Genomic DNA, 72,089 nt, shown 5'->3' on the forward strand with positions numbered 1-72,089 from the left:
TACCCTAATGCCATGAAGTTACTAAGGGGCAGAATGCATCTCTATTTCTGGAATGTCAGGGGGATCCCAGGAGCTAACTGTTGGAAGCTGAAACGAACCTAACTGGGAATGAATGGCAAGAGTAAACTGCTGTGACTGGCCCAGAGGCTCTGTGCATCCTTGGTATAGATTACCTCAGGAGCAGGTACTTCAAGGACCTGAAAGGATACGACTGTGAACCTTTTTAGTACAGCTGCCTTGGAGATGGAGGGCATTAAACATCTGTCTAATTTGCTTGATCTCTTAGAGAACCCTTCTATGTGGGGTTGCTAAGAGTAGAAGAACAGGAGGTGTTGATTGCTACAACAGTGCACTGGTGGTGCTGAGACTCCCTGATCCCCATACATAAGCTGATTTGCCAACTGAAGAGCCAAGGAGTAATCAGCAAGACTTGCTCACCCTTCAACAGTCCTTTGTGACTGGTGTTCTACCTCTAGTGACTCATGGGTAGTGTCAAGTGCCCCATTTGTTACAGCAATGGAAGCAGAACAATTGGTAGTGCAAAGGCAAACCCATCTGGGCAGCTACACTGTGTAAAGATATTGCTGCATGTGTAGAGAACGTGGTTGTAAAAGTGTGTCAAGCAGATGCCCAAATACCAAAGGGTCATACCACTGAAGAACATCAAAATAACCACCAGGTAGATCAGGCTGCTAAGACTGAATCACATAATCTTATAATCTTATAAAAGACCGCTAAAATAATCTAGTCCAATCATCAGTTCATCACGACCATGGCCACTAAACTATATCCCTAAGTGCCACATCTACCCTTTTCTTGAAAACCTCCAGGGATAGAGACTTTACCACTTCCCTGGGCAGCCTGTTCCAATGCATTACTACTCTTTCTGAGATTAACTTTTTCTTAATATCCAATCTGAACCTCCCCTGGTGCAACTTAAGGCCATTACCTCTAGTCCTATCACTATTTACCTGTGAGAAGAGGTACCTCACCACAGCCTCCTTTCAGGCAGTTGTAGAGAACAATAATGTCTCTCCTGAGTCTTCTCTTCTCCAGACTTAATCCCAGTTCCCTCAGCCTCTCCTTTTAAGAATTCTGCTTCAGGCTCTTCACCAGCTTTGTTGCCCTTCTTTGGACACACTCCAGGGCCTCAATGTTTTTCTTGTGTTGAGGGGCCCAAAAGTGAACACAGTACTCTAGGTGGAGCCTGACCAGTGCCAGGCAGATCTAGACTGGTAACATAAGGGTGAATTATTTCTAGCTCAGTGGGCCCGTAACACCTCTTACCATCAACACAGAGATACATATATGGTGGCCAGCAGGGCAAGGGAAGTGATTATCCTCCTCAGATGCTCCTCTCCTCTGCTCTACAACATCCAGGTCTGGGGGCCCAACACAAGAAAGATGTGGAACTTTTGGAGCAGGTCCAGAGGAGGGCCATGATATGATCAGAAGGCTAGAGCACTTCTCCTATTAAGGCAGTCTTAGGGAGTGGGGCTTGTTCTTCCTAGAGAAGAGAAGGCTTCAAAGAGACCTCATTGCAGCCTTCCATTACTTAAAGAGAGCTCATAACCAAGAGAGAGATTGACTTTTTATATGCAAAGATAGTGATAAAACAAGGGAGAACATTTTTATATTAGATGAGGGAAGATTTATGGTAGGTGTTGGGAGGCAATTCTTCACTATGCGTTTGTTGGGGTGCTGGCACAGGCTGCCCAGAGAAGCTGTGGATGTCCCGTCCCTGGAGGTGTTGAAGGCCAGTTTGGATGGGGCTCTGGGCAGCCTGAGCTGGTGGGTGGCAGCCCTGCTGATGGCAGAGTGATTGGAAATGGATTATCTAACTGAAGCCCTTTTGTGTTCATACGTGTCATGTTTCTCTTGTTAGGGTGATGTACCCCTGACTAGTAAGGGCTCTGCTGTGTGTGGCTTGTGTGTCTCTGCTCCTGGCTATCTTCCTATTGTGGAGCTGCTCCCTGACACTTACACTGTATTGGTCTACACCCTGTTGTGATTGTCCAAAGTATGGCAGATGTGCTCCAAAGGCCTTCTTTCTTCCTGAAACACGACATCACAAAGATTCAAAATGTCAACAAAAAAATTCTTTCAACTTGTATCATGTAAGATGTTATCATCTCTACAGCCGCCTAAAGGCTCTCAACACAGGCACAGGTGCCTGTCACAGTTTCTTTAAGGTGTCTGTCTTCTTAATGGAAGCCAAAAATAGAATTTGTGGGCTCTGGAGTATGCATTTTTGTGATGGGGGGAGGGACTGTAACGAACTACATAGCTAGTGTCTGTTTTCTGCATTTTTTGTATTCCAGCAAGTTGTATGTACATTTTAATTCAATGCTTATATTCTTTCAGTGTTTTGTAGGTCTAACCTGGAAGTAAGGGCTGAGACAAAATGGGTTATTTCATAGAGTCATAGAATAGTTTGGGTTGGAAGGGACCTTTAAGATCATCTAGTTCCAACCCCCTGCTGTAGGCAGGGACACCTCCCTCTAGACCAGGTTGCTTGAAGTCCCATCCAGCCTAGCCTTGAATGCTTTCAGGGAGGGGGCATACACAACCTCACTGGGCAACCTGTTCCAGTGTTTCACCACCCTCACAGTAAAGGTTTCTTCCTGATATCTAGCACATATACTGTATGCTTAAGTAAATGAGAGTAGTTATTTTCAATGTGTAATTAGCTTTTAACGTTGTGGGGTTGTTTTATTTTTATTTTTATTTTTATTTTTATTTTTATTTTTATTTTTATTTTTATTTTTATTTTTATTTTTATTTTTATTTTTATTTTTATTTTTATTTTATTTTTAATTTGGAGTGGGGCTTGTTTGCCTGAAACTTCATTAACATGTTCTCCAACAATGTGAGGTAACCTAATAAAAGTTAGTACTCTTAGCTAACATCTATCCCTGTGTTCAGGCTGTGAGAATTTATTGTCAGATTTTCACATACAATTCATGGACAAATACCCAAGAAGTGACAAAAAGTGATGTCCCCAGGTTGTGGTGTGATAGCATCTCAGCAATAGACAGATATCTCTTAGAAAACAGATGTTTAGTTTGTGGTGATGAATGAGGTATAAATATCAAGGTTATATTCTGAAATTAAATTTACAGTAAAGAATGGGGCCAGATTAAGGAAGTAGATCACAAAGAAGAATGATGACCTTTTCTGGGAATTGTGACTTTTATCACAAAAAAATTGTTTAAATGATAAATTTTTCAAAGTAAGCAATCAAATTAGGATAAGAGTAACAAAAAGGTATCTAAAATGAATTATACTAGAAAACAGAATGCAGTATCTACCTATAGCAATCTTAATGTGTTATTTTGCCTTCTCTAATGAAAAAAAAATACATTCCATTTAACCAATCTGAAAATAGTCCATCGATGTACTTGAAAGTCTTGCCACATGAGTGCACTGTGGCATTAAAACTGTGTCCTACTTTCAGTTAGACTTGGAACACCATTGCCAGCAAAAGCAAACAGAAACTGTAGAAAATATGTAACAGTGATAAAAGAGAGTTTTGTTTTGCCACATCAGGAATTAACTGTAGGAGCTATCACACACATACCAGAAGAATCATAGTTAAGAATAAATATAGTTGCTGAATTTAACACTTGAAGTGGCCATATACTGATTTCTTTAAAAAAAAATTGAATTAGCTATACAGGTTTTGTAAGCTGTCATTGTACAGATTTGTATCATTTTAACGATTAAAAAGAGATTGAAAATGTGAGTCTGCATTATCTTCTCTGAAGGACAGAACGGTACACTGAATGAACTCATCTTTATGTTACCAGAAAAATGGCAAGAAATGCAATTTTACTGTTATCCACAATGCATGAAGTTCTAGGGAAAAGTTCGAGTACCAGATGGATAGGAGTTTACCATAAGGGAGAAAAATGTGTTGTGCTTTGGAAGGAATATTCTCCCTGTTAAATAAAAAAAACCTGTGAACTGAAATTACTGTAATTGCTGGGTTAAGTGAAACTTAGCAAGTCAAATTCAGGGATCTGAAGAGTTTATTTTAGGCTGAGTATGGAAGCATCCACAATTTCTATAGGCATGTGAGATTTTCACAGAAGGCGTTAAAATGCAGGTGCCTGCTTATTTCTTGCATAAACTGCAGGGTGGAAATCTGCAAGGTTGGTGTGAAAAAACAGCCAAAGGAGGTGAGTCCAGCAGAGGCAAGACAGTCCTCATTTAGCAAAGGGTTGCAGAAATAAGAAGATAAACAGTTTCAGCAAAGAATCTCCAAGGGCACGGTGCCCGAATTGAAACTTTTGCTTTATTAACCTTGAAATTAATATTAAAATTTAACTCTGAGAATTATAATGAGCTCTAAGAAGAACATGCTAAACATACATAACTATAGTGCTCAGCTCACCACTCAAATTGTGTTAAATGTCACCCCGGAGAGGGAAACAGATAAAGTTTAGCATATAAGGGAAGATATCTAGGGAAGCAGAGTGGAGAAGAGAAGGGAAAGAGAAAGGAAAAGAGACTGAAGAGAAATAAGTGATGGGAAGCTGCGCTCCTCTTACTCCATCGAGATAGGGACATCTTGGTAAGTATTGTGCCTCACCTCTTAGTAAAGAATAACTGGGATAGCATGTATTTTTGCTAGCGCTTACTATATATCGGTGCTGTTGCAGTTACTGCTTTTATGAGTGGCAGTCCCAATCCTGCTATGTCTGTCACTTCAATAAATCATCTGTTCTTTAGAAATATCAGTTAATTTGTCCACTGAAAGTTCTAGCATTCAGGTTCTGGCAGTCAGGATCAAAACTAGATTCTTAGTGCACCAAGTCATCAACTGACAATGTCAATATTTAGCCTTTTCAGTAATCAGGGCACTTTCTCAACTTGACTTGGGTATTATCATGAAGTATTTATAGTATGTCCTAGCCTGACACTGCTTTTACTTTTGACTTCAGACTGGAATCAGTGTTATTAGGCCATAAATGAACATCTAGTGACTATTAATGTTATAGAATATATTGAATTATAAGACACATAAAGAAGTTTTAACTCCATAATTTACCTGCTGCCATCATTTTTCTTCTACTGCAGATATCATATGCATCCTCACAGATCTGTGCATGATTCTCAGAAAATGTGTGAAATAGTTTACCAAAAACTACTCCAAACATAATGAATTCACATTCCCTTTCTAGCTCCAGCTGTAGTCTATCCTAACATTTTTAACGAACAATATCCTTTTCCTAAAGAAGATATTACTGTTCCATAACAGTCAAAGAATCGTTTAGGCTGGCTGAATTATAATGTGTGTATAAGCCACTGGGAGATTTTGCTGCATGTCAGAAGCTACCTGTGTTAAGGTGTGGGATGAAGAAAAAAGGATAATTTCTACTGTAACACTACAGAAACAGGTTAGGGAGAAGAGTAAAAGCACTGAAAAACACCGCCAACGTTCTTTTCTCTTGAGGATCTGCCATCCGAGGTTTCCTTTTTGTCAGCTGTACAATAACTCTTCGGGAGCAGTCTGTGGCAGGTTAGAATAGTCAGTTTCTTTGAAATGTTCCAGATGAATTCTGATGATCTTTTTCACCCTCTCACACATCACACTGCCATTAGGGATCTTTCTCCCATTCAGGGACACAGTGCTGCTTCCTGTTGTTAATACCACTCTCGCTGCAAATTAGTCATATAAACTGACAAAGAAAGCATCCTTGAATTTTAAGCTGTAGAGGCATTCTCTTTTTCTGACTTCTCGAAGTTGTAAGCTGTTTGGCACCTTAAGTTTTGCAGCATAGATGGCTGAAAAACTATAGATATCCTTTAAATGTCTTTTTCAACAACAGGAGGCAAAGCAGAGGTAAAACTTTACTATGTTTCCAAAACTGGAAGCTGCAGGAGGCAGCTCAGTAGGAACCAACATGACTTTCTGCACAGCCATTCTGGACCAGCAGAGACCTTCCTGCAGAGAAAGCAAGTTGGGACCTGGGAATGATGATGCTGGAGGTAAGCAAGTGAATGAGTGTGTCAGATTATCAAATAGGGTAGAAGCCCTAATCTGTTTTGTTTTAACATCAAGTCCAGTATTCATATTCACTGTGGGATGTCACTTATTGTTGCAGCTGGCCAGCCAGTATATACAAGTTGAGTAATTAACTCTTCAGTGAAAGAGAAAGGATAACAGTTGAGATCAGGCTGCAGTTTTTCATTCAGTAATGCATTTCAGAATCTCCCTCTCAGCTATTCAGCTACTGATCTTCACAAAATGATCACAAATGTGTATTTTTTCAGCTAGGCTTTCTCCTTCTTCCATGCCCTCACCAGTCTTGGACAGAATAATCTAGCATGTTCAAAAGTGACTGGAGAGGCCAGAAGTACAAACAGACAGCACAATTGCTTAAGTCTCAGTTCTTTAGGAAATAAAACTATCAGGGACTTAGTAATCTCCAACTTTGAATATTTCATCTACAGCTGCCCAGCATGAGAAAGGCAACCACTAGGCTGTTTCACACACCATTTATTTATGCTGAATTTTTTGCAGTCATTGTTTTCAATATTATATTGAAGAGCTGAAATTTGTTTTTCATTGTCCCAGTATTTTAGGAATGGCAGTCATTTCCCTTTTCCATTGCAGAAGAGTGGAGAAAAAAGTACAAGGAGATAACTTTAATAGCAAAGAGAGATTGAAAGAGAGGCTAGATTTGGACACTGAAAGTACACAAAAAGCTAATATTTAGATGACTAAAACATTTCCCATTCAGTTCCTTTATAATCACTAGCCATAAGGACCATGTTCTACAGAGTCTGAGTAGACAAATCGTGTCTGGGCCATGACTAAAACTGTAGGTTTCAGACAATCTGTCTAAATCTGCTCTAGACAACCTGTTCAATTCCACCAAGTAGCTTTCCAGCTGAGGGGCCCCCAGTTGGGAGAATGACCTCATCCAAGTTCAAGAGAGATTCATCCCAACAAGGAGGAAGTCAGGAAAAAAAGTCATAAGGTCTGCTTGAATGAATAAAGAATTCCTGTACAAACTCAAACACATAAATGAATCATACAGAGGGTGGAAGCAAGGATGAATAACCTGCAGAGAACACACAGACTGTTCAAGTATTCAGGAATGACGTTAGGAAAACTAAAGCTCTAAAGGAGTTGAATCTGAACAGAGATGTCAAAGACAGCAGGAAAGGCCTCTATGGACAAGGGAGGATGTGGGCTGAATGAAATGGGGACCTGGTTACGCAGGATGGGGAAAAGGCCAAAGTACTGAATGCTTCTTTGCCTCAGTCTACCAGCAACACTGGCCTTCAAGAATTCAGGTCCTGGAGACAGAAGGAAAGGCTGGAGCAAGTACTCTTCTTGAAAAGTGATCAAGTCAGGAAATGCTTACATAAACATACTCTCAGGCCCTGATGAACTGCAACCATGAGTGCTAAGGGAGCCAGCAGATGTCATTGTGAGGTCACACTTCATCATTTTTCATTGATTGTGGCAGCTGAGAGAAGTGTCCAAAGTCTGAAGCAAAACAGATGTCACTCCTAACTTCAAGAAAGGCAAGAAGGAGGATCTGAGGAGCCAAAGGCCAGTCAGCATCAATTTGAACCTTGGAAACATGATGTGGAAGCTAATCCTGGAAACCATTTTCAGGCATATGAAGGAGAAAAAAATAATTAGTAGTCAGTGGGGATTCACCAAGGAGAAGTCATGCTTGATTAGCTTGATAAACTTCTATGATGAAGTGACCATCCTGCTGGATATGGGAAGAGCAATAGTTTTCTGTAGGGCCTCCCATGAGATCCTCACATACAAGATATTAATTTATGGGGTGGATGGGCAGACAGTGACGTGGGTTGAAAACTGGCTAAATGGCCAGGCCCAGAAGGTGGTGATCAGCAGAACAAAGTTGATTTAGTCTTTGTGAACCCATACTGACTACTCCCAATCACCTCTTTGTCCTTCATATAGTTTAGAAATGCTTTCTAGTATTATTTGCTCCACTGCCTTCACTGGGATCAAGGTGAGGCTGACTGGTCTTTACTTCAAAGGATCTATCTTTGTTTCCTCTTGGAGACAGGAGTGGCATTTGCTCTCTTCCAGTCCTCAGGAACTTCTCGGAACTTCTCCCTCTTCCCATGAATTTTCAGAGAAAGCGTGGCCTCACCATGATGTCTGCGAGCCCCCTCAGCACTTGTGGATGCACTCTGTTAACTCCCAAAGGGCTTGTTTACATCCTGTTGTTTTTTAAGTTCCTCAGCTGGATCCTTCTAAACCTGTGTCTTCATTGCCTCTTACTGAAAATCCTCATTGAAATCAAGAGAACTAAGTAAACAGGAATCTTCTTAATGATACAAATTGGCCTCCCTTTCTATAACTTATAATAATATGCAAACTTTTAGAAAGACTCTTTATATTGTGTCATTCCCGCTGTCCTTAGGAACAGAATGGCTAAAGCCAAAGTTAACGTGCCACAATTTTGCCTGTATGAAGGAGAGCCTGTTGTAATCCTAGAAGATATCCTGATAGCCTGCAGGTTTTCTGTATGCAATGAAAGGATGTGTGCTGTGTATTTCAGCATACTACCATGCAATGGACCACTTTTGCTCAGCTCCATCTGTGTACCTGTGTGCTCCCTAGAGAATGAACAGTGTAATGTTTGTGATCTCAGGTTCAAGAGACATCACCCTTCTGTAATTCCTGAAAGCACCAAAACCAATGCAACCCATGAGTAAAAAGCAATTGCAGTCACATGCAGTGTAAGAGCTCTAGACTTTGAGAAATATCAAATAGTAAAATGGAGTTTGAGAAAAAATAGCTTCCATTTATATAGCACTGTTTTTCACTTACGTGTGTTTTAAAGAACAGCCATTTCTCTGCAGCTGTTGTCAACATAGGCATTACTAAGTCAACAGTAATAGTCTTCTGTTGTATAGAGAAACACATAGTGGTTTAATTAAGTACATGACGTTCTGCACAGTAGAAATCTTCACTGTAGAATAATTGAAGGACAGTTTGGAAGTACTGGCAGCAATAGATAGTAGACAATAGACTCAGTTAAGTCCTATATATGTCCTTGGCATGCCATGAAAACAGGATATGAAGTAAGATAAAGTTGACTGTTGCATTCTAATATTGAAATGTACTTTTCATATTAAAAAAAGCCTACAGTTTCCAGGAAAAAAAAATGTCCTTTCAGATTGCTGTGTCAGTTTGTTTCAATAAACTGCTAGAGATATTGAATTTGGTGTCTTCATGATTTTGGGGGAGAAAAGACCTCAATGTTAAGTAAAACAAGAAATTCTGATGCAAATATTAATTTATGTTCTGGTATAATGAGGATATAAACTGTGCTCTCTAATAAGCCACTGGGTTTTAGATTAGAAATTCTTTATTTAAAACTAGAGCTATTTTTGAATTTTTAACCTATTATCTTTAAAGTCTGAAGTTCCTATGTTTCACATCTATTTGAATGTTTTCAGTCCTTTTCATTTAAAATACTCAGGATAGTCTTTCTTTAAAATGGCACTTTTTGCCATCAAACTTTTCTCCAGTGTAAATCTGGCAATACACAGACTTTGAAATAAATGTTTATATCTGATCTTTGTTTCTAGTATGGTCCATTGGCAATGTTTTAATTTTAGTGTTGCTTGAGAGACTTTGAGTTATTTCACCCATAAATTCTTTCCAAATGTACTGGCTGATAAAATGTATTTGCTGATATTTATTTTATCCTCAATAATCAAGCAACAGCATATTGTACTAGAAACATTACCATTTTGTTATTACTGAAAATATTGACTTTCTGTAGATTATTGTGTTTTTACCTTAAAAAAAGTATTTCAATATTGTGCAGTTGTTCTCCATGTTATTTTCCATCCTAAATTTTCCTGTATCTCTTTAATGTAGTTAGGGTTTAAGTGGTATGTTGTTTTCACTGCCCTGTCATCCATAAAAGACTAAGCATCAGCTGCTATAATAACAAGGATGATAATGAAAATTTAAGCAGGTTTGTACAAGCACTTTTGTTAAAAGACTTTACAAAACAAATAATTTAGCATCTGATAATAATACTAAAACTCATTCTGTGCTAATTTCCTTGTTATTTTTTCTCAGTATAAGCTGTTTTCTATAGTCTGTTCCGCATAAAGATAATTTGATGTAAGATATTCATTTGAATTTGAAAATATATCTGGTGGTGGGCTGGATCTATTATTGTTGCAGTAAGGGTACAGCAAGCATTCTAGATTCATGTAAATGAAGATTTATTAGTGCGGTCCACAAGCAATGAACCACAGTGTCTCTAATGATGAAGCTACAGCTGGGGCGATATAAGAACACAAGAAAGAAGAGGGAGAGAGAGGATGAAACAAAAAGAAAAGTGAGAGATGTGGGCACCAAGGAGGAGAGAGAGAGTGATGGAGAAAGGGAGAGACACAGAGAAAAGAGATGACCATCCGCTGGGGCTTCCTGGATAAGTGTCCTCCCCTGGGCACTCTTTCCAGTGGAACTGGTGGTCCCCCCTCATAGTACTTCTCCTACAATAGCTCAGTATTCTTCACCAGGACCTGCACAAATCCTGCATTGGCGGCTCCTGCTTATGATACTGTAATCACTGGTGGGATCAAATGTTGACTGGGGAAGGTGTTGCAAGGCAGGTTCATCACTGAGCTTTCTGCGAGTGTTGTTGATCCCTTTAGTGCAAAACAGAAGCTGCAACCAAACTGTAGGAAAAGGGAGGGGAAGAAAGGATAATGCCAAAGACAATTGCTTCCTGTAGCAGCCAATGTAGCCATGTCAGTATCCATGTCTGTAGTTGCAAGGCCAAGATTATTATAAAGAGCATGACATTAATGTCAGATAAATATTGTTGAAAATGCTTTGAGATGCATTAAACTAAAACTTTATTCATTTACTGTCAAAGACTTCTACTGATGTGAATTTAGAAAGGCCCTATAGAGTTTTTCACATACTGGAATGTTCAATAACATAACTCAGTTACAGATTAATTAAGAAAAATGTTTAAAATAAATTCTGAAGTCTGTAAATTGTAAGGTCAGCTGTGATGTTGACACATCTGCAGTATTTACGTGGCTTAATCTACCCAGACCGTATCCATTACAAATAATTTTAAATAGTTTCTCTTTGTGCCTGTTGTTGGTATACGTTATTACTTGGTTATTCTACAACAGTGTTGGTATAGTGCATTACGTTTGTACAGTTCTTCAAATGAAATCAAGAATTGTTCTGTGCTGTGGCTGCAGGGAGCACAAACACTTCACTTAGACCTGGAATGTTACCTTGGCGCTAGGATCACATACAGCCTGTCAGAATGGTTCATAGGACATACAGACTGTATCTTGCAACCTGGATCAAGCCACTCTTAACAACAAATGCAGCTGCTGCAGCTTAATCAGATCTGGCCCCACAACAGCCTCTGAAAAACTGTGTATTTTAAAAATGCTCCTGCTGCATCATATACCTTTTAATTGCATTTGTCCTGTATTAAAACAACAGTCTTACATTTAGAAAAATTCCCACATTTCTGTGCCTACCAGAGTGACAGACAAAGATATGAGATTTCAAAGTTCTGCACTGCTTTTTTGTGAAATGTATCTTCTAGCAAAGTCTTTCTACTGACCTGGTGTATTTCTGGAGTCCAGTGGGGGCTTAATGAACTAAAAGAGGTATTTTATACACCTGATACAGGTAAAATGGAGAAATTTCTTGACACTGTATACCAATTCTAGATAGAAGGAGCAGCTCTGTTTGGATTTGCTGAATTTTCTATGTTTTAGAAAACTGGAAAAAAGGAGTAGTAATTGTTCTTAGAGGAGTTTCATTATTTCAGGGAAGTGCGTGAATGTCAGATTCACTCCTGTAAAAACGTAAAGCTTGCATTAGAACAAATCTAGTGCTTATGACTGTCTGATAGGAAGTAAATAGATAAGGTGAACTGGCGTAGAAAATGTGATCATGATAGAGCTAAACATTTTATGACAAAAATTATCTGAACTTTATAGGCAGATCAATAAGGCACATCCGCTTTAAACAATCTCACAATAATACCCGAAGCAGTCAAACTTGCAATTGTTACAATAGGCTGCAAATCCATCTTCAATAGCTGGGTAAATATTTGAGCAATTAACTTGCTTCAAGCTTCCTGCAACTGAAGGTTCACTCTTACTTACAGAAAGTCAGCATTGCCAGAAACCCAGAAGTTGCCCTTGAATCAACCTTTGAAGAAACAGACAGTAGGAATGATACTAGTGAAATACAATGCCTGAGTAATATTTATGAGGTTATTCAAGATCTATGCAGAAATACTGGCTAAGAAATTGGATGAAGTTCCAGGGAAGACATTTTCTTCAGCACTTTGAGGAAATAAAATTTGAGAAAAATGTGTTTACTATTTCCAGCATTCCTAGAATTCCATTACCAATGAGAGTCATAAGAATTGTGATATAAGTGAATGGGTATACAGATCTAAAAGAATAGATCCACGTCAGACTTTCCTTTTATTGTGAGGTTTGGCTCCCTTCCATGTGTTCATGAAATAAATTGGCTGCAGCAGAGCAGCTGGTAGCATTCTGCTGACTGGAAGTATCCCAGCAGAGACTGAAGCAGCCACAGTAAGGTAAGCAAGAGTGAAAGTTTACAGTGGGGTTTTGAACCCCACTTGAGTTTCAAAGTTTTGGATTAAGGTTTTATTTACCTTACTGCCTGTTTAGAATCTGACAAATACTGATTTATCTATTGACTTTAAGCTTCTCTTCCAAAGCCACTTCTGATGCCTAGTTTACATCTAGTTTTTATATTCCTGTATCTATTTTAGAACAACTAGATTTTGTAAAAGCTAGCTGATTTGAAAGAAATTATAACCTCATTATTTATTAACCATAGGTTGGCAGAAGTTCCTTTTAATCTATTGTTAAATTGTAAGAAACTTTGAGAAGTTACTTACGTTGTTTGGAAGCAGTATTGTCAGCTGCAGCCCAACACAGTGAAAGCAGATTTGATCTAATGGTCTTAGAGAGAGCTTGCTGTGAATGTATTGGTATAGAATTAGATAATATTTGGATCATACTACTTTGTGAATGGACTCCAAGTTTTTAAAGTTCTGTTTGTATGTACTGAGATGTGCCTGGGATAAGTGGAAGAGTGAACCGTGCCTTAGAACAAAAAGGATTACTAAGGAGACAGGAAGTTATACAGATTATATACCATTTTATATAAAGCAGATTTTCTTTACTGCATTCATGTAAATAAATTGACATGTTGTACATAGTAGGAAAAAAGATTCAAACCCCTTGTGCTTTCAGGGTTATCTTGTTGCCACTGACCACCAATTTGCTTGAGTACAGTTGATTCCAGAAGCTTAAAGAGCCAAAGATCAAATTTTCTGCTTTCCTTCCAGTTAGTGTGGATGTGAAACAAAATGAAAGAGACCGCTGTCTTCAGGACAAACAGTGCCTGACCAGGTCTGCAGCTAAGAATATGCACCTCCTCTTTCTAGCTCTCCTCAAGCTGTGTATACCTTACAGAAGAGGAAAATTAAGAAAATGAAGAAATGGGCATGAAAAGATATTGCAACAACAACAAAAAATAATAGATTCGGGGGAAACATGCAACAGAAACAACTATGAGTGAAAATGAAAAATGTGGGAGTAGGTGACATGTATGTAAGTGCATGGTGGAAGAGGAAAGGGTTATCAGAATGAGAATGTCTTATTTCACACACTGCTATGAGTCGCATGAGGAAATTCAAGCTGTGGAATCTTGGATGTTTATCTTTTTAAATCATTATAGAGATCTTTATTTATTCTACAGTGCCAACAGACCTAAGATCTAACACAAACTTTTACAGTTTCTCAATTTTAAATGTGTCTGCTGGTTAAAATAACGCAAAATAACAAAATTTAAGTACAGCCCTTCACAACTAGTATATACCCATTGTTCTTAATAGAAAGTTTCCTAAGAATTTTTCCACTTCATAGACATGCTTCTGAAAATGTTTGAAAATTCCTCTGCCCTCCCCAGGAATTCTTTGGGGGTCCTAGTTTGTATCGTCTTTGTCTTCTCACACAGGTGATGACTATAAATAATCCAGATGAAAGATTCTTTCTGTCTTGGTGGTTTGCATGGTATCACGTTACCTCTCCACAGAATCAATTTTTGCTTCAGTGAGCATTTAGGCCTAACTGAACTTAAGCTGTCATTAATAACTGAGTATATGAAGGACAGAGCCAGTGGAAGACAGTTCCCTAGCTGTTTCACTAGTTGTAAAAATCAAGAATTTGGATCTTCTGGACTTCAGATCAAGCACAGTCAAACTAGTACTTATACTTTCATTGGAAATGTTCAAAAAGGGATCAAATGCCTGTTTTTGAGCATCCTCAGGTATAACTAGGTCTTGATGCTTGTTTGTGCTGAACTTCTAGCACACCAGTACCTCTCAATACCCACAAGCTGATTTATTGCCTAGATACTCTGCAGAGCCTGATTCAGTTAGGAGGTTGCAGAGGTCAGGTCCAGTTATGACTTCACAGAAAACCACAAGTGGTCTTCTTTTTTTGTTTAGCTTACTTCAATGATAAAGCAATATCAGCAAGATGAAAAAGACCTTGCCTTTATTTTCTACCCCTGTCTATTTGTTATCAGACGCTTGAGAAATGAGACAATTTTGTAGGTAGAAAAAAATAATTCTTTCTACTAAACATTTTTTTGCTTTTCCATAGGCTAACTCAATGTTCATTTTTAACTGAGTCAAAAGTAAAAAAGAGCCTTAGTTAGTCTTGTGTAATTTAGTAACAGGAGAAATGAAGTGAAAGAAGTCCTCCTTTTCTACCATTTCACACAAATAATTAATGTGAAATATTGCATCAGAGAACTGAATCAAACTAGAATAACTCCCCTCCCTGAATGATTTAATAAATTATTACTGTCATGCCAGTCTGCCTGGCCTAGCTGATATTCAGTTACTCTATGCAAAGCTAAAATTATGAGGCTAAAATTATACTTGTGTTTGCTTAGTTCACTTTCCCAAGGTACAGTTAACAATTGAAGCTAGGTGTCTTCTGTGATATGTACTTTGCCATAAGCAGCGGTCACAAACTGCTGACTTCAGAAAAGTACTTAGATGTGAGAAGCCCGCTCATGGTTTCTTCAAACCAAACTATTATCCTCACCTTTTCTGAAGTTCAGTGATTCAAGCTGTGTGCTAATACCTTATTAGTTGGCTGGGTGGTCCACTCATCAATGTAGTCTGCATTCGTAGTTGCTAACCCCTCCTTAGGATATCTAACCTAGGCAGTTCTTAAATCCATTTATTCATCTGGCATTCAAAAAGAGAAATGCATTGTTTTAGTAAAGGTAGTCACAAATACAGAGTTATTTGTAAAATGCAGAATACAGATTAATCTGTAAATGAATCATTAATAATTTTAATTATATGAAAGGTTGGAGGTTGATTTTTATTTTATTTTTTTTCTTACAGCTCCTTGTATTCATGAATGACTTATTCTAATACAGTACTGAGGTTTACAAACTCCAGCTCTCCTTCCTGAATCTCGGTTTAAGATTACAGTAAAGCTGTTTGTCTTTACTGAAAGTCAGGCTATAATATGTTGAAGTTAGCATTATAATCATTTATGAATGTTTTGAAAATAATCTTAAACCAAAGTACTTCTGAGGAACAAAAAGAATATGATTTTTCAATCCAGCTGCCGAAGTGTAGAAAGATTGCTATGGCTGAGAAGTGTAAATTAAAAAATTGTAGTCATGTAAACTAGTCATATTTTGTCTAGAGGTAAGTCTTCTTCAATGCATTCCTTTAACACAACTTTATATATGCATCTTAGTAGAAACTCAGATCAACTGAATCACTGTCATTGGAAATACACTGTTTTTGCTTTTCAAGACACAGGCTTGAGTCATGTGAGCAATCACGTTTATTGAATTTATCCTGATTCCCTTGAATGTCATGTATTGAAATTTTACCATTTGTAAACTTGTTTCTCAACTGAAATATGAAGTTTTTTTGACAAATTCTTACTCCTACTTCAGGACTAGGAATGAGAGACAACTCAGGTTATCAGAGTTTCTCAATGAACTGCAAAATGACGCTCCGCTCAGGCCGTGAAAAGCCATACAGAGTGCCTACTTGTGGAAGGCAACTGGTGAGAAGGAAACTTCTGGAGAGCACTAGATCAGCAGCTGCTGAAAATTCAGGTAACTTCTCCCTCTGAGTGAAAGTTGTGCTTGTAATCTTGGGAGGGTGATGCCAATCCAAGGCAGAATTCAACTAAATCAAGTATCAAGAGCAGCTCAAAAATAAAAATACATGAAGGAATAAGAAAGTGAAACCTGGCTTTAAAAAGAAAAAAAGAAAAAAAAAAAAAACGAGCACTCCTAAAAGAGCACTCCTCAAAGGAGTGACATTAATTTTTTTCATATGACCAAATGTATGGTGATTTCTAAAGTACATCTATATCTCCCTGGAAGAGAATTATTGTCATAGTAGGCCTGCCAACTATTTTGAGTACTGTACTAGTTCTTACAGTATACCAGGATTCTTAAAATATAAATGCTGTAATACATCATAACAGGTCTTTTTGAATGTTTTTCCCTGATGATTTCTTTTGAGAAAAAAACCATGCTTTTTCTGGAGGCCTTGTAGCTCAAGTTGCCAGACCTGTGAAGAAGAGGTCTTTGTCCATGTATGCGCCAAAGGTCCGGTGCAGGAGGATTAGAGTGTGCATCCCTTGTCATTTTTGTTCATTGAACATGTAGTTTCTGTTCAGCCCAAGCAGAGAAAGATTCTCAAAAACATCTCTTTTTTTTTTTTCAAAATTTCAGCTGAAAAACCGATATTTCAGAGGAACTGTACTACTTAAAAGGAGTAACAAAAGTTTTGCAGTGAGATCAAGCATTCCCAGAGCATTATGTCATAGCTAATGTGTTTTCAGTATCCTGTTGTTTCCCTTGCCTAATTTTTCCAGCTCAGAAAGGACAATTCACTTTACAATACTTGTTTACCCTAGCGGTCTGTGTTGTTACCGAAACTTCTGGAGTTCGGTATTGAATTTGAAAGTTGCACACCTGGCTCAGGAAAAAATGCTCAGCCTAGTATAATCCGAATTGTGCCTTACAGTGTTAATCTGTAGATGCTGCACAGTTATATTCAGTCATGGTGAAAAACAACTTCCCTGCCTAAAAACTTTTACCTACAAATACCTTTGCTGTTGCGGTATTTTTCTTTTTTCAGTAAGACATGCCACGGTACTCCAAACAACCTCCTCTCCTTTCCCCCATTAAACCCCCCAACTCCCACCTCCAAAAAAAGGCTGCTATTTTAGGTAGCCATATTTACCCTAAAAACTCCTATTTGTATGCAGATCCAATTTTCAAAGTGAAAAACTGGGAAACAGGGAGGTACTTCCTTGTGAAAGGAAGGAAACTAGTCCAGAAGCAATGTGCTGCAGAATCATTTCCCCTACTTTACCTTTCTTCAGATGAAAACATACACCTTAACCATGTGTTCTTTGCTGCTTTCTCCCTGTGTGTGCTCCCATGCAGGGTGTTACCCTGTTCTGCCTTCCCACACCAACTGCTACTTTAGCTCCCCTCTTTTTTTTTTTTTTTTCCTGCAAATTCCTCCTGTCCCTGTCAGCATCTTCCAACACAGCTATCTGCAGGTTGTCCACAACTCCAGCCTCCAGGCTTACACGCTCCTCTTGGGTAGGAAGCCATTTTTTACAGGCTCAAGGTTTTGTAGAAATGGGGTTAGCCTACAGAAAGATCAGCTTAAATCTCACATTCTCACTGGGGTAAATTGCAAACAAATAAATCCTTGCTTTTCTTCTTGACACGGATACCAAGCCCCTCTAAAAAGCAGCTTAAGTTAACTGTATAATTCATGTGTTGCTTATACTATTCTAATGTACATGTAGTTTCTGTATTATTTACACTGATTATCAAGCAAAGACTGCTATAAAAATACATTTTGATAAAATTATGTAATAAAACATATTTTTCTGTCATCAGTACAATTAATTACAACTCATTTTTCATTAGAGCTTCAACTGCGGAAAACACTGAGATGCTATATACAGACTGAAGATTCAAAAACCGTGCATTTCAGCTTAGATGAACGTGGTCGTCATGAAATATCAACCACAGATTCACAACTCCCAGCAGGTAGTATGCTTTTTATTCCAAAACACATGAACTCTATGTGTAGTATCATACGAAATTGCTGAATGCACTTTTATGTAGTCTGTTCATGAGCCAGTATAATAATATTTTATTGCATATTTATGAGTTTTGATAGTGATATATGAAAACATTTATTCCAGTTTAAAATAGGTAAATATAGTACATACTATGTATACATAATATATTTTCAAAAAAGATTGTTTTGTTCACTTCCATTTGAATCATTGGGAAGTCTGCATACTTGACTCTTAATAATAGAGTGGCTTGGGTTGGAAGGGACCTTAAAGACCATCCAGTTCAACCCACTACACCAGGGTCGCATTCAAACTGGTCTTAAATGCCTCCAGGGATGAGGCATCTACATCTACTCTGGGCAGCCTTTGCTAGTGCCTCACCACCTTCTGAGTAAAGAATTTCTGCTTAATGTCTAATCCAAATCTCTTTTACTTTAAAACCATTCCCCTTTGTCCTATTACTATCAGAGTGTGTAATAAATAAATCAGTCTCCCTCCTGTTTATAAGCTCTCTTTAAGTACAAGTAGGCCACTAAAATGTCTCCAGGCTGAAAAAGCCCAGTTCCTTCAGCCCTTCTTTGTAGAAGAAGTGCTTCAGCCTCTGATTGTTTTCATGGCATCCTCTGGACCCTCTCCAAGAGCTCCATATCTTCTCTAGGCTTGGTTTCAGTATTTCAGGGAGGATCTCACAAGGGCAGAGCAGAGAAGGACAGTCACCTCCCTGACCTGCTGACCACACCTCTTCTCATGCAGCACAGGATACAATTGGCTTTCCAGGCTGCAAGTGCAAACTGCTGACTCGTGACAAGCTTCTTGTCCACCAGAACCCCCTCCTTTTCTGCAGGGCTGTGCTCCCAGTCTGTGCACCTGCCTGGGATTGCCTGAACCCAAGTGCAGCACCTTGCAAAGAAAACTCTCAGAGACGAGGGTGAAATGAATAACAGAGAAATTTTGGAATTTGCAGAATTATTTTATTTTTCATGTAAACCTTCCTTTATCTCAGGTGAGACTTCTCTAAATGACCCCCAAAATGGTATTGCATCTAACATCACAGGGTAGTTGTTAGGGTTTTTTTTTTTTTTGGTGGATAAAGGGCAAATAACAACAAATACAATTATCCTAGGATTATTTATTTTCCAAAGATGAGACAGTGGGGATAATAAAATAAGCAGATTTCTAATGAAAATACAGCAAAAAGTTGAAATCTGTAAGATCTGTGAGTATGCTTATAGTGTTAGAATCCTGTTGTAGAAGATACTGCTGTTCTCTAAGAAAATAAAAAAGAAACAACAAAGGAAAGAAAGGAAATGCTCTGTGATATCCTTGTATATGTAAACACAGGTACCACAAACATACATTCATGATAACATCATGAAGATAGCATTGTATAACAAGCCAACTCCTTGTGACAGTTTTACTTGTGGCTTTGAGCTGAAGCAGGTAATGCTTTCACCAGAGAGCTGCCTACATAATTCAGGCTTATGCAAGAACAGCTGGAACACCCATTCCATGGCTACCTGCTACTTCCCAGTCTTACTCATTTTGTGTCAGAAGTCTCGCACCTACTGCCCAAAGACCATGGGGATTTCTATTTGATACCACTTAAGTCCTTACATTTAATTACTGGCCTCTATTTTGTCAACTGTATTCTCTTTTGTAAAAAACAGTCAGTACATTTATTAGAGCTCAGACTTCAGGTATAACTGTTCAGTCTTAGTGGCACCACATTAATTCAGAGACCTGCAAGAGGTGAAGTCTGATGTCTATTCCTGTTGCACACCATTTCTCCGATTCTCAGATGATATGGTAAAGCAACTCTTAAAATTGTGCTGTTTTTTTAAACGTGAAGGATGGTTCTGTCTAATTCCAAATCTTTTTTTAAATATCTTTCATTAGATACAGCATGGTTAAGCCTATTCACAAGCAATAAGCCAGCAGTTAGAGGTAAGACTTGAATGACGCATGTGGGAGCAAAATGTTTCCTTCTCTTTGTTAGGGACTGATTTAAAATGAATTTGTAATATATCTAAGATGTCATATCAGAAGCGATATATGAAACTAGATGTCCAGTAGCCTGATCTAAATGAACAATCTTAAAAGCCACAACACTTGCCATAGCAAGTTATGAATAAGGGCTTGAACTGAAGATGAATGAGCATGAGGGAACAGAATGCACACAAGCTAGAATCAATATTTTTAAAAGGAAAGCATGTGTGCTATATTGCTGGCATTTGAGTTTCAGTTAGCGTAGGCCTGTTGCAACAGGAGGGAGTAAATAATAAGGGTATGAAGAAAGAGAAGACACATTTTTGGAACTTCCCTATTGTAGGCGTAACAAATGAGTGTTACATTAAAGGATACGTTAGTTCCAGTATTCCAGTAAAAGATAAATCTATTCCAGTTTCAACAAGAAAGAACTGCTGTGATCCAGGATTGCACCTTGACCAGTGATCAAGTGGGGATTTCCAGGGAAGAGTATAAAATATTGACACATCCATGCAGTGCTTGCCTAAAACCCAACAATTTGCATTTCAGGGATACCCCAAGTGAAAACTGGCACATTGTATTTCATTAATTACAAAGCGTTCTCTTAGCATGAATTTGTAAAATTACCCCTTAGACTCTGGTTTTAGAAATCAGAGAAGATAGATAGCTCACCCAAAGCCCAACAGAGAGTGGAAGCAGCATGTATGAAATCATGCAAAAGTTCCTTATGCTCTTTGCCAGAAACCATCTTCCCAATATACCATTTGTCACTTTTATTAGAGGTGATTTGGAAAATTGATCTCCCTGAAGTCAGATCACTGTTATGACTTGGGTAAGAAATATCTCTTGCCTGCTGATGTGCCACCTACATGCTGCAGCTGGTGCTGGACGACTGAAGTAATTTGAACTGATGAATCAGCAAACAATGAAGCTGGAAGACTTTTAGACTTTACATTCTACTACATTTATCACATGTATTTATAAATATGCAAACTGAGCACACCATGCCAAAGTGTGTCTCAGATTTTATCAAAGATTTTTATGCCTTTTTAATGCTGTAGCTGGTTCAGAGAAAATTGCTTTGGAAGACTTCTACAAAAGCATTATAGCTAGGATAAGAAAGGGTAGCGAAAATAACATATAGGATAAGGGAACCTAAAATAGTTCCGGTGGAATGAGTATATTCTGCTGATTCAGAATATCTTTCAAAGGCTGAAAGCTACCCTCAGTAACAAGAAAAAAGCAACTCTTCAGCTGTAGCTCAGAATGCGTAATTACCTAACCTCTGTACCTCTATATGCTCTGTATTCATTTGCTGTGGTGATGGACATGTAGGGCAACTGCTTTTTTTTTTTTTTTTTGGTGGGGGGCAGGGGGGTCATAAACAGTATACTTGAAATATTTTTAAAAGCACAAGTAGTATTATTTAAAAATAAATCTTCAAGGCAGTCTGGTATTTATGCTATCATTGGATAGTTACTGATGTTGTTGACTTTACTAGGTAATGCTCTTGTGTCACATATCAGTTGACAAAAGGTAGTTTTATTTTTTGCTTTTCTGGATCTGAGGCTTAGAACTATCTAAAGGCAGTGATCATTTCGAGTTTATCAGGTTGAGAATCATCCCACGTTACACACTCTTATTTCCTGCAGCTGAGAAAACAATGTTTTCAAAAAGAAGTGTATCCAATGCACCCACTGACAGTGGAAAGATTTTGACCTGCAAAGTATCCAGCAAATAAAACAGAAGAATCCTATATTTTCTGTAGGGGTGTGTGCATAGCCAGGTATATTATATAAGCCATTACATTACATGTGTACCTACATAACAATATGAATGTGCCTTCACAGCTGATGAGTTTATATATATAAATGTACTTTTAGATATATATTCACATAAATCTGATATTCCATATACAAATTTTTGCAGAGAAATTAAGTTTTTGTATGACAAATTTAAATTGTCTTAAAGCCATGGACTTTAAACAATTTCAGAAGAAAGACTTATTGAGTGATTGTATTTCTCTTCCTGTGCCTATCAATGTAAAGAGAATCTGAATGTTGTCTAATATTTTCATCTGTGTTTCTTTTTATGAAGTGATACACATTTCATTGCAATTTTTTTTTCTAGCAAAAACAAACTCTAAAAACGTGGTGGTCCTCATGCAGAGATTGAAGTGTAATGAATTTGTTCTGTTGAGCAAGGGTGAAAATCAACTCTGTCTGAAGGTAAGAAGTAGTTTAATTTGTAACTTTAAGTGCTCCTTCTCTCTACAGAATAACTTCTCCCATGGTCCTTTTTGAATTACTTTTCCTTTGCTTATCACTTTCCATCCTGCACAACGTGACTGCCTCCCTCTACTCTATCCGGACAAATATTTAAAATAGATTATTGCAAAAATCATTGGGTTTGGGCTACTGCGTTGGAAAGAGGTGAGTTCAAGAGGGGAATTATTTTCTCCTAATCAGCCTGATTTACAAGATTCTGTTGTCAGAGCATTCTCATTTTCTTCAGTCAGGTTTGCGTACAGTGGGAAGAGCAGTCAAGGTCAGATTTCCCTGTGGTAGGCCCAGGTTACAACCCTTACTAAAATCTATCTGAGGAAGAACTTCATATAAGAATTTAGCCTTTATAGCAGGGCAAAGATCTGAGCTCTGTTTCCCCAAGTTACACCAAGATAAAGAATAGAACCATAGAATGGCCTGGGTTGAAAAGGACCTCAAACTTCATCCAGTTTCAATCTTCTGGCTGTGTGCAGGGTCACCAACCACTAGACCAGGCTGCCCAGAGCCACATTCAGCCTTGCCTTGAATGACTCCAGGATGGGGCATCCACAACCTCCTTGGGCAACCTGTGCCAGTGCATCAAGCCTCCCCTGCCTTAGTTTAAAACCATTCCCCCTTGTCCTATCACTATCCACCCATGTAAACAGTCATTCCCTCTCCTGTTTATATGCTCCCTTCAAGTAGTGGAAGGCCGCAGTGAGGTCTCCCTGGAGCCTTGTCTTCTCCAAGCTAAACAAGCCCAGTTTCCCCAACCTCACTTCATAGAAAAGGTGCTCCAGCCCTCCAAATTCTTTCTCAGAATAAATCTTCTGTGTACTTCATTTATTTTTCATTTCAAGACTTTCCAGAAAATCTGTTTCCTAGAATTATCTGGGAAAATGTGTTTTATAAGATACATTCATTATGTTTATAGCAAATTACCACATTGGGATTTTCTTTACTTTCCTTGGAAGAATAAATATTTTTTTAAAGAACTTTTCTGGTTCAGAGATAATTTTGTCATAAATTAATTATATGAGAGGTGTTCCACCAAATCAGAGAAAGAACTGAGTGTTGAGTCCCAGTAGATTTAACTTCCCAATCATGTATTGCAAAAGTATGGAATAATAATACCAGATTACATTTCTTGGCATGATTAAAAGCCGTTCCTTACTGAAAATGGCATAAGACATATTTACTATCTCCCAAGTACGTCAAAAACTTGGAACGATCACTGACTATTCTATTTCCAGCAGAATATGAATAACTTTTGTATTCTTGGCAGGAAATCTCATAGTGAGGATGACAATACTCCTTATTTGCAGTTATTCCTTTTGTATTCTGTTATGGTGTGCTGCAATCTCGGCTGCATTGCAAAATAGAATCCTGGCATTGAACAGTTCGTAGGATTTTTTTTGATATTTCTTTCCAACCCAGTTCGTAATATACTCAGGAAGTATTTTGAGAACACAAAAACCTCTTCATCTCAGATAACTGAAGTGTTAACACTAGTGAGCTGTGTTTTTTGTTGTTTTTTTTTTTTTAAAAAAAAAGCTTTTTTTTTTTTTTAGAATTAATACAGCATTTTGTGAATTAAAAGTGGAAAATATGAAGGCAAAATTACCAATCTGCATGGTTGTAAACACAGGTTTTAAAGGGATGCTGTTCTGAGCCAGATCATGCTTCAGTGAAAGGAGGCAACGCAAAAACGTGCAAGGAGGGAAGTCTTGACTTCAGAAAGGTATATAATTATGATCAGTGAGTAAAAACATATGTATGAGAGAGAGCGTATGCAAACATTGGTGTAAAAGGAAAAAAAGGGCAGCTAAAGTAAGTTTCTACTGTTACCCATGAAATGAATGCTTACACACTTATTTTTAGCATTTTTCTCAGAAAAAAAGAAAACATGAACAACTTTTCCTTGTATTTGAGTTGAATTGTGTATACCAGTATGTTATTCAACCTACAGGCAAAATATCTGCATTTACATTACAACATGAAAGACAAAAAGGTGATTATTGTATTATTGTGCTTCTCTAAAATGTGTGGAGATGTAGAAGTCTTGCTGCATGAAAATTACTTTGCAAGTTCTAGAAAATCCTGATGAGTGTATTAGCAGATCAAGAAGGGTCAAACTGTAAGAATAATGCTGTCTTTAAGGAAAATGAATCCATGTGTCAAAAACCCACTGAATTAATAAAGACACAAAATATAGAGTACCAAATATTTAATATAAACAAGAAATTAAAAACAAACAACCCCCAAAGTACTTTCAGAGTGAATTTTGTGCCAGCGGATGACTATGAATCTGGAGTAACACACTGTGTATCCGATGATATACAGGTGGCCAGGTCACTTATTCACACAGTTTGGTGACCAAAGTTTGATTTTTGTCAGCTTTTCTATAGATAGAAACAATATAATATTGTGAGCAAGGGAAGTAACTTAGTTTAGTTGTTTTGTCATGTATTTTAAACAGATATTGTAACGTAGAAAAAATCAAAAACTGAGAAAGTATTGAGAACAATTGTTTTTTTTGTTAGGGTTGTACTCCAGCTGACTGTTCAAGAGGATGAAAAGACAATATTTCCAATTTCAGTAAGGAAAATTAAGGCTATCTGGGATCAGATAGCTTTCACAATTTCATAATAACAAGTCTGAAAAACTGAATATCTAAAATTCACGGCCTAGAATTTACATCATTTCTAATATTTCTCCAAAGCCAGAAAGGAATTCTGGTAATTTGAAATTAGTTAGTTTCTTGCTTAAAGCCACTGCAAAATGGTCTTTCAGTGGTAAGAGATACACATCTATTGTCTTGTTTGTTTGTATAATTATTTAACTGATTTCCAGCAAAAAACATCTAATTGGGTCCTTCAGTTTACACTTCTCCTGAGGTACCTTCCAGAAACATTCCTTGGTTCTACATAGAAGCAGAAAACAACAAGGCATACAAAATTTAAGACAAATTCTAGCCCTCTCCTTATATGATATAACTATGTCTTGAAAGTTTTTTATAGGGAAAAAAAAAAAGACATGCCTTTTGCTGTAGTGCTGGTCATAGGGAAAGAATTAAATCATTCTAAGATCATATTTGCTACAAACCTTACAAGGCAGCTAGTGAGTTACCCATCACAGTCTGCAAATACCTTCAAGTAGGAAAGTGTGCTACTTATATCAGAGAAATCAGCAGCCTGCATTTGGGTCACATCCAATTAGAACAAGAGGCAATACCACAGCCCTGCCTGAATTTTGAAATTCTTATAAATCTTCTAAAATGAGTGCGCTGAAGAAGAAATAATTTCTGGTATGATGAATTAAGCCTCTATTGTGCACCAGGCTCAGAAGTGGTTGACTGAGCTATGTGGTGCCACAACCTGGTATTTCATCTGCTAGCTTTCAGTAGTGCTAAAGACAGCGGTTTTTGTTTATTACTGGAAAACTGCCAGTAGAATTACCAGAAACATGAGAATCTGTGAAGTCTGCCACTACACCAGCAGAAAGACTTGCCCACTGTGCTGTAAATTTCCATTCTGAAACCAAGGCTTGTGGAGTCGCAGCTGACAATCAGTATTCATTAAAATATCTTTTCTTAATTAGGCTATTATCATAAGATAATAACAGTTTCTAACAGCGAATAATAGTTTCTAATAAAAGCTTACAATGGTAGTAGATTGAGGGGGGCAGGTAACAACACAACCAGCAAGTATAACAGCTCTATGCTGGTAATAGAAGTTTGCACAGTACGCACCATTCTTCCCTCACAGAGGGCATATGCTGATGGTTGCCCACCTGGAGCCCAGACCCAGCATTAACTGAGCAGTAGCTATTTTAACCAGATAGTACAGACTGCTTATCTTAGTTATCCATGTCATAAAGCAGGTAACTGCACAACAGGATGTAGTAAGAGGTATGGAGTATTATTTCTCTCCCCTCCATCATAGGAAAGGCTCCCAGGTACATCTCCACAACACGTTGACAACAATGGGATGTTTCCAACCACTGATGTATTTCTCCTGCTAGTTAATATTGTTTGTTCTAGCCCAAGTAGTACTACATTTATAATCTCTGCCACTTGATGTAGTGCATGCCTAAGAAAATGTTAGCCCCAGTCATTTCTTAAGAAGCAGCCATAGGTTATGAATTTGAAATTAGTCACTTAGCATTCACTATTGACATTAATTCCTTGATTTGACCCAGATTTCTCAGCTAGGCTCGTAGTGTGTAATGCCCTTCTTATTCCTACATTCTGTGTCATAAATCAACATTTTCCCCAGGGAGGTGGTTGAGTCACTCTCCCTGAATGTGTTTAAAAACCGTTCGGATGTGGTGCTTCAGGGACATGATTTAGCAGTGGGTTGTTAGAGCAGTATGGTTAGGTTGCGGTTGGACTTGATGATCTTGAAGGTCCTTTCCAACCTGAGCAATTCTATGATTCTATGATTTTCCTCAGAAGTCTGGACCAGAATTATTCAGCCATGTCAGAGCTGTATCCTTACAGCACAGGCAGCTGCACAGTGATCCTCTCAGCTCACTCTCAGTTTTTATTAAGTGCTAGTAGTGCTCAGTCCTCCTTCAGTTTCAAACATTCTTTTTTTCTTTCCTTTCTTGCTTGATACCCCTCCTAAATTCCTTCTTGCCTTGACGTGTTTGCTTAAACAATGACTTAAGTCAATTCTATCACTAGATTTGGCTCTTTCTCCTCAAGTTCCCTGGTGGGTTATGCAAGATTATTAGGTTGTTACTGCTGGACAGCATTTTTCCAGAACTGAAGGGCTACTCACACAGTTCCATTAAGAGCAGAACAATTTTTTTCTTGGGTCTTCTATAATTCACTGACTAGTTTGACAAAGCTAAGCAAGACAGAGATTAAGTCAGAGGATAGCTATGTAGTCATCAAAAGCTTTATTGTGGGACTTACTCATGGTTCCAGTCAAACAGACTAAGATAAATAAAATACAGCTCCAAAGTGACAATAAGTGAGGTCAACAGAATTACTTTGGTTCAGAACTTAAGGTCGTCAGTGATAATGCTATGTTTATTCTGCTTGGCTGCTGGCTGGGATCAATCTGTCACCATCATTTTTGGCACCTAGTCAAAGCAGCCTGAACACAGTCACAGCAGCACTGAGTGCGTCGGCACAAGGTGTCCTACAGCTCAGTATGAGCAGGAGTCAAAGTGCATACTGTAATTGATGATGGGGCTGGGCTGGAGCAGCCGCTTGTGCAGTCCCATTTCCTGCCAGTGGGACTGGGGAGAGAATAGGAAATACAAAAGTAAGAAGACTTTTGTGTCAAGATAAAGACAGTATAATATGTGAAGGTCAGAAAAAAAAAGACAAAAAATCCCAACGTTTCATGATGCAAAAACAATCACTCACCCTTTATCATAAGCAGATCAGTCAAAGCAGAGACTGACATCACAGAGAGCATCGCCATTCTCTGAGCAACAGTCACGTTGGAAGGCAAAACCACCCCCCTCAGTGTTATGTCCTCTGCACATGTCATTGCTGAGCATGAGGCATATGGCACAGAGTAACCCCTTGGTGGACTGGGGCCAGCTGTCCTGACTGCCTCCCTCCCAGCCTCTTGTCCACCCCCAGCCTGCTCCCTGGGGCTGGTTTTGGGAAAAAGACATCATCTTGATGCTGAGCAAGCACTGAACCAGCACGCTGGTGTGTCATCAGCCCTGCTCCAATCTCAAACACAAAGCATCACAATTATCGGAAAAAAATTCCCAAGGACAATGGCTTCTCTTCTATTATTCACATATCTGGACAGTTTTTCTTTAACCTGTGGAGTCAATATTCATAGCATTTTTCTAGCATGGGCATATGTTATTGCAGGTGCCCTGTGACTCACCTGTGGGGCATAACTAAAGGTGTTATTTTTTTCACTAAATGTGAAAGCAAACCTGCAGACTGATTCCTCCTTTAATACAATGCCAAAGAAACCGATTTATAACTGAAAACCACTTGTTAATTTCTTAAATCTTACAAATGATCATGCGTGCTGCAATAGGAGCTGTTTTCTGGATGCAATAGGAACCATCCTCAGAACGAACTCTTTGGAGGAAGCCTGTCATTCTCTAGGTTTTCTCATCAGCTTTCTTAGCAGGTCATAATGGAAAATTACCCAGTTCCTTCTTTCTTGCACAACACGTAGTTGTAAATGTTCCTCGATGTGATCTCAGAGCCAGGACATGTGGCATCTTGCAGCCTTGGGTCAGCACTCCCAGCAGTGTCTGCTCCTACTCACAGTTTCTCTTCTCCCTCTCACACAATATCATTCCCCAAACCATCTTTTGATGGCCCCCATCTGATTTTCCATCACCTCATGCAGATATGCAGGTATTGTTTAGTCTTGTTTGAGTCTTCTTTGCTATCCATCCTTGTAGGATGAATTTCTACATGGCACACACTGATCCCTCTCCTTGCTTCTGCTGGTTCTTTCTCTCTAGTCCCCGCAAAGGTCTTCTCTCCTCACCCTCTCTATGAATCCAACAGATTCTTTCATTACATGTATAGCTCTGTTTTACAGTTTTCCTTTTTTGTGTTCCCAGAAGGTGTTTCTTTCTTAAAGACAACTTTTCTTCAGCTTTCTTGTTTTTAAAGCATAATTTTTTGATACAGCAGATACTGTGCTGTTACTCTGGTTTATCAGCGCAAAACGTTTTAGCTGCTTTCCATTATAGCTTCATTAATACAGGAGGCGTATCCTCACGTTTCACTTTATGTGCTCTGCAGTAACCACAGGGAATATTCTTTCCATTCTTGTTGCCAAGTGGGCTGAAAAGGCACATTTCTTTCTACAGCAAGGTGCCTTTTGCTGGAATCTCCAGCATAGTTGGAACCCTTTAACATTCTCCCTCTGAGGCTTATCCCAAGCCTGTCTGATTTTAGCTTGGGCAGGCCCAGCACCTCCTCTGGCCTTTCCTCTCTCCAGAGTGGTGTTTTCTGCTAACCTTCTTCATCCTCACCCAGGGGCACTGGAGAGCCCGTACACATCGAGTCACACTAAGGGGCTGCTTGGACAGTAGCTATTCCTCCAAAGACAGATCTTAGAAGAAGATGTCTTGGAGACTTGAGATGTATGATAAATTGTGCATAATAAACAAGGTTTTATTTAGAGTAATAAATACAGTCATATTCAGATTACTCCAAAATAGGCAAGAGAAGCGGTGACTTGACATGTTGTTGCTACTGGCAGCTGACCTGGAAGGCCTGAAGTAAGGAAATGACCAGGAGAAAATCCTGAATTATTCCAATAACAGTCACAACACAGAGCAAATCTGTACTGTTTTTTTTTTGGGGGGGGGAGCAAAGGAACGCAACTGTGGGTCTGGAAGCATTCAGTCCTTTGAGGGAAGGAGGTATTGTTCTGTTTTCATTCCTCATTGAATCTGTCCCAAATGATGAGGTCTTCAGGAAGATTTATGATAAACAAACACTGGAAAATAAATGTCACTGGAGAAAACCATTTAAAATATACCAAGATAGCAATATCCCTGGATTTTCATAATAAGTGAGGCCCTATAGAAAAGCTTTATAAAATAGCATGTGTTCTTTGCACTGTGTATTTTCATAGCTACAGGAAGAAAATCACTTTTTCATCATGCATTCTGAAGGAGATTCAGTGAAGTTCCAGTGCTACCAAGACACAAGTTACTTTCTGCACGTGAATGAGAACTCACTTGACATACGCAAGCTGGATCGCAAAGACCCTGATGGGGAGAGAAACTTTATCTTCAAGGTGACTTATTTTTAGGAAAATTATTTTTTCTACATTTCAGTGGCCTAAGTGTCAGTACAGCTCCTGTCACAATCTAACAGAGAGGGCGAGAAGTTGAGATTAACTCATTTCTATTTTGCCTTTTTACTTTTTTTTTTGTTGTTGTTGCTGTTTTAATCACCATTTTGCACGAGTAACATCTTTTCTTTCTGTACTTACAATAGGAAGAGATAAGGGCTAAATTTGAAAAACAGAGTAACTAATCAGTCTCTTCATATTGTACCTGCACAATTATGGTCTTAAGGAGCTGAATTCTCCCTGAAGTGGAAAAGCACATCGGATATATTTCAAGGACAAGGGAAAAGGGCTCACGCACAGGCATGGAAAAGCATAGCTTTCCACAGTGTAAACACACCACTTTTAAAAAATAAGTTTCTTACGAGCTCGTCTGAACTTGCAACGAAAACGCTTAGCAGTCCTTAAATGCGCACTCGCGTGTGCTGACCGAGCGGCTGTGGGGAAGCCGAGCAAAGCACCGCTCATCTCAAGGGGGGCGGGGGAGGTCAGGGCTGGGCAGCTCGGTGGGCGCGTGCGCTCGGCCCGGCAGCGCTGCAGGCCGTGCAGGCCGACCGGCCGCCCTCCGCCGCCGGGCCCGAGGGGAAGCGTGGTCAGGGCTTGGCTGCAAAGCGGCGTGCAGGGCGACATCTGAAGCATTCGAATGTTCAGAGTGACTAAATAAAGTGGAAGTGACTAAGTGAACTGAAAAATCCCACACAGCACCGGAGTAGCAGCCTTTTAGCAACGGGCTCTGTCAGTCAGGGTTGGACTTAATGATCTTAAAGGTCTTTTCCAGCCTTAGTGATTCTATGATTCCGGGAGGAAGATGCTGCCCCTTAGAGTACACACAGTGTACTCTTCGAGGCACAAAACACATTGAATAGAAGAGGAAACAAACCGCAGCTGTGCACACAATCACTAGGTGTTAAAAGCCTGCTTCTCAGCTGCTGTGTGTGCAGCCTCGCTGCCATTTGGTGGCGCTTTTCTTTAACACAACGCGTTTGGGAATATATCTGTATGAATGCCAGGTGCCATGCGCCTGTGCAAGGAGCTGTGGCTTAGCTGCACTGAAACAGCGTACGGCAGCACTGCCCTGCCAGGATTGTTCATTGTCAGTGTGGCAGACAGTGCATACCTGGAATAGGAACCCTAACACCCTCCAATCATATTCACGTGCATTGCAGCAGGCCAATGTTATATTTCTTTCAGTAACAGCAATCAGGCATTTCACTGCTGGACTACTACACTTGGAATAGTGAAAATCATTTTATTGCTTCCATTGCTGATAGAACAGAAAAGAGCTTCTGAGTATTCCATAGACAATACTTACAGCTTCTAGGTCTGTTTAGTGTTCACTGAAGTCAGTGGGTGGGAAACAAACACAAACATAAAAACAGCCCAATCCCAACTACAACAGCAATAAAAAACCTACATGGTTAATGGGAAATACTGGTGATAGCTGGACGGTTGGGCTGGATGACCTTAGAGGTCTTTTCCAACCTTGGTGATTCTATGATTCTATGCTTCTATGATTCTACACTGACTACAGAACATGTTACGCAAGAACTAAGTTATTTTGAGCAATCTGTTATGCTATACAAAGAATAAATTAAATTGTGTATCAGGTGCAGTAATTTCTCTGAGACAATAACTCCTGGCAGTCTGACATTTACCAGTGGTAACGTGATCACCTTAATCACAATAGCTGATGAAACTGCTACAACTCATCACAAAGCTTGCACGAAGCATACTGGTAAAATACATCTGTTCTGCTGATGTACACAAAAAAATGTGTTTAAACTCAGTGAACATTGATTCTATTCTGTAGTCAAAGCTTAAATTTTGGCTGTAATGTGGAACACTGCACCTCTAAAGTCTACCTTAAAAATAAGATTTTTTAAAAACACTTTAAAGCCTTTTTGGAAAGCAGCAGTGGTAATTTTGTAAAGTTGGAGATTTGAGATACAAGGTAAAAATGTCATTTGACAATTTTTTTCAGAAAGTAATAAATTCAGTCAGCTCTGTGATGAGAAATCAGATCAACACCTTATCTTTCCCAGAGTCTTACTTTGCACACACAAAATCTGTAAACTGATGTTTTCAGCTTCCAACTAATTTGAACGAGTAGCAGACAAGGGGGAAAGCATATACTAGTTTTATTTAAACATAAATAACAAAATAATGCCAGTGAGTGTTTTTAAAAATATAGCCTCTTATCACTTTGCAGTGGGAAAAAAAACACATTTATCCAATGTGTCCAAGATTTGAATATGAAATATAATTACTATTTTGCAGTTTCTTTTCAAAACAAGGCATATATTCTTAAACTTTTACTTTGCAGACATGGTAATTATTAAAATATTAATACTAATGTATTGGTTTTGTTTTTCTGCTCTTCAAATCTGTGCCTTAAAGAAAATGCTGGGTTCTGTTTATTGGGGAATAACTCAGTGCAAGCGTTCTTCATCTGTAGCTTCGTGGGCTTTTGGTACTTTGACCATATTTGCGACTGGCTAGCATAAAATTTGTGAAAGAATGTCGTTCAGTATAAATAATGTGATTTTGATGCTAGTTAATCCAAGGAAAAAAAACAACAAAATAATGTATAAACAAGTGGTGACCATACCTGCCTAGGATCTATGAGCTAATTAATCCAGAGACTGGATTTCTTTCGTCCTTGGAGAAGGGAATGGTTGTTTACAGTAAAAGAACACTGAAGATTGGCGAAAGGATCACAGCATTAAAGTCTGCTTAGAAACAACTGTTGTACATAAAAGCATGAGATTGGTACCCAACCTTGCTAAGCCTGAAATATATGCCTTCTATGTGCACAGTGTTACGTACTAACTTCATTACGGACAACTGTGGATTATGAACTAGATATCAAAATTAGAAATTGTTAGTCTAATGAATGTTTTTACAGCCTGAACAAAGTGTAACAACCTAGCTTGAGTGCAGCTACAACAGTACTAAAACTTGTAAAAGTCGTAAGTAATCCAAGTTAACCATTTTCTATTAAAGGAACACTATCAAATACTATGTACATTTCCATTAACTCTCTTAATTCTAATTAGTAATACAATAAAGGAATAGGCAAAGATTCTCTCGCCTCCTCTCTGACATGAAGTCCCCAGCCCTCCAGTCATTCTTGTTGGAAGTCACCCTGTTTCTAGATGGGACAATGTGATGGCATCACCACTGCACAGAATCACAGAGCTGTAGGGGCTGGAAGGGGCCTCTTGGGGATCCTCACATCCAACCCCCTGCTGAAGCAGGCTCCCTGCAGCAGGTTGCGTGGGGCAGCTTCCAGCCAGCTCGTGAGTATCTCCAGAGAGGGGGACCCCACCGCCTCCCCGGGCAGCCTGTCCCAGTGCTGTGTCCCCTCACAGTAATGAAGTTCCTCCTCATAATGGTACGGCACTTCCAGTGTTGCAGTTTTTACCAGTTGCCCCTTCTCCTATTGCTGCATTAGATTTCAACAGATACATTAACATAGAGAGACATATTAATATGTGAACCACACAGCTCCCCAGTGATCTTGACAGAGCACCGTTCTATATTCAGCGTAGTTTTCAGATACACGCAGCACAAATTTTAAACTACAGTGTGCGCATTAATAGAGATTTCACAAAAAAGCATCATCTTATTTTAGTTCCCATTCGTCCATCGTTTGTCTAACCAAAGAAATTAGAGGCAGGTTAAACGCTTTTCTAGCCGGTGTCTGCTGACCGCTCCTTCTCACGGCCGCTCTCTCGGGAGCAGCTCAAGCCGGCGGACTCCACAGCTCCGCTCCTCGGCGCTGCCGCCGCACCGCAGGGGCTGGGGGCGGGCACTGGGGGCGTGCCCACAAGAGTTCGCCGAGATCCGACGGTCTCTGGCACCACCTCGTGGTGTGCAGGGGAGCAGCAGTAAACTTGTGCCCAAATTTTACTTCAGCAAGCCGCAAACAAAATCTCAGCAGCCGAAAGCCGAAAACATTCACCTTTTCTTCACGCAGCGGAACTCATTTCCAGCTGATACAGGGCTAGATCTCCCGTCTGGGGTGACTGAAAGAGGCTGGGAAGCGTGGGAAGGGGAAGAAGAGTTTCTCTCTATTTACATTTGCAAGGCTGCATCTGGAATACTGTTCTCACTTTTGGGGTTCCCAGTACAAACTCGAGCAAAGATGAGGGAGAATCAGTGCATGCCCAGGGCAGGAGAGGTCTGGGGAGGAGAATCCTGGAGATGAGAAGGTTAAGAGTCTTCACCTGAAGGGGTTGCCGAGAAGACAGAACCACACTTTCCTTAGTGCACAACAAAAAGACAACAAGCAGTAGTCACACGTAGTAGCAAGGGCCATTCTGGCTGTGAATTACAAAAATAAACTGAAAATCACAAGAATATGAATGTAGAATTTCAAGCAGTCTCTGTGAGCTTTCCAACATTTGGCTGGACAAAGACCCGTGCAATCTGACCAAACACTGACAGGTAAACCTGCTTTGAGCACGTGGTTTGGCAAGATGACCTCCAGGAGTTCCTTCCAACCCAAATTACATTATATCATGACTCCCAGACTGCTTCCATGTGTTACAGCTGACAGAATATTTAATCCAACAGCAAACTATTCAGTGCAAGCTATGCAAACATACCACATAAAAGAGCCACAGAGGAAGCACATAGAAGCAAACAAAGTAAAATGTCTTGATTTCCTCCCAAAGCACAATGGATTCATGGGCTTGAGCCTGAGGAAAGATAAATCCACTGTCAGAAAAATCTCAAAACAATTGAAAGATGCCATCTTCTGGAAAACTCAAAACAAAATGTGGGCTTTTTCAGAGCAGAAAGCTCTGTATGGAGAAGAAATGTTCATTTGGAAAATAAAAATTAACAGCAGTATATCCTGTCAGGGGCATTTAAAAGCTACTGTATTCTTCCTGATTATATGTGGTGCAGTTTTCCTTGTGATAATGTTCTTGTTACTTGAAAGAACAGAGGAAACAGCAGGCATGTCTCACTGCACCAAAGTCTGGTCAGTTCGTTCAGGATTTCCTCCACTTCACTCTTTAAAAGCAACAAAGAAGCCACAATTTTATTTAAAAGATCATAATGTACATCAAAAATCCTGTTAATGATATATCTATAAGATCTAATACACCTGGCTAAAAATGTTACCTAAATTCCAGATGTTGCACAAATGACTACCAATTAATTAATTCTTGTGATAAACATATTTCTCTTGTATGTATTGAAGCTGTTACCCACAGACATGACATTTCTGTAACATTAAGGCTGTACCATTAGGTGCTACCAGAAAAAATGACATTTCCGCAGCTTTTCTATAAAAATAATTAGAAAGAGAAAGCAATGAAGTATTCAGTATTCTCAACAAGTTGCTGGAGTGATGAGCTTCAAGCCTAACTGGTCTCAAGGGAAGTACCTGAAGTGACCAGCAGACACTGATAAAAAATATTATTGAGCATATCTTTGCTGCCAGTTTGTTGGTAAAGGCATTCTAAGGTGTTTTACAGAGACTGAATCTGAGAAGTACCTGAAAAAAAAAGAGAGTCAAGGAAGTCTAGAAGATGTATTTAAACTGGAGAGAAAAGCATGGAGAAAAAGAACAGATGAGGACAGAGTGACAATATGGAAACAGAAATGTACTGAAAGGTTCAAAATGGAGAGGGATCAGGTAAAAGTGTGAAAAGAAAAGCAGAGAAAGAAGAGCATGATTCTGTGTGGAATTCCTTCCTCTTTCTAGAAATTTAACAGAAGAATTAACTGCTCTAACCCTGTCTAAAAATCCGTCAGCTGAGAAAAAGGACATCTTAAATTGGCTGGATCTGACCCCAAGCCATTTCTTCACAGCAGCAGTGCTTTCCCAAATGAGCACAAGCCACAGTTTAAAGAAGTCATAATGGTATGTTGAAGCAACTTCTTTTACTCCTATACATGGCTTTGATCTCAGGTTATTCTATTTACGCAGGGAACTGCAAATAAGATCAGGTAACTGAAATGGTGCCCTGCGGTGTATTTGTAAAAATGCAGTTATGTGGTTGTACACAACAGAAGCTAAATCTATTGCCTTTTGTTTGCAGGCTTTAGCTTCTCAGTAGACATCATGTTAACTGTCTAAGTGGCATTTCAAATACATTTTTTTCTGTATTTCTTCTCATACAGAAAAAATACGTAGAAATAAATATACCTATCCACAGATCCAGGGTACTTAGATTTTAGGTATTTAGAGAGTTGTATGTTCTTCTTGATTTGCTGCACTTTCACTATAGAATTTGCAGGATCTCTCAGTCAGTTTTCAACTTTGTTATTTGGTAGCTTAGAAAGACAGAAAGTAATTGATTAATAATTAAGTATGAGCTTGCTTTGTTTTCAGCCTCAGCTTTTATGTATGAAGCAGTTATTTGGAAGTAGGAGATGTGAGACATTCAAGGCCAGGGTGGATAGGACTCTGAGCAACCTGATCTAGCTGTAGGTGTCCCTGTGCATTGCAGGGGGGTGGGACTAGATAACATTTTTCTACCAAATTCATGTTTTTTAGTGTTCTAATCATAAAATAATTGCCCAAACACTACTGAAGTAAATCAGATTTCTCCTTTCAAATGCTTCTTTCAATGCCAGGGAGACTGGGAAGAAGAGCTTATTGCAAAACTTTATCATGAGTCTTTTAATTTCTTTACTCGAAAGATTTTTAGCAGTTTATGTAGGTTAACTTGATTGTGAGGCCTACCAAGAATCTTACTGGAATGTGAATTTACTTTTAATAAAAAGTGGAGATACAGTTTTAAGGCACTACTAACATAGGTACTTGAACAAAGAAATGGCTTTATTCCAATTTGCCTTTAATTTTAATCATAACATTTAACTGACACATAAGTCTTTACAGTAGATTGTTTTACAGGTGAAAGGGAAAAATGAACTTACTTTGTGCAGCTTTCCTCTTGATTACTAAGACACATTCAAGGCTTTGGTAGCTTTAAACTGACAAATTAGAAATAAATATACATCATGTCTTCATTATAAACCATCTGGAAACCTAAGTGTTGGTATATTTAGTGTCACACTGTTGTACTTCAGTCTTGTGGACTTAATGGCAGGACAGGGTCGAGTATTTTTATGGGAAAATAGACAATATGATAATGTCTTCTTTTGTCATTTAGTCATCTCTTCAATTTCTGGAAGTACTACTTTAATTCACGATGATGTTTTTTTTAAAAAAAATTTATAACCTAAGAATAATTCCAATATACTTGTCGTTATTTTTCAGCTTCCATCTGGCAATACCATGAGCCTAGCAGGATGGTTCTAAGTTAACTTTGAAATAGAAATTGCAAAGGACAGGAATTTACCATGGATTGTTGAAAGTTACTCACTAGCAGTGTAACATCTATGGGAATCAAAGGGACTGGATGAGTTGTAAAGCCTGGCTGTGTAAAATAGGCATGTAGTTTCTAGTTGTTTAGCCTGGGACTTTTTCTCCCTATGCTTTCTTTGAAATCATTCAAAATGTATCAAAATCCACAAGCATAATGCTCTACTGAAGTCAGGAGTTCAAACACAGAAATATTCTATATCCCTTATTCTTTCTTGCCTATAATCCCATTCTTTTTTGATCAGTTGTCATATTACTTTGTCATTTTGTACCTTAAATAGAAGTCTAAACAAAATGTGTTTGAATAATTTCTCAGTGAGGACCCAGTTCTGACCACAGACTTAACTACCAAATAAACATGAATAGCAAATTTAGCTACTTTGTGTTTTAACAACTCTGATATTATTTTCTAGCAACAAGGATGAAGTAAGTTGTTGAGAAGCAGTTCTCCCAGCGCTGGCATGGAGTTAGTGCAGGAATGTTTTGATGACAGCTCTGTAGTAGTACTGCTGATGAGCAGAAGAGCTACTGTTTATCTAGAAAGTTGCCGATGTCAGAATCCACAGACACATTAGTGTAATTCCATTGTTATACCCAGTAGTACTGCAGTGGGATATGCAGTTGGCAAACAAAAGAAATTACTGTCTGTGCACCAAGAGGCTTATAATTAAATGGCTAGCATTAAAACAATCTTATTATGAAAGAAAAAAATTATAGTGCAAGGTACTATACAGTGTTAACTGTAAATGAAGGCAGTTTATTGGGTGGGAGATTCTAATGCGAGCTCTGACCTTAAATGCAACAGTGCCACACAAGGTGCATTTTAGCTGGTTCCTGGCTCCCTGAAAGATACAGCTCTGTGGTTATGACACCAAGCTACGTTGCCAAGCATTTGGACTGCTTCTTTCTACATTCAGCATGAAGAAAAGACAGATGTTACTAAGGTAATCCTTGTTATAATTGGAGTATTAATGAACTACATTGACCCTAACAGAAGAGAGAACCCAAACCCTCCTCCTTCTGCTGTGGAACCTTAAAGCTTAGCTACATTTAAGATACCAAGTAGAGCTGTACTGCTGAACACAGTAGTACCACTGCCACCAGTTTCCTTAGGTTTGAATGTTGAACACTGCTGCTTTTCGTGTTACTCTTACTTCGGCCTAAACAATTAAAATGAATTCCACATTTAAAAAAGACATTTACAATAGTAAAGTACCAGGGGAATGGTGTCAGGGCTGGGAATTGGCACTAAGAAGAAGGAACTCTGAAGTTTTTGATTTGGAACCTGCTAATGTTGGCAGAGGCAGACTCTAGAAAGGCATAAATGCTACTCTGAATTATGATTTCTTAGATCTCCTAGTAACCACTGTGTTTCTTGAACACCAAGCCAGATCAGCTGCAGAACAAATACTGTACTTCGGTCCTCTTCTGTTTGAATGAGACTTTAATATAGCAACAAGAGAATAACTTTGCTTAAAACACAACCATACACTGCGAAAGCCTGCAATTTGGGAGAAGACCAGAGGTAGATGTAAAACTCAAAAGCAATTCTAATTGCTGTATTGAAACAAATATATTTTGAAAATTGGTGCCTAGGTGAAATATGGTGTAAGGGCTGAAAATCCAGTAAAGCATCCCTTTTTCAGGGTACACTATAAGCATGCTCCAGTAGCAGTTTAGCAAATTGATTAACCAAACACAGCTTGTTGCTGCCATGTAACCAAGGTCCAGGAAAAGATTCTACCTAATGGTTGACAACTGAATGGGAAAATGGTATAAAATCTGAATCCCTGGATGGAAAGACATGCCCAGTTTTGCTTTAGATGCCACAAGAGACTATGAGAGCTGGTTCTAAGTTCTCATGTAGAAGTTTCAGTTATATGATCAAGTTGCTCAAATAGTAGCAGTTCATCTTCTAACACTGATACATTTCTAACAGTAAATCTAACCTAAAGGAATATATTCTGCAATAGAGCATTCATTTTTGTTTGAACATTTGATTTATTAGCTCCATCATGGAAAATGATTACATGTTCCTGAATTACCTGTTATTTATGAAGTGTTATTATAAAGGCTGAATGCTTACTTATCCCCAGACCTTTACAAACAGAGTAAGTTTAGGATAGGTTTTGGATTACTGCCTCTCAGTTCTGCTGGAAATCAATGCAGGAGGCTTATTTGTTGATGTTTCCTCCCACAACATACGAAGAAGCCCAGCATGGGTATGAAATTATATTTTTCTTGCTAATACTCCCAAAAGCAACCCCAAACAAACAAACAAAAAACAAAGAAGCAAAGAAGCAAAGAAGCCAAGAAATAAAATTATCATGAGAGAAGAGAAAACATCAACAATTGCTATGTTATTGGTAATAAAGATGTCTAGTTTATTTTCAATTAATATTTTTTCAAAGCTAAGGAAAGAGTGGCAATTTCTCCTTACTCCTTGATCTGCGACATAAACTATTCTAGATTGTAGATCTGGTACTGCTATAAGCACTAAAAGGCAGTTGACTTTTCAGTTTACTCTGGTGAGTGAACAAAACGCACTTAAACCATCCATAAATAATCTGTAAGAATCTGCACTAAGAGTCTAAATAAATTCTTAATGAATAATTTGGAAACCCTTAAAATTAAGTGAAAATTTCAAACACCTAAAGCCACAAAGAAATTAAAATAAAACTTTACTTCAAAATAGAAATTAAAGGGATGAATGAACATCTTCCAACCCGATTTCCATTGTATAAATTGAAAAAGAATGGAGTTCAGTGTACAAAACTTAGTTGAATGAATACTGTAGAAAATGCAGCTCCTTATCTCAACCTTAAACATCTTTCACGTTTTTGGGAAAATTAGTTATTTAAAATGAACACAAGAAATAAAGGAATTAGGCACTTATATGCATATATAGTATGTGCAGGTTCGGACACAAGGGACAACACTCAACATCATGAAATCAAGAAGGCAGAAACGTCTCAGATTTAGTTCTGATTTGTCTTGTCTGTGTGCTTCATAGTATTCCACTGGATGGCTCTCTTATCATTCAGTTTCTGTTTTTCACTTTCCACAGTATTACCACACTGCAACTTCATGAGGCAAGTTGCCTCAAGACAGAGGAAACTTTCCTTGGAACAAACAAAAAAGTATCTCTACTTGTTGTCCACAGATTTGCAAATGCAAGGTGTTCTCCCAGAGCAATGAACTTCATTTTCCAGTAAAAACAGAATAGCTGAAAAACTCTGAGTACATAAGCCGTAGAACAGATACATTTAGTAACAACAACAAAAAGTTCACAGAGTATATTGGCAAAGTACTAAAATGAACTGTGTTTGATTCTGACAATACTAGAACATAGGTTCTACAATCAATTACAGTCATAGTCATCTGCACACTAAGTCATCCTTCCCAATTTAAGACCTCATGAAGGCAATATGGCAAAGGAAAAATGAGAATGAAGGAAAGCAGAAAACACTCAGTCTAGAATAATAAAAGGAGAGGTGTTGGTCAGTGTAGTAACAGTCCTTGCAGCAGCTCAGGTGTGCAGTTGAGTATTCATGTTACTTTTAACAGCAGGTTAACCCTCAAACAGGCAGCCCTGCATATCCCTTTATTTAGTTAGATCTAACGATAGATTTGCAGGGTAAGTCAGATCAGTCAGCTGACTATGTGGAATTTTTCTGATATATTATGTTTAGATCAGATGGTAAAATCTGATTGAATGATTTCCACAAAATAACATGAGGCATAGTCTTGTTAGAGTGGATAATGTGTAACATAAACCCGTATGCTATCATAGAATCATAGAATCCTTAGAGGTGGGAGGGACCTCTGAACGCCATCTAGTCCAACTCCCCTGCAATGAACAGGAACACCACAGCTAGATCAGGTTGCCCAGGGCCTGATCCAGCCTCACCTTGAAAGTATCCAGGGATGGGGCATCAACCACATCACTAGGTGTCACAGTGTTATCTCTAGATCTGTCTGTGTCCATGACAGGGGAATAGCAAGCACACAGGCCCACTAGCCCCAAAAAAGGGGGGGGGGGAGGGAAAAGGGAACAAAGAGGGAAAAAAGAAAAAAAAAAACAACAAGCAGCGGCAATGATCTGATGAGGAATGTTAATTTACTAATTATAATAGCAGAAATACAAGTGAATTAGGATTGAAGCTAATAAACCAAATAAATGAGAGAGAGAGTGTCCAAAACTGAAGGCCTTACTCTAATGCTAAAGGAGAGTCAGTGAGGGAGCACACATCACAGAGATGAGCAGTAAAAGCAGCAATCTTGTGACTCACAAGCAGTTTCATCTTTTCCTCTAAATGGAAAACAGAAATGGAACAGTGAAAGTCTTCTGGGTTATGTAGCTCTTCTTTTCCGAGAACCAGCTACAAGGAGATATTGTCAATCCATGGAACTGCAATATTAACTCTTTAACTCCCAGTGCACTATATGATGTTATGATTTGGAATACCAATAACAAAAAATCATAAAACCATGACACTAGGCAACCTGTTTCAGTGCCTTACCATCCTCACTGTAAAAGATTTTTTCCTTATATCTAACCTAAATCTACCCTCTTCAAGCTTGAATCCACCCTCTTTGAGCTTGTAATCTGTACTGTAATGCTGAAGTAATTTTTATTTCTGGTTTTTTTTTTTTTCACTTTGGTTGCATTTTGAATTGTATTTCTAATGGGAGTTTATTTCAAAGTCTGTTACTTAATAAAATCACAGAGTCACAGAATTGTAGGAGTTGGAAGGGACCTCTAGAGATCACAGAGCTAAAGCAGATTCTCTGTAGCAGGTCACTCAGGTAGACTTCCAGGAGGTCTAGAATATCTCCAGATAAAGAGACTCTTAATTTCTTCCTTCTGTTAGAATGAAACTTCCTGTGTTGCAGTTTCTGCCCATTGCCCCCTGTTCTATTGTTGCTTGGCACTGGAAACAGGCTGCTCCCATCAACTTGACTCCCACACTTAAGATGTTTATAAGTAGTTATGAGATCCCCTCTCAGCCTTTTCTTCTCCAAACCGGAGAGTCCCAGGTCTCTCAGCATTTCCTCATATGGGAAATGTTTCAGGTCCCTAATCGTCTTTGTTTCTCCCCACTGGACTCTTTCTAAGAGACCCCTGATTTTTTTTGAACTGGGGAGCCCAGAAGTGGACGCAGTATTCCATATGTGGCCTCACCAAGGTAGAGAAGACAGGGAGGATCACCTCTCTTGACCTGCTGGCCACACCCTTTTTACCATATGTCAGGATGACACTGGCCTTCTTAGCCCCAAGGGCACGCTATTGATTCACAGCCAACCTGTTGTCCAACCAGGTCCTTCTCTGCAGAGCTCCTTTCCAGCAGCTCAGCCCTTAATCTGTGCTGATGATGCATGTAGTTTTTCCTCCTCAGGTGTAGGACTCTGCTCTTGCTCTTGTTGAACCTCATACAGTTCCTCCCTGCCCAACTCTCCAGCCTGTCTAGGTCTTATTGAATGGTAGCTCAGTCTTCTGTTTATTACACCTACAAGTGTAATAAACTCCCGAGTGTCTCCTAGATTAACTTAGATTTCTAGTATCTTAGATTTCTAATATAAATCCTAAAGAATTATTTGAAATTCCTTTTAGTATCAACAAATTCCCTTAAATACCAGATGAATAAGTAACATTTCAGAGTAAAGGAATCACAAAAAATGACAGAAATGATAGTGTGATGCTGTCACTAGTCATAGATACATCCTCTCAATATTAGCCTTCCTCTTATAAACGTCCAACAATGATCGAGAACTATTTTACTGAATATTGTAATGCTACTATCGCATTCAATAACATTCAGTCTTTTTCTTTTCTTTTTCCTTTTGGGTTTGCTTTAATGTATTGCAGTTACCATCTGGTATGTTGAATGTGTTACTGTCTGTGTGTTGAATGTAATGAATGCCTAAGTGTGTGCATTATGGTAATTTCAAAAATGTTTATTCTTGCAGAAATTAAGGATGACTGCCATGGTGTTCTGAAGGCCAATAGCTTTATGACACACTGGACATGTAAATGCTCAGAACGCCATCACAGCAAACAAAAATCCCAATCATTTGTACAATTTCAATTCATCAGATAGAACTATCTTACATAAAGAGTGAAAAGATCTCCCTAAGTGGCCATTTTAGCTACAGAGTCAAGCTGAGCCTGAAACATAGTTCTTTCATTAACAGAGGAGATCACTTTAAAATGACGGAAGATGGAAACAGAAAGTCAGTGTAGTTATAACATAAACAAAGGCAAAATCTAATCTACCTTCCCACTGTTGTGTCAACATACACTTAATACAAACTCAGGCAATGTCTTGGTCTACTCATACACAGAATAGCTGCATCAAGCAGCAGTGAAAAGAACTTGATTCTGACTGGATATAAAATACTTTACTTCTGACTGTGGACAGGCCTTAGAATAAACCTGGGCCAAATCCCAGAGGATCACAGGCATAACAAAAGCAGAGGATGTCCAAGATTTTGTCCAAGGATGGCCCCATATTGTCTTGTCTGTTTGTTCTACACAAAGGCTTCAATATATACCTTGGTGCAAGAGGCTAAAGTGATATTTGCACTTGCAGCTAGGACATCTGTAAGTAATCTAAGGTCAAACAAACCATACTACACCTATTCTTCTGTTTTTTGTAGGGCTGGGTCTATTGTAGGTCCATCCATGAATACCAGTCATATAAATCACATAACAGCTTTGAATGTTTAATCTATCTAAGACTGTAATCAAGAGGTGGAATTAGCTACAGAGACCTTATGTGCAAGCAGACATCAGAACACTCATATGTTACTCAAAACGAGGCTGAATTTTCTTTCTCTGACAGATTCCCAGTGGAGGAGGACTTGAGAGTCCTGGTGGATGAGAAGCTGGACATGAGCCAGCAGTGTGTGCTGGCAGCCTGGAAGGCCAACTATGTTCTGGGATGCATTAAAAGAGGAGTGGTCAGCAAGGAGAGGGAGGTGATTGTCACCTTCTACTCAGCTCTTGTGAGGCCCCATCTGGAGTACTGCGTCCAGGCCTGGGGCCCCCAGCACAAGAAAGATGCAGAGCTCTTGCAGTGGGTCCAGACGAGGACCACCAAGATGATCAGAGGGCTGGAGCACCTCTCCTATAAAGAGAGGTTGAGGGAACTGGGCTTGTTTAGCTTGGAGAAGAGAAGGCTCCAGGGAGACCTCACTGTGGCCTTCCAGTACTTGAAGGGAGCATATAAACAGGAGGGGGAACGACTGTTTACATGGGTGGATAGTGATAGGACAAGGGGGAACTGAGACAGGGGAGGCTTAGGTTGGATATTAGGAGGAATTTTTTCACTTGGAGCGTGGTGACGTGCTGGAACAGGTTGCCCAGAGTGGTTGTGGATGCCTCAACCCTGGAGGCATTCAAGGCAAAGCTGGATATGGCTCTGGGCAGCCTGGTCTAGAGGTTGGTGACCCTGCAGACAGCAGGTGGGTTGAAACTCCATGACCTTTGAGGTCCTTTTCAACCAAGGCCAGTCTATGTTTCTGTGATTTTAAATCGTTTGTTATGGCAGGCATAACAATATGTTGTTAATACTGTGACAGTTTAATCTTTAAGAAATACGGTACAATTACATCTGTATTTTGGACCAAAAAAAAAAGCCCAATTTAATTTGCCTGGCCACTGGAGCATTAACAAACTATGTCCCTAGCAGAGGAGCCTCCTCAAAAATACACATCCTGCAGACAGAAAGCCTGAAGGTTCACCTAATGCTGACACCATTCTGAGCAACTGCAGATGTTGCTCCAGTTCATATGTACTGTTTTGTGTACGTGCTTTAGCCTTCAACAACATTCAAGTTGCAGCTTTAAAGACCAGTAAATGTAATATGTCATTGCTATTCATGCCATTTATGGTCCTTTTCAACCCAGGCCATTCTATGATTCTATGATTCTACAATTGCTTGTAATAGGACACAAGCTTCATGTTAAGCAAACAGCTCAAGCCTTAGGACATTTCTGGGTTTGCCTTGGATTGGCTCACTTCAAGATTTCTTTTAGCTTATTTTGTACTCTATACTGTGAACAATTATCTAACTATTTTGGCAATTACATAGTGTTTTTATTATTTACCTAGGTGACTATTACTAATTATTATACATTGTTACAGAATATTTTACCTTTTGGTTAGTTTTGCTCTGTCGCCTGTTATAATGCGTTTTATAACTAATTGTTGTCTTCTGGAACTAATGTGTTGTTATTTTCCGTAGTATTAAACATCTATGAGCCTGCAATAAAGGGCAGGATAGAGAATTAGAAAAATCAATGAGACCAGATGCCTTGAACACCCAGGCACAGAATCATACTGGGGAGCTCAGGCTAGAGACATGTCACTAGTATGCTACCTAGCCATTAACTAATGCCATCACAGAAGTATCCAGCATAGGTGAAACACAACATATAGTAAATTTCAGCATACCTTGCAGTCTCATGAAATAAAAGAGCAATACATAGACTATGCTAACAAACATGCACAGATCCCAGAGAAAGGAACCATCAGCATCAATGTTTTACTTTTGCTAGCAAAGATAAAGAAGAAACCCCAGCCATCAACACCATGCTCCTCTCAGTGATGAGCTCAAGATGCAATGCTGATACTGAAGCCATTGATGTTTCAGACTCAGAGGGTGAGTGGAAGGATTAGCATCCAATCAAAGAAAGGGATAGTTATTAGAAAAATGTGCATTTATCAATATTAATTGTAGACAGACTGAACTATAATTACTGGTAAACATTTAAATGGACTAATACTAATTCTTGGTCATCCCATTGATATTTCACCTGGACTAACAGGAGATTATTGGCTTTGTATTAATGTATGTTCTTTGACTCCCAGCAACATTAGTTGTATCTCTTGTATTTGTGCAATACATAGAATAGTGACATATATCCTACTGGCAACACAAGATGATGAGTTTCTCTCACAAAACAAAAAAAACTGTAGCAGATCTGTAAAAATCAACAATGTGAATCATATAGTTTCAGATGGAAATATAAATATTTCCATTTGTACAGTAATTGTACAGTAGCTTACAGCAAAGTTCACATTTAGTCATATGGAGATCTATTAATTGCTATGATACTTTTTTATTTATTTGTTTTTCCAGGCTGAGTTATCTCATGAGACAATTATCTAAAAATTCAAATATCACTGCTCATCAACACTATTTGGAAACAAGACAATCTATTTATCCTGACTTCAGGCCTATGACATGAAAATCCTACAGCTGATTTTTCCTTTGTAATGTTTTAACACTTTGGAAAGCATTCTGTTGCGATGAGAAAAACTGAAGAAAATTTGTAAGAAGAACTGTAAGAAAAAAAATCTCAAAAAGTGAAGGCCATGGAGAGAAAACATACAGACCTCTAGAAAAGGACAAGGGTTTGTTGGATTTCCTCCTAATTAAAGAACATTTTGAGGACTGTATAGGATTTGGGATAAGACTGAAAGACTTTGCTGAAGTCTAGGTAGACTACCCCATCTCTGTGCCTGGTTAGGTCATGAAGCAGACACGGAGGCCCTGGAGCGTGTCCAGAGAATTATTATGTGTAGAAGCTGATGGAACTGGGACTGTATACTCTGGAGAAGAGAAGGTTCAGGGGAGACCTTATCGCTCTCCACAACTACCTGAAAGGAGGTTGTGGTCAGCCTCTTCTCTCAAGTAGCTAGTGATAGGTCAGGAAAGAATGGCCTCAAGCTGCACCAGGGGAGGTTCAGATTGGATATTAGGAATAATTTATTCCAGAAAGAATGGTTAGGCATTGGAATAAGCTGCCCAGGGAGGTGGTTGAGTCACTGTCCACTGGAGGTATTTAAAGAAAGGGCAGATGTAGTACCTGGGGACATGGCTTAGCAGGCAATATTGGTGATAGGTGCATACTTGGACTAGATGACCTTAGGAGGTCTTTTCCAACCTTAATCATTCTATGATTTGATGATAACAAAATATGAATGTTTTTGACCATGTTTACTATAGTTTTTTTTATCTTCTATGCTCATATGAAGAGCTGGGAGAGATGGAAGATGAAGAGTTCATCCTTAATAACTCCAAGCTCCCATTGCCCAGCAAAGCACCAGCAGCATTACTTGGCATTTACATTTCTTTGGTAGCTATTAAATAATTTATTATTTATCTGTATAGCTGTAGAAGGCTGTTTTTATCATGCACATAAAATATTTATGTATATTATAACTATAAACCATATAACTATAAATACTATATTCAACATGATAGTTTTTCTCACAAGATAAGCATCTTGTTAGAAACTTGCATGTAAATGTTGCAATACCATTAGATCTGGAAATGATTCAAAGTAGTTGATAAATAAAAACCTAAAACAAAACATAATAGATAATTTCTCATTTCACTAATGTAGGATTTATAACACAATTATAATACAATAATTCTTGATAAAATCACTGCATTTCCATAAGAAAATCAGTTGCTTACATGTTGCACTATACCATATCAATACCTAAAGTATTACAAACAATTCAAACTAAGGAAAAAAAACCCAAATCACATATAGGCTGTGATCCTATGCATTGTTACCCTCACTGTGAAAATACACCTGACACCTGAAAGAAAGATGATCACAATCTTAATAGAATGAATGACATAGCTTTTAAAAGCATATACAGAGATAAATTAGCTCTTAAAGTAACCGCTAGTATCAGCTGAACTACATGAAGAGACAGTTCAAACTTTTGACTTTAGATAGGGATTATTAAAATTATGTAGTGTCCTTCTATTTATTTCTCTTTATCTTTTTCACAACAGAAATTGAATAAAATTGTAATACAGCTTATATAAATTTAAGGCTCATGTCACTTCCCTGAGCTCTAGGGACCTCTCTCCATAAAGAAGTACACGGTATTAAAGAAAGATGTAGAATCAGCACCTGAATATGTTGTTCTCAGGACATGAACTTTTCTCACAATTAACAAAAAAATACACTTGCTGTTGCTTAGTGAGGAAAAAACAGCCACTGCTCTGTGGTCTTTTCTCTGCTGCAGAGCCCAAGCTTTCTCATGCCTCAGCTCTTCTGGCAGGAGAGAAGAAACATTGCTAGGTGTATCATTTTCAGTAAGACAAACATGTTAGGTGTTCTTTACCCAAGATAATCAAATAAAAGTATATATGTTAGGAATTCTTGCTCAATGGTTGCTAACTCCCCTTATATACTGGAAATAATAGTCAGCTCACCAGATAAGGTATTATTCCCATGCACATTTGCTGCATTGTCTGCAACAAAATATATTGCATTTGATTATTCTCTCTACACGTTAAGTTTAAAACAGATTAATTAAGTCAACTGGCCTTGTTTCTTTCCCAGCATGTTCACACTGAACTAGTCACATTGACTTCATGGGAGCTGAGTGATACATTTCTACTAAGTTCAGTTGATGGACAATTTCAGCTTACTTCTACTCTTCTTCCCTGGAAGACAGATGGGCACATCTAAGCAAAAGAGTAGCAAAGCATCCACACAGGTTATTGCATTGCCTACAAATCTCTGAAAGGCTCTCAGGCATACAGTTTGTTAGAAAAATAATCCTGTAAAATGTTTTTAGTCTTTTCCTTCCTTCTTGCACAGCTTCTCTTTGAAACTCAGTGGCATGTGTTTCCCTCTTCTGCTGTTTTCTTTCTGCTCCCTTGGCTTTGTCTTATGCTTCCATTCTTCTAGCTCTTCCCCATATATATTTGTCTCTCTGCCAAACTCCTTTCTGGCTCTTTCAGTCTATTCCCATGATTTTAACTACATTAAAGTCATTCAAACAAATAAATGCTCTCCTGTGGGTAAAGATAGAATATACATGCGTCACTCCAAAAGCAATGCCTCCTATTTATTTCCATGGAAATGACAGCAGATACAAAGAGCACAGTAGTACTATTTGATGGAGCAAATTCCCAGCTACAAAATACTATTTTTCAATATAATCACAACCATTAGTTACATATTTTCACCAGCGATGAACAACAGCTTGCATGCTGTGCTCGTAAAAGTCTACATGACCATCTAGAATGTGGCTTGTCTTTAACGTCACTGTTGCCACTGCTGAAGCACACCAACCACCACCTCACTGTGCTAACTTCCACTGTTTGGTCTCTAGAAACATTCAGCAAGTGTTGATGAGTGTCAGTGGGTGCCATTATTTCCACGTGGAGGAATTCAGTGACACACCTTTGCTTCCTGTGTACTTCCACATTAGACACTATTTTGTCAGACTGCCCCTCTGCTGCCATCTGCCACATAGCATCAACATGTAATGGAATATTGGCAGGATGGTTCAAACGACTGCCGAACCACCAACATCCGCTTCTGACATCATGGGCCAACAGGACGCATTACTTTGGGAGCATTCCTCGTATTTTTAACTTCCTTCTGTTCTGTGCTCATTCTAGTCATTCTTCTGCCACAACCACTCCAGTCCATCACATACACTTTCCAGTTTCTGCTTTACTATAATTTGCTTATCAGCTTACCCCTACTCCAGAGAGGACATTGTCACCTTCTAAACAACTACCTTTCTGTTACTCTAAACTCTCAGCAACTGCCTCTTTTCACACCCACTTGCAGATTCCCAAGCAAGCATTTTTTATTTATTTTTTTCTCTCTAGTATCCACTCCACAGGACATATTAAAAAGCAGGCCAGAGCAATCACTCCATAACCAGGTGTGCACCTTCTAATCAGTAGCTCCTGTGCCAGCAACCTGATCTGACTTTCTCTAGTCTCTACCAAAAAATATATTTCCTTGAATACTGTAGTAACAAGTGGATCCTCTTCCACTTTATGTCCCCAAGAAAAAACATTTCCTGTTCTAAAAGTCCATCATGTGCTTTCCATAAAGCTTCTCTAGCACAAACTGATGCTATTCTCTCTAGTATGGTAAAACATATCCCATTTCAGAATTCTTTCAGATCTTTTTGGCTTGTTGAAGAGAGAAATATTTCAGAACTTGCTTCAAGAGGGAGATCATTTTCTACATACAGATTTATAATGAGATTCTTTTTACTGTACAGGTGGTGTGTAACTAAGATAAATCTGATGACAACTTGATTTATCTTTATTTCAGATATGACTATTAAACCATTCTTAAGCTCTTAACCTCTGTGTTAAACAACAATTGTATGTTTCAAGGAACCCAAGAAGGCTGGGGCCAAAAGATCTAAAAAGATGATGTGTACCTCACCATTTGAGTTTGAGCCTGCGTTACAACCACAAATTGTAAATCAAACTCTGGATTTGTGTAAAGGACAATTCGGCAATCTGCTATGGCAGTGACAAGTAACACAAAGTTGTGTGTTACCACTAAAACAGAAACAGACTAGCAGGGATAAGAAAGAAAGGAACAGATTTTCAGAATAATTAAGAAACTTTTAATTGTTTCAGCTGCCTTTGCACATGCTTAATACCCCCAAAAGTGAGGTAACTCACTCAGAACAGCAGTGGGAATTCCCAAACATGAAAGTAAAATATAGGAATCTGTTCTACGATACTTTGTCACAAAATTTGTGTTTGTGTGAATGGGCTCTACAAGAACCTCCAGTTGTGCATGGAGAAAAAAGTCACCAAACAACAGCAGGATGATTAGAGTGAAAGTACAAGCTGGGAGGTAGCATCTGGAAGCTTCTCAAGAACCAACAGCATCTTCGGAGCAACTTTTAAGCTCAGGATGCTGAGTTGGTGCTGGGCCTGCCCAAGGCCTCCAGCACAGCCTGCTGCCTGGGATGGGTGATGTAACCCACCCCATATCCTGAGAGGCAGTGGATGCTGCTGGTTCACGGAGACCGCAGGGCAGCATCGTGCATGCACCTGCTGCAGAAGCGCCCCTGTGAGGGATGTTCTGAACTGGAAATTTGGGAGGATGGGCAGGATCCTCTGCTGCTCAGTGGGTGCTGGGGCTGGGCTCTCTTCTGCTGCTGCAGCTGGGTAAGCCCCATGTGTGCTCTCTGTAAGGGAGAAGCAGTGTGCACTATGCAGTTAGGTGCTATAAATAAGAAGTCTAATTAACAAAAGGCTATCTAATAAACATTGGTTGTGATCTGCTCCTCCTTCTGACTCAGTACTATGCCAGTGATATTTTCAACACCTAGCACAAAGAAGCCACAAAAATGCACAGGGTCTTCTGGACCTGTCTGTATTCACTAATTCTGTACTTTAATCCAGTTACCACTCGTAAACTCAGACAATAAAAATGCTCTGAATTCCTCCCAAATGCATCTATTAACCCATCTCCTGATTTCTACTGAGCTCTCTATCACACAGATTTCTACAGGACCATTTTGCCAGTATATGTATGTACCAGTTTTGGCTGTGATAATTTTCTTCATAGGAGCTCCTATGTTTCAGATTTGTGACCAAAACAGTGTTGACAACATAGCCCTGTTTTAGAGCAGTGCTTGCAGAGTCTCGACCCTTCTCTGTTTCCTACTGTGTCTCCCCCATTGCGGAGCTGGGGGCTCCCAGGGGCTGGGAGGGCACACAGGAGAGCCGGCCCTGGCCAACCAAAGAGCGTTCCACGCCACGTGGCTGTGCTCAGCAATGAAAAGTATGAGGGTGACATGGAAGTGGAAAGGCATGAGGTGTTTAGAGTGATGGCATTTGTCTTCCCAAGTGACAGCTAACATGAGCTGGAGCCCCAGAAGCAGTGAACACCTATCTGCAAGCCAATGGGAGGTGCTGAATTAATTTCTTATTTTGCTTTGCCTGTGGGTGCAGCTTTTGCTTTAACTGTTAATCTCTCTTAATCTCAGCCCACGGGTTTTCTGCGAGGTGCTGCTGCCTGCCAGGGTTAAACCACAGCAGGATGGCACATCTCCATTTCTCTGATGTCAAGTTGCAGAATCACCAAGTTTTTTGACGGCAAGCAAACCAACATCGGAGATGAGGTAAAAATGAGGCTGCTTCTTATCCCGGCCTACACACACGCCAGCCTGTGTAATGTAACGGGCTCGGTCAGCCTTAATTTGCATTTTGGAGGGATTGCTGCATGGAGCCGTGTGGAGATTTCACATTCTCATGAACGCCGGGGCTCGCGCGTTACCGAGGCGCCCCGTTTTACTCCTCACCTAAACGCACTTCTCCCCTCGAACGCTGCCGACCTCGAGGCGGGTTCGGCCGCAGGCGGCGGGCCCGGCGGCCGGCAGAGTAGGAGCAGAGAGCCGTCCCGCCGGCCGCCATGGAGACGTAACGGTCCCTTCCCCGCAGCGCGCCAACCCCTCCCCCCGCCGCCTCGCGCCAGCCGGCGGGCGGGGCCCGGCAGAGGGCGTGACGCGCGAGGCGGGGCGGGGCCGCGCGTGGCGCCGAATGCGGCGCGAGGGCCGGCGGCCTGGGCGCAGCGGGAGGGGGCGTGGCGCTGCCCGCTTCCCTCGCCCCCCGCCCCCGCCCCGGTGTTGTTGTGTCTTTACGGCCGCGGCCGGCGGCTCTCGCGAGAGCAGCGTTGGCGCCGTGACCTCCATGTGAGAGCGGCGGCGCCTGGTAAACACTCCGCGGGGTTGGGAGATGGCTCTCGGCGGCGCCCGTTAGCCCCGGCGCGGCGCTTCCCGCCCGGCTGCGCATCGCCCCGCGCTGACCCGGGGCGGCACGCGCAGCCCATCGCGGCGCGGAGCCGCTCGGCTCGGCTCCCTCGTCCTTCCCCACGTCCCTCCGAGCGCGGCCGGCGGTCCGGGAACCTCGCTCCCGTTCCGCGGGATTTAGAAACCCTGCCCCGCCGATCCGAACAAAGAGCGGGGACGCGCCCGGCCCCCTCCCCTCCGGCCTCGCACGCCACGGCCGCACACTCCGAGAGCGGCGGAGCGGCCGCGTCCCTTCTCCCCGCGCCGCGGCCGGACGAGCCATGTGGATCCAGGTGCGCACCATCGACGGCACCGAGACGCAGACCATCGACGACCTGAGCCGGCTGACCAAGATCGAGTGCCTGCGGGAGAAGATCCAGGAGACCTTCCGCGTCAGCCCCGACCGCCAGCGCCTCTTCTACCGGGGCAAACAGGTGAGCGGGTCCGCCTCTCTCGGGCTGCGGGCGGGGGCTGCCCCGCGCCCCTCGCTCTCGGCCCGGCCGGCTCTTTGTGTGCGCTCCGCCCCGCCCGCGTGTCGGCAGTCGTTGACTCTCGTCCCGCCGGGCCCGGGGTGGGCGAGCGGCCGCCTGGCAGGACGCTCCGCGCCCGGGGGTGGCAGGTGCTGGCGCGGCCCTTTGTGTTTGTGTTTTCCCACCTGAGCGGCGGAGGCTCCTCCCCCGCCGTTGCCTCCTCCGCACCTCCGTGACAGTGACAGGCGGCCGGGGGCGCCCGGGGCTTCCCGCGTTGCCGCCGGGGCCGGGCCCGCACGTGGGTCCGTGCCGGCTGCGCCCCGCGGCGCGTAGCGGTTGTCGGGGCGCCGCTCCCGTTCCCCCGCGGGGGGCGGCCACGTGACTGGCCGGGCCGGGCCGTTGGTTTGCGCGGGCCCCCGCCGGACCGCGACCCGCGGCGCGGAGCGCGCTGCTGCTGCGGCTCCAGATGTGCTCTGATGGAATACGTCGCCTCGGGCTGTGTGTTCTTTCCGAAGGGTGTAACCTTGTGAGCCGCGTTACATAAACTAGGAGGTGTACGCGGCGCTCAGTTGCTGAGAGAGGCGCAGCCATCATCTCGCGGAGGGGTGTGTGGCGTGTTCCCGGAGCATGGCTTCGAGATGCAGCTTCTCCAACAGAGCGTTGCCGCAGTATTAGCTCCAGCTCAGCACTGAGGTTTCTGCCGTAGAACTGATGAGGGTTTTATGCGTTCCAACGGGAAAAAAAGTGAGAAATAGAGATTTTCTTTCTCTTAGAGACGACCAGGAGGTGAGCTGCAGCGAGTCGATGTGAAGCTTGGCTTCTAAAGCTATGAGCAGACTTTGAGCATGCTGATTGATGGCACTGAGCACTTGAGGACAGTACGTATCAGGACCACCGTGGACAGCCTCCTGCTTCTCTGAAGGGACCAAATAAGGAACATCAGCCCTGATCTTGTGTAACTTGCTTATCTTGTGCTGCCCCAGTGTATCCCTCAGTGCAGTACTTGCTGTGGAACACAGAGCTTACCTGAGAAGCAGGGAAGAGAGCCAGTAGTGAACTGTGCTCCTCTACGTAGTCTGCCAGTGGCCAGAGTAACTAGCTTCAGTGCTTACATGGGCAGATGTCTTTACTGAATGGCAGAACAGTGAAATTTGCCCGTATTAGCAGCGTTCGTTAGTCCTGTGCTTACTTCATGCAGCCCAGGCCGCATTTAGGATGATGCCTAGTAAAGAGTTAAGGAGAAGGGATTTCTTTGCTATATTTTTTTATGGCTTCAGTAATTCCACATCCACTTACGTCCATTTTCTTACAGTTACCATAATTAAGTCTGAAGTTTTCTTGATGGTTATGGTTTGCATTTTCTGATCTTCTGATTTGCATTTTCTGTTAGTAAGTAGAAAAAAGTTCAGAAGAATTGCTCTTGCACAAGTAAAACTTTGTGTAGAGAGAGATATGAGCAAAGGAAAATGTGAACAGCTGCAAGTCTCTCAGGAACGTGATAAAAGCAGGAAAAAGGGGATATTTCAGTTAAATGTGAAGTAAACAGAAAACATTCAATTGAAGTAAACAACATGGAAAAGCAGAAAATTACTTCCTCTGAAAAAAAACCAAACATCTAGTTCACACTCTCTTTTCCTACTTCATGTGTTTAGTGCTTAGTATGGTTAAATCTGTGTGGTCTGCTAGCAGAATTGTGATTCTGCTGCTGAGCAGTACTTAGTGTAGCCTCTGGGACCTTGTAGAGATGCTTTGACCTCGAAAGTACTGGGTACAGACAGACTGGCTAGATAGCTGCCTTTCTTCTAAAAATGGGAGGTATGCAAGGTTGTCTGGATACAGAAACCTAAGTGAGTCACAGTTTATGGGCTAAATTTCAACACCTTCATGATCTTAACTTGCACTAGTTATGAAATCAGCTTCAACTAACATTTTAAGCTACAGCTTCTGTTTTGTGTCTCTTGGACTAGGAGCGTCCATGTCCAGTTAATACAGTTTACCTTTTACACTGTAATTTGCTGGGTTTTGGTCTTCAAACACAAAAGTGGGAACTGTTGGGCAATTCTTCACCTGTTGTTCTTAAGGGTTAAAATACCATAGGACCACTGTTGAACACTTAGTGTTGTGATTAATGTGATACTTGATGTTACTTTTTTCCTTGTATAACCCCGAAAAGCGCCACATGATTGAACAGATTTGTTTTCAGCTCTTCCTGCCAGGAGGACCTACTATGCACATGTGGCACTGAAGAGTGAACAAGGATGTTATTATTCTGTAACTTAGTTTATTTGATCTGCAGAGACATCCCTGACTCTGAGGATCCATTTTCTGTAGAGCTAAAGAACAGTCTATCAGCCAAAGAAGTAGAATTGTTCTGTAGATTAAAGTAAAATTTTCATAGGAAAGTGTATGTGTAGTTCTTCACTGTGGTGCAGCAACCTGATGAACTTTTAAGTTCCAATTCAGTGTATGGAGCTTCTCTGTCAGAAAGTTGAGACAAGGCAATTTAACTGTTGGCCGTGTGCTGTCTGTCCTAATTCGAAAACCCATGTAGCACTTTCTAGTGAGAATATTAAAAACAGCGTTCGTTATGGAAGATGAAGGAGATGCTAGAGTAGGTGAATTCTTGGCAGCTTGACCTAACAGGGCAGACTTCCTGTGTGACCAAATAATAATCGTTAATGAGATTTCTAGCTTTCAGTAATAACACTGGAAAAATTGAACAGAAAAAATATGTTGAAATTTGAGTTTGAAAATTCACCAGGAAACTGACGGTTGTGCGGGGGACTGTAAGAATATGAATACAAACTTGCATTTTGTATAGAATTAAGTGCAAACACTGTTGTATTATGGCAATATGCATTCTTTGTGGAATATGACAAACTATTTTGTGTTGGCTTCTTTCATTACTCCCTCCCACCCTGTTAGAATCTGACTTAAGTGGAAGCTTGTAGATGGCTGTTGTCCTTAAAGAGACAATCATCTAATGCGGCTCTTCTGTAGTGCTTAATAGAGCAGAGAAGCAAGAATGTTGAAACCCAAATGTTTCTTTCTTCCCAGTTTGTATATGCATCAGTGTGGTGGATTAACTTCAAGTGGTTGGCAGGTGCTAGTCTCTCATTCCCCCTCTTCAGCAACAGGAGGAGGAAGGAAATATGATGAAAATAAACAAGTGTGTGGGCTGAGGTAAGGACAGGGAAGGTCTCTCATGAGTTACCATCACAGGGAAGACAGACTTAGCTTGGGAAAGATTCACTTATTGGCAATTAATAAGAGTAGAGCAGTGAGAAATGAAAAAAAAGACTAAATACCCTTTCTCCCCTTTCATCCCAAGCTCAACTTGAGCCTTGATTCTTCTACTTCTCTCTCCACAGAGATCAGTGAAAGAAAACGGGAAAGAGCAGTTGCTGTCAGGTGGTTCCACTTTGTCTCTGCCATTCCCCTTTCCTCACACTCTTCCTCAGGTCCTGTGGTGGGATTGACCCTGTGTTGGATACAGTCCTTCACGAACTGTTACAGTGTGGTTCTTTCTCACTGAATGTAGGACTTCAAGAACTGCTCTAACATGGGGGAGTTCTTCCTTCAGGAGTGAATTGCTCCCATGTGGTCTGCAGCTTAGGCCTGAGGCCTGTTTTATGGGCTGCAGAGTCCTTCAGGCCACATCCACTACTGCGCTGTGGGCTTCTCCATGGCTGCACATGGAGATGCGCTCTGTGTGGTGATCAGGGACTGCAGGGGGACAATCTCTGTATCCTGTTCCTTTCCGTTGTCCCTCTATTTCTTCCCAGGCCACGGTATCTGCAAGGGCCATTTTTCTTGAGTTTTCTCAATCCTCTCTCACAGCTGCTGTGCTGTTTTCTTTTTTCTTTTACTGTTTCTTAAATATATTATCACAGAGGCACAACTGATGTTGGCCAGCAGTGATTCTCTTTTGCAGCTATCTGGAACTGGCTGAATCCAACATGGGAGTGGTTTCTGGTGACTTCTCGCAGAGGCTATCCCTGCAGTCCCTGTACTACCAAAACTATGCCATGTAACCTCAATACAAGAAATGATAAAAATTGCCTTTTGGGTTCTTGGTCTTTTTGGTAAGGAAGATGCTCCAAACGTGTTTTGTGAAAGACTGAAATAAGCAGGTGGAAGTGGGAGTGTTAAAGCTATTCAGTGTCGTGATATCAGACTGAGATTCAAGTAAGTGAGCAAATTGGGTTCATTAGAAGACATCCATCTCTGCTCATATACACAAAAAAGTGTGGTAGTGCACATCTTGCTCCCTACCTGTTGAAGGTGACTCGTATAATTTTTTTGTGTTACTGCTATGATACTAAAATGCTAAGGGTTTTTATTTCTGTAAATTAAATTGAAAAGATTGAGGAGTAGCAGGAGTTGAGGAGCTGTAGTTTTGCATGTGAACCTTCTGGCATTAAAGCAGCCTTGACTATTGAACATTGGTGAAACATAGTTACAAATTCAGCAGTGGGATATGTCTTTAATTGAACTGGCAGTTGGAGAGGGTTTCGTGAGACTTTCAGGTTTCAGGTTTGTGAACTATATGTTTAAAGGCTTCTTAATAACTAACAGCTTGGACAGATTTCCAGAAGGACAGAAAAGATTTATTTGAGTTTTGCCCCAAAGAATGGGAGTGCCAAACCTATTCATAAAACAGTTGAGTTACTTAATACAATTTCTTCCCAGCTTTGTTTGGAAAATTGTAAACATTTTCAGCTGAAGCTGTCCAAAACCAATCTGCTTCAGGCAGAATATGGGTGTGAGGAGTCTTCAATTTGAGCAGTTAGCTTTACATATTGGAGAAATAAATTTGAAGAAGCCTTAGAAGGGGAGTGATTGCCATTCTTCAACAAAGCAGGTAGTAACGCACTCCATAGCTTGATTTAAGAGTGCAGTCTAGAGTCTTCAGGGCAGATGTGGTCAGACTGCATTCGAGAAATTCCTGAAACATTCATGGATTATACTTAAAATTTACTTGGCAGCCCTATTAAGAGTTTTCCTTGGTTGCAAAATTGTTTACTGAAATTGACTTCTTGCTACATTTTTTAAGTTACTAAGGCGACTCCCTAGACCCTTGTACCATTAACTTTGTTATTCTGAACACCTAAACAAACTGAAGCTAATACTGAAGCATATATGAAAGCAGAATACTTTATACTGAGTGACTTCAGTATTAGGAAACTGGTAAAATGTAATAGCTTTTGTATGAAGTAGTAGCTAGCTTGAGGGCTCTGATTTATGACATGTATGTTTATGGAACCTGGCTATGGTGGTTTAACACTTATGTTTTTTCTTAAGGTGGATGCTCCTGCAAACTGAATGCTTCTTTTTTTTCTTAAAAAAAAGCCCTCTCAAAAGGCAACAAACTTCTTCCCTTCCTCAACACCCTTAAATACATAAAACACTTAATGTGTAGATAGTAAGGATTGCCTGCCAGTGATGAAATCTGATCAAATGTTGGTATCATTTATGAGAATTCCCTTCTCTAAAACTGTCAACTGGATGCACAGTTGTAATCATTTAATTGATTAAATTACATGCAAATAACTGCCTTGATCTACCTGGATCTTAAACTGTTATTATTTTTAGAATCATAGAATCACCAAGGTTGGAAAAGACCTCTGAGATCATCCAGTCCAACCGTCCAGCTATCACCAATATTTCCCACTAAACCATGTCCCTCAGTATACATTTAAATGTTTCTTGAATACCTCCAAGGTTGGTGACTCCACCACTTCCCTGGGCAGCTAGTTCCACCACCTGACCATTCCCTCAGAGAAGAATAATTTCCTAACGTCCAGTGAGAATCTCCCCTGGTACAACCTGAAGCCATTCCCTCTAGTCCTATTGCTAGTTACATGGGAGAAGAGGCTGACCCCCCACCTCACCACAGCATCCCTTCAGGTAGTTGTAGAGAGCAATAAGGTCTGCGCTGAGCCTCCTCTTCTCCAGACTGAACAATCCCAGCTCCCTCAGCCTCTCCTCATCAGGCCTGTGCTCCAGACCCCTCACCAGCTTCGTCGCCCTCCTCTGAACACACTCCAGGGCCTCAATGTCTTTCTTGCAGTGAGGGGCCCAAAACTGGACACAGTACTCGAGGTGGGGCCTCACCAGTGCTGAGTACAGAGGGACAATGACTTCCCTACTCCTGCTGGCAACACTATTTCTGATACAAGCCAGGATGCCATTGGCCTTCTTGGGCACACTGCTGGCTCATGCTCAGCTGAGCACTGATCAATACCTCCAGGTCCATTTCCTCCACACAGTGTTCCAGCCACTCTGCCCCAAGCCTGTAGTATTTCCTGGGTTTGTTGTGTCCAAAGTGCAGGACATGGCACTTTGTCATGTTGAACTTAGTCCTACTGGCCTCAGCCCAGCAATCCAGCCTGTCCAGATCCCTCTGTAGGGCCTTCCTACCTCCAGGCAGATCAACACTTCCTGCCAACTTGGTGTCATCTGCAAACTTACTGAGAGTGCACTCAATCCCCTTGTCCAGGTCATTGATAAAGATATTGAGGAGGACAGGCCCCAGCACCGGCCGCTGGGGAACACCACTGGTGACTGATCGCCAGCTGGATTTAACTCCATTCACCACCACTCTCTGGGCCCGGCCCTCCAGGCAGTTGTTCATTCAGCAAAGAGTGTATCTGTCCAAGCCATAGGCTGCCAGCTTCTCCAGAATACTGTGGGAGACAGTGCTGAAGACTTTGCTGAAGTCTAGACAGGCTATGTCAAGATTTAGATTTGTTAGGTTTGCTTAGATTTGTTACTGGTTACAGAAGGTTCAGATAACAACCAGTTCTTCATTACAGGTGTCCTTAAAAGCTACATATAACCATTTGCTTTCCCTGGCATCACTGTTGCTGAACTTCAGTTGCTTGTGCTATAGAAGTCCATACCATCATACAGGAGGTACCTGATAACTCTAATCTGATCATCACAGAGGTGGATGAGTCTTTCCGTGCTTCTAAGGATTTCAGTACAACTTTATATTTTTGGCATGCGTTTTTATTACAAGTGTCAGGTAATCCTCAGTATCAGACAGAAGATGCCATGAAATTTTATTTTCCTAATTAGAAGACTCCTGGGAACTGAGGAAGAAAACTTACTTCTCGAGCTTCATCTTCCAGCTAGAAATTAATGAGCAAATGTTCCTGTAATGGAATTGGGACTTGTGTCTAAGAAGAAAATGTCATATCTAAATTACCAAGATTTTCTATCTCACGGTAGTGAAAAAGTGCCAGTGCCTCTGCATAAAGTTTACCAGTCCTGACGAAAATATGCAGAGGCAAGTTAATATTCATCAGTTTAATACAGAGGTTCTCAGTTACCAGGTGTGGCTTGCCGGTTGAGTTTTTGCTAAGTCCTTGTTACTGGTGCTGGCCAGCTGGTAGAATGTCCACACTGGGGCTTTCCCCAGCGGATTGTGGTGGTAGATGGCCAGTAGAATGCCCAAGCAACACCTTAGTCCTGTGGCCATATATATGTAACAGCAAGAAACAGTAGCGATCAAGTAAGCAAGGTGATTCACAGAAAGCAAGGATTAGTTACAGCTACAGAGCAGTTTCCACATTAGCTAGAAGAAATTTGTGAGAAATTAGAAGCAGTTTACTTGTGTTCCCAAGTTAACACGAGCCCTTTCTTACAGGCTGGTTGCCTCTTCAGGCCATGATGTGTGTTTTTCCACACACTCACCCAGTGATAAAGGAAGAAATAATTCTCAAACCCTGAAGCTCTTACTTAAATAACTTGAAAGAGTTTTGGATGTGAATCTTGGAGAGTTGTTGAATCTTGAAGGGTTGAGGCTGAGAACAGCTGCCTTCACCGTGATCTTTTGATTAAGTCAAGAAGTCTTTTCTGGCAGCTTTCAACTGTTTTCATGTTGACAATAATCTTGTACACTGGAATTTTATTTTTTTTGGATTATAGTTATTTCAAATGATAAGGTAAACTGTAGTGGTACCACTGGTACATTCTGTGTACAGTTTCTTAGCAATGGTGAAAAAAAAAAAACACCTTTAGCTTAAGACCACAGCCTCCAACTATAGGCTTCTATTTTTATTTTTAATCATTTTTAGTAGGAAAAGAATAAACATTAGTCATGTTGATTGAGTTTCCAGCTGACTAATGTACATTTATCATGGTGTTTGTATTGAGTTTGATGTGTAGTTACAGACAATATCATCAGCAGAAATCTGCAATGTCTTCCTAGGTTGCATGTCTTCTGTAGCATGTGAGACTTTCTCTTGTGTGTGGAGTTGAACAGAGTATTTACACTGTTTGTGCAGTGATAATTGTTTGACACTTTCTTTCAAAGAAAGACTTAAATATTTGAAATTTCACAGAGTTGTCTTCTGTCGGAGGTCCTCTTGCAGTGTGCTTTCTGCTGAGTACTGTGGGAATCCATATAGGACTGTGGTATATGTCTAGGTTATGGGTTACTGAAAGTAAGACATTTTGATATCATCCAGTATTATGTCTACCTTTTTCTTCTGTAAAGAACAGGTCTTCAGCTGTTCCATTAAGACACATAAGCAGTTAAAAAGGGAGCATGCTCTGATAGGAAACTAATTCATGTGAATTGACTGGTGTGATTTTACTTGTACTTGTCCGTGGATTAATGGCCCTCTTCCTGTAGACTGCTTTGAAATGTGATTCTCTTGGTAACAAGAGTGACGGAACTGAGTCTGATTTGGTCTGTATTCTTGAAACATAAGCATTTTGCTTAGTTATCATTTAAAAAAAGTGTAACCTGCCCGTCTTGTGTTCTAGAGGGTATGCATCCATAGTCTGTCAGTCAACTCTCTTGTCCAAATATTTCACCCACTTGTATTCTGTTATGATTTCATTACTCTTAAGAATGTTGACAGAGTATAAACATGGCGAAGCAATGGTTTTTCTTTTTATTGACTAGTAAATTCCACCTCAAAATGAGGGAATAATCAGCCATACGCATCTATTTATTTTTAGTAGCAAGTTTCTAAGTTCATGCTATTAAATAAAAAGCTAATGTGAATCTTTGAGAACAGATAATCAAAGCTAATGCTTGTAATGAAACTGTAAATTGAAGAGTTTCTAATGGCAAGTGAAAAACCTGTTTGTGAAGTGTCAGTCCATTTCCACTTGGGCTCTACTTTTGTTAAGGAACTTGTTAGAGAGTGGTGGACATAAAGCACTCATAAGGACGACTTGGAGTTCTATTGGTATTTCTTCCCGAGAAAGATTAATGTTATTTCACCTTCAGGAAAGTAAACTTCTAGTACAGTTAATTTTTGTATGAGACTAGTAGGTATTAGTGTTTGAGTTCTGTTTGGATCTTTGCTGAAAATTCAGGCAGTGACTATTGAAACTAGAGTTCTTGATGAAAAGCTGGATCATCTGGAGTTGAAAAAACTTAAAAGCATTATGCATTGAACATTCCAGTTCATATAAAGCATAGTGAACCAAATGAAATTACAATAAATTCCTTTTTATTTAGCTTTATGTCCACTGTAATTAAGACAGCTATTCTTTTCTGGGAAACAGTACCAGTACAAAGTTATTTTAAGAACCTGATGCAATGTCTTAATACTTAATGTGGTTACTACCTGAACTTAAAAATCTCAGAATCTTAAATCATTTTCTTCAGATACAAGATAATTCATATGTAGGGTATAGTTTACCACCTGGATTAAGAGTATTGTTCAGGTGATTTTTTTAGCTTTGGAAGTGTAAGCAAAACCAAATGGCAGAGGTCTACAAGCTAAGTGTCTGTGCTGTACTAAGGATTACTGAAATTTTCTTCACCCGAGATGGTCCTATTTGTTCAAAACTCACTGTTTCAAGTTTTATTTTTCATTTGGGCTTTTTATTATTAGAAACTGGTTGGAGATGTGTTTGAAGCCTTCTGTAAAAGCACAAAGTGGAGTTCACAATTTCAGCAGCCATGTATGTGGGAAGAGCAAAGTATATACAGCAGTCTTCAGACTGAAAATTTCAGTTTTTGATTGTCCACATTAATTGCCTTTAATGAGTACATGGGAGGAGGTTTCAGGTTATTCTAATTTATTCAAACTAACTTGACTTCTAGGTAATGCCTGTAGACTACTCCTAAGTTAAACTATTTACTCTTTTGCTTTTTCTCTTAAAGCAATATGTAGAGTGTGTGTAACACCTGTGTAGAGTAAAAGATTGGTGTCACCTAACTTTCCAACTTACTACATTAATTAAAGAGCTCCACTACATTGCATATTCCTTTCAAGTTTATTGCTAGATCTAATTCTTGGAAAATAAAACATCAAAAGATGCTCAAAAGCATACCTCTGTGAATGACTAAAGATCTTGTTTTCCAAGTGGAGTGACTGGATTAAGTTGACGTAGGAACTTAGCTGCTTGTATCACGCTTTAAGATGAAAATGGTAGTCTGTGTGTTCCAATGAGAATATTTATGTGCTTTCTTGGGATTTCCCTGTGCATGCTGTATAACGCATAATAAGCTGTGATTCTGCTGGGACTTATAGACAAATTAATGATATTAATTTATATGAATGTTAATAATGAGTTACTTATTGGATATTTTTTGAAGCAGTGTGATATACTGCAATCTCTGTGATCATTCAAGTTTAACTGCAGTTTCTACATGCTTTTAAAGTCATGTACAGCCTGATATTACAGGACATAGTTCTAACAGGGGTGGTAGGTATCAGTTCCAGTATTGCATTGCTGCAGCTACTCTTGTGTGCGTAAGCTCAGTGTTGGCTTACTTTTAAGTATTTATAACAACCTTCTACGGAAAAGTATTTTACATTGATAGTGTCTTTAACACTAGGAAAATAGATTTGAAAGGTATAATCTGTTCCTGTACTTATGGATATTCGTAATATGTTAAGAGGGCTACCAGGTACTGTAAATCTAACTGCTATTTGATGACACTTTCAAAATTGTTCTAAGTAATTTATTGAGGCCTTAAATGCTTCTGAAGTATGCCAGTTACAAAGAGAATGAAGACTGGAAGTGGCATCCGCTGCTGTGTAATACTTCTAGTGGCTGTTGTGTCACAAGAACTAGCAAAAAAATGATAAATGAAGTTGCCTGTTTAGTTATTTTTGCTTTTGTACAAGTTTTAACAACCCATTAAGAAATTGAGATACAGCTTGACTGTCTAGTATTTGCCTGATTACTTGTCATTTGTATTTATAAACTTGAGAATAACAAGTGTCCATAAATACTTAGTGATTGAATAAAAACAAGTAATGTTTCTTTCTTTTCATTTAATATGCTATACAGGCAAATGTATTCTCAGGGATCCTGTTTGTATCTTTATGCAGCACAATGGGATGAGTTTGTTTATATATTTATACAAAAAGTATTCTTATAACTAAGCATATTGCAAAGCTGACTGTGGGATTAGTGGTTCAGCATCTATTCCGACAAATTGCCATAACATTTTTAAAGATGTTTTTCTACTTTATCTAAGTTAGATACTTAACTTTTCTGACACGTTATCCAGTAACACGCCTATGAATTTTCATAACATAGTAGGGTGGTGTTTGCAGGGAATATGAGGTGTGGGTTTATGGGGCTTATTTTGTTCCTTTTTTTATGATGGTTCTTTTTGATAAGAAAAACTGTATTCCAGGATGGTTTTAAAATTTTCAGTCTGGTGGGGCAGATATGCTGGAGGGTGATTTGATACGTTATTGTTTTCTTGCAGTAGTGGTCTGAGGATATGACCTTACTAGCCAAGGTTTTTGTTACAAAAGCATCAGAATAGTGTCCACAGTAATTCAAGAAGCTCTGCCTTGCAATTCTTAATTCCTTTAGTTGTGGCACAGAGCTCTTTAAATGCTGATTGTTTTCCAACTTTATTACTCTTAAGCTTTCAACTGTCAGTGATACAATAATGCTGGATGTAGGTGTGCTTGTAGATGTACACATTAAATTATTGTAAGTCAAATTGGACATGAGCTTGATTTTATTAGTTTTTGTTTCTTTTAAACACAAGAAGAACTTTGTCCACAGAATAAGGCTATGTTACAAGTTGTTGACTAGGTATACATTTATACCTTTGCTAATATTCTGGGAACAATATTTTTGCTCGTAGTATAAACAGATGCACTTCCCTGTCTATCACTTTGCCAAACTCCACGTTCTGCCTCATTTGAAGTCTGTAATCTTATCTCTGTTACTTTGCTTTCAGGTTTAAACATGACATCACTAGTCTTAGATCAGTGTATAGTCATAAACTATTCCTGGAAAGAAAACTGGTTAAAAAAAATGAACAAACAAAAAAACTGAGAACAGAATGCTAATTCATTATAAATGACTCTGAATTCATTGAGTTAGTCTGACTGTTTAATTTATGTTAATCACGTCTGACTTTGATGATTCTTGTTAAGGAATAAGTAGTCCTTGTATGATAATTAGTGTTTGGGTCATTGGAGAAGGCTTCTTGTTCAAGACATAGCATAGGTATGTGTGGCCTTCAAAACATAGTGAATATTCCTAGACAGACTACTTTTTCAAGTATTCTCCTTTCTTTAACTCTTTTTCGTGTTAGTGAACATAACTCATTTGTGGACAAAAGATACAAATTAATCTGAGCCATAATTGATAAATAAATCACAATTCATAGAATCACTGAATCATTTGAGTTGGAAGGGACCATTAAAGGTCATCTAGTCCAGCTCCCCGGCAGCAAACAGGGAGATCTACAGCTAGATCAGGTTGCTGTTACTAGACACTGCATTTTGTACTTGACTGTTAACGCTACTTACTCATGGTAGAACATTCAAGCTTTCAGATTTAGTTCTTCACTGACTTGGCTTTAGACTTAGCAGGTATTTCAAGGTACTGTTTATTTTCTGTCAGCCTATACGTGGCATGTCCTAGAAAGGGATCAATAATGGTATTTATTTGTTCCCACTTGTATGTTGCCTATATATTTCCAGTCTACCAGAAGCAAGGTACTTTACTCTTCACTGCATTAGCTGCCAGAATCTTTCCTTATTCTGTGGGATTCTGGAGATTATGCTCCGCAACATCCAACAGAAATTGTTTAGTCTAGCTAGCTGAAATAGAGGAGATGAAGCAAAAGTTATGTTGTCTCCAGTAATATCTGATTTGTTATTTCAGAAGTGGTCTAGTTTGTTGAAATACTGCTGAATTTTTTTACTTTAAAATGAAGGGTGAAGTTTTATAATAACAAATTCTGAAAACAAATTGTTTGCAGGAGGATTGAGTCTTCAAAGTGAGCCTAGAATAGTGTGAAGAAGCAGCTCCAGAAATGCACTGAAATACGTACATTTTTTTCCTTATCAGGTGCATTATTGCAAGGTAGTTATTTATATTTGTTTTGGGTTTATGTATATTTTGAATGCAAGAATCCCCATTTTTTTGTGAACTTCTGTAACCTTAACAGTAATAGTACTTCTGGTGGTACGAAAAGCTCACAAATATGGATTGTCATAGAACTGCAAGAACTTTTGTATTCTATGTGCTCAAGATTTGTCAAAAATAGTATGGAGTTGTGCAACATGGTGGGAGGAGAAAGGTTTGTTGAGCTTGCCTGAGTAGCTTGCTACTTAGTGTGAAACTCTGAGGTTCTAGGTACCTGAAACAGTGTTGGCAGTCACCTGTAGAATAACACTTGAGATTTCAATTTATTTGATAATTAAACCTGATTGGAAATATAATCTTCAGTACGCTTTGTGTCTAACTTGTTTGAGAACTTTCAGCTGAACAAGGGTAGTTCCCATAGATGTCGGACAGCCGTGAAGAGTTGTTCCATTGAGGGAACTACAGAGAATAATGAGCAGCCTTTCTGTATTTAGCTCCGCTTGCCTTAGGCTGCTGTGTAACCAAACAATGAACATAACATCTGGAGTCTCATTTTTGAGACTCTGTTTTAGGTGAAGAGTTTTGCATTCTGCTTAAGGGGAATGCACACTTAATCAGCTTTAGGTAACTACTGCACTACCGTGGGTATAGTAGTTAACAGTAGTAAGGAGAGTAATTGACTATTATTTTTTCATTTTTTACACAGGTCTTACCATTGTGGAAGGAAAACTGACATATTTCTTGATTACAGCCTTTGTCTCTAACTGTACTTCGGCTTTCTGTGTGGATGGTTTTTTTTGCCTTGAAAAGACAGAGGATGAAGGAATAAACTTTCACTCCTCTTTTGTCTGTCTTGAGATCATTTTAATGTAATAGAAGACTGTTAGTGAGAAGCTTGATAATTCCTTCCTAGTTCTGTTCTTGCTGATTCTTCATCCTTCCTGCTTTTTTCTTCTATAAAAAGAAGATCCAAATCTGTAAAAATGTCTAATTTCTCAGTGATATTCTTTATTTTGGTGGAATCGTGGCTGCAGGTAATTTGATGAGTTTACCATTGTATTTACTCAAGACACAGACTTTTATTTACCTGAAGTAGTTGGCTTGTCTCTTAAATGGCTTTGACACAAATTTATGGTCTGTGTAATTATTGTCTACAAAAGGAAGAGTGGTAAACAAGTTACTTACCTCAAGGTGAGATTTTACAACTATGCTTTTCTTTTGACAGCTAGAAGATGGACACACATTATTTGACTACAATGTTGGACTTAATGACATTGTTCAGCTTTTGATTCGTTCTGAATCTGAAGCTACTACCACTGCTTCTATAACTAATCAAGATGGAGAAGTCAATCCCTGTGCTATTTCTAACTGTAAGAACAAAGTTAAAAAAACAAGCAGTGGGTCACCCAGTCAGCCATCTACGTCATCTCGTTCATTTCTCATTGATCCTGGCATAGGATTGTACAAGGTATGTACAGGCTTTAAAAGCTGAAAACTTGTCTTATACTTTCAGGTTTAGTTATATTGTTTAAAAGTTTTTTTTATCCTATCTATATGTGTCTTTATTACTATCTTTCATGATCTGACATGATTTCCTACTTCGATGAAAGTAAATTAGACTGAACTTGTATAGGTGTCTCTACAGATTTATGAAGCTTCACTGACAGATGTATTTTGTATATTAGCATTAAATTGATTTAAAGAACTGACTTAAAATTTTAACTATTTAATGCCTAATTGACAGGATTGTGTTTTCAAACTTCAGTCATCTGGATTAGGAAATCTGATTTTCAGGAGTTATTTGAGGGTAACAGTACAGTCAAGCTTTTTAAAATTACTTCATTTAAGGTCATGTGTCTGTACCAGGCTGTTGTAGGCTTTGGGTGTGTTCATAAACTGTAACAAAATATTTTCTCGAAAATGTGTTTTTCAGTAAGTGTGTTTTGTCCGCCAGTAAGTTTAAGGTACCTGTGAAACAGTCATACTTCCTGTAAACTGAGGAGAAAAATTGATGGGGAGGGAGATCTGTGGAAAAAGTATGACTTTTTTTGTATTTATTTTCAGTCTCACCAAATACTAGTTTTAGTAGTAATATTTATCAATATTAGATAAACTATAGAACTTTAGACTATATGTGATACAATGGATGTGATTTTATTCATTTATTTATTAATCACATCATTTTTATTGATAGTTTTTGTACCTTTCTGAATTTTTCCATATTGTTATATAGGATTGCATTAGGATACCAGAAACTTAATTTAAACAGAAAATGGGCAATTTCCAGATTACTAGGTAGCTGAGTATTTAGAAGGGTGTGTATATATACAGGTAGTGGTAACATTTTGCTTCCTGGTCAGGAGATTCTTTTAGATGAGAAGTATCTGTTACTCTTTTTGTAATCTTGGACATTTTTCAGTAAGAGAGAAGAAGATTACAACTGCCATACCTCTACAACTTTGTCTTGTTTAAAGGAATGTTCTTTTTGAGACCTATCATCCAGATGGGAAGCTGTTTTAGTTTGATTTAAATTGTTACACCATATTTCAGATATTACGGAGAAGTGTTAAGTTACTTACTCTACATTCCAGTAGCACTCTGTGCAATGAGTTTTATAGTTCATTGTCTGAGAAATCAGGGAGATGGGAAATCCTCATCTTAAAAGGCTAGGACACAAGATTGTTTTCTTCCTTCTTCTCTTTTTAGTCTCCATTCATTACAGTGGAAATAAATTTAGTTTTTCAATTCTGATGTTTTCCCTTTAACACTTACTGATTAAACGTAATAGGATAGGGAGAACATTGGAGAGATGGAAGGTCATAGAGGATCAGTTGATCAAAGGAAAGGAATATTAAAGCATGTATCTTGAAGAATACTAAGTGGTAATCAGTTTTTCTGAAGTGTTGTTGTGTTTGTTTTTTTTCTGGAATTAAAACAGAAAACAAAATAAAATGGTAATATTGGCAAACGTAGTCAAGGAAACCCATTCTCCTGAGTTGCATGGAAATTTTGCCATCTGTAATACTAAAGACCTAGCACTTTCTCCTTAGTTATCTGTGAAATTGTAACTTCCATTTGAGCCAGCTTTGTATTTTTAGTATACGAAGGGAGAGAAAATAATTGTTGGAAGGGTACAATCATTCTGTTCTTAGCTTTTCTGCAGATGGCAGTAGGGACACCTAAAGGATTTCTGCTTGTAGAATCAGAAAACTTTAAGAATTGTAGCCAGTAATATAATTTGAAGGTAGAAGATCATCTGTTTAATAAAAGCCAACAAAAAACATGTCATTATCTAAGGCATGTTAGATGGCTAAATACATGGATTGATTTTATTATTTTGCATTTTTTGGTCAGACTAGGAGTTGTCTAGTTATTGGAAGAAATAATCTTTTACTTTTTTTATAGCTGAACAAAGTCTTGTGCGTCTCTGGATTGCTGTCTAGAGCTAGGCTCAAGATGCATTTTAATCAGTGTTTTGAACAGCATCAGTCTCTATGCCCTCCTTTGTGGTTTTAGCTACCAAGGAGAAGATGTAGCTAGTATGGAACCTGACATTAAAAAAAAGGCAGAAGTTAATTTGCCAAAAAAAAAGTTAATAATTACTGTTAGATGGATAAAATAATTATTTAAACAGAGTTCCTGTGTGTGGTCACTGTATATTACCTAAATTGAGATTTAGAAGAATTAGTAGTGGGTGAAACAATTTTCAACTCCTGTTCCTTTTCACTAAGACTGAGAATTGTCAGTGATATCTGGCTTGAGAACTGGATTGTTATTTGTTTCTTATTCTGTCTAATGGCTCTCCTAGGAGCTATCCTGTTCAGTGTGTTCACCATTGGCCAGGAAGGAAAGGAAATGTGCTTTCTTTAAGACTGTGAACACCAGCATATTGGGTAGTGTACCTGGTGGGAAGGCAAGTCTGCTGTGTGGAAGGATCTAGGTGAACTGGAGTGATGGGCTACTTTTGAACCTAAAGAAATTCAAGTCCTGCACTTGGGATGGGCTGACCTTTTCCCATGGAGCAACCCAGCTTTGGAGTGGCTTTGCTGTAGTAGCATCTGGAGCTGTAGTAGTATTGGCTAAACAGTTTTCATTGCAGCATGGCAGTGCAGGATGCTAACAGTGTGCCAACGGGAACTGGCTCTGTCAGGAGGAACATAGCCAGTTGGTTGGGGGAAGTGATTATTCAACTTGCCACTTGCTATTCCACCATCTGCATCAAATGTGGGGTGCTTCAGAACGAGAAAAGTGTTGATAAACTTAGCAAGCTCAGCTGGGGTCACAGAGGTGTCCAGTGTGGCAGCATTTGACTGTCTTAGAGAGACCTACCACAGTGGTCTTATCTAACCTGTAAAAGAGAAAGTTCTGTGGGAGACAGGACCTTCCAACAGTCTGTGAAGACAAAGGCAGACTTTTTACTGGGACGGAGAACAGGAGAATGAAAGACAGTGTTTGGGCATTGAAAATGGATAATAAAGACAAGGGAAAATAGTTTCAGACTTAAAGGGGATAGGTGTAGGTTGGATGTAAGGGAAAAAATCTTTTACTTTGGAAATCTCTTCCGACTCCAAGGATTCTATGACTCTATTTAACTATAAAGATTGTTAAGAGCTGTAACAGATTGCCTTAGACTATGAAATATCCATGCCTAGAACTTTGAGAGACATAGCAACCAGATAAAGTTATGGACAAATTGATATGGGTTCAATTTTAACCTTGTTTTGAACAGGAGGTTGGACTGTAGATCTCCTGAGGTACCTTTATAACTTTGTGATTGGTGAAAATCAGAATAATTTTTTTTTCCCAGCTTGCACCATTGCATTTTATTGTTGGACCTTCCACAGATTTGATACCATTTCTTTGTATCATGGCTCATCTACTGATTCTTCCTGGTTTAATTTTTCCGTTGTCCTCACATCCTTTAGAACTTGCAGGTATTTCTTTAGTTGTTCTGTTGTGTTGCTCCTCTCATATTAGCCCTGAGAACCAGATCTATTTGCTGCTTTTACTTTGTCCTTTCAGAGCCTTTTAATTTAAAGATTTTTATGTAGGGACCTAAAGTGGAGTATTTTAGGATTTTGC

At 39.6% G+C, this 72,089-nt stretch overlaps 2 protein-coding genes across 10 annotated transcripts in view; both read left to right on the top strand.

The window, feature by feature from the left end:
* Positions 4,473 to 33,351, top strand: LOC110389404. 7 transcript variants are annotated; one of them, XM_021379758.1, is made up of 8 exons: positions 4,477 to 4,576; positions 5,835 to 5,994; positions 16,049 to 16,213; positions 18,059 to 18,181; positions 20,110 to 20,157; positions 22,330 to 22,427; positions 24,112 to 24,204; positions 25,007 to 25,536. In XM_021379758.1, the coding sequence occupies exons 2-8, from the start codon at positions 5,862 to 5,864 to the stop codon at positions 25,037 to 25,039; spliced, it is 693 nt and encodes a 230-aa protein (XP_021235433.1). In that variant the 5' UTR covers positions 4,477 to 4,576; positions 5,835 to 5,861; the 3' UTR covers positions 25,040 to 25,536. The 7 variants fall into 7 exon arrangements, with proteins under 7 accessions (XP_021235432.1, XP_021235428.1, XP_021235433.1 ...); XM_021379751.1 differs by lacking the exon at positions 25,007 to 25,536 and adding an exon at positions 30,050 to 33,351 and having other exon boundaries at positions 4,481 to 4,576; XM_021379756.1 differs by lacking the exons at positions 4,477 to 4,576; positions 5,835 to 5,994; positions 25,007 to 25,536 and adding exons at positions 12,582 to 12,620; positions 13,401 to 13,464; positions 30,050 to 33,351.
* Positions 53,026 to 72,089, top strand: part of UHRF2 (ubiquitin like with PHD and ring finger domains 2) — an 81,784-nt gene continuing 62,720 nt past the window's right edge. Inside the window, exons 1-3 of one of the 3 annotated variants that reach the window (XM_021379750.1) lie at positions 53,528 to 53,648; positions 54,458 to 54,562; positions 68,233 to 68,475. In XM_021379750.1, the coding sequence (XP_021235425.1) occupies positions 54,530 to 54,562; positions 68,233 to 68,475 (276 nt within the window). In that variant the 5' untranslated portion in view covers positions 53,528 to 53,648; positions 54,458 to 54,529. Of the gene's footprint in view, positions 53,649 to 54,457; positions 54,563 to 68,232; positions 68,476 to 72,089 lie in introns of all 3 variants that reach the window. The other 2 variants (XM_021379748.1, XM_021379749.1) reach the window with 2 other exon arrangements.

This window comes from Numida meleagris, chromosome Z, assembly GCF_002078875.1.
Source record: "Numida meleagris isolate 19003 breed g44 Domestic line chromosome Z, NumMel1.0, whole genome shotgun sequence".
Lineage (NCBI taxonomy): Eukaryota > Metazoa > Chordata > Aves > Galliformes > Numididae > Numida > Numida meleagris.

Excerpts from the sequence above, each read along its gene's own strand:
- LOC110389404 (XM_021379751.1), top strand. The coding sequence starts at position 5,862 with ATGTTTCCAAAACTGGAAGCTGCAGGAGGCAGCTCAGTAGGAACCAAC. Across the intron at positions 5,995-16,048 it reads TGGGAATGATGATGCTGGAG|GACTAGGAATGAGAGACAAC; the intron begins GTAAGCAAGTGA and ends CTCCTACTTCAG. Across the intron at positions 16,214-18,058 it reads AGCAGCTGCTGAAAATTCAG|AGCTTCAACTGCGGAAAACA; the intron begins GTAACTTCTCCC and ends ATTTTTCATTAG.